The following is a 72,089-nucleotide window of genomic DNA, read 5'->3' on the forward strand; positions in this document are numbered from 1 at the left end:
GTTTTACATTTTAAATCGATAAGACCAAAGAACTTTGTTTAGCTGTACACATTTTAATCTCCCAATAAAAATAATAAATGAGTTAAATTCTAACCTACTTTGAGCTATTTTTGTTAACTGCTCAATCTATATGTATCTGATAGTGTAACACTTATCTTAAAACATTATTTTTTAAACTTATTTTAGCTATCATGAACTACTATTTATACTTTTTATTCACATACTTTTTCAACTAATAGTATTTTAAATAAAAGTAATTTTCAATCAAATATAGTGTTAAGATTACAACCTTAGTTACTACGATTAGTTGTAGTTATTTACTTAATTTATATTTTAGTTTCTATACTTTTTTTCCCTGTGAGTTCACCTAGATAAAATAAACTGTTCATAATTGATTTATCATCGTAAATTAAATTTGTTTTATTACAAATAAGATAGAAATATCAAAAGTCTTTATAGTTTCATTTTAGTTTACTTTGTAACATATAAACTTATTTAGATTTGTTTTCCTAAGAGATAGTGCTTTAACATATATTAAGTTTAACTCAAACAAACATTTATTAGTCAAAAACTTGTATTTATATGTTTATTCACTTTTTTTTCTAAGGCTCGTTATGACCAAAATAAACGTTAATTATTTTGAGCAAAAAATTTTTAGAAATACAACTTTTAACTTAAAATACTTTTTTAAGTACTTAAATAAATAATTGTAATTAATCAAATAGCTCATTTGCTTTTACATAAAAACGTTAAAATAATATTTCTATGAGTAGAAAATTGTATTATTTATAAATATAATGTTAAAGTTTGGTTTAATTTTACTAAAAACTTTATTTTATATTTTTAATAATTATATGCCTCAAACCACGTATTCAGCAAAAGATTACTTTATTACTTTTATATACTTTTTTATAGGTCTAAATTTGATAAAAGTCAATCTTATAAATGATCTTATAAATGAGAAACTACGTTGTGTTTAATATCAAAGTTGAAATAGTGTAATTAAAAACAGTAACATTTTACTTTCACCAATTTTCTTAAGTTTTTACTTCCAAAATACTTGTTTAAGCATAATGATAGTGAAAACAATAACTATGGTTCTAATTTAATTATACAAAAAAAAACTTGAAAAAAATTATTTTTAATTGACCTTGGCCCTTCTTATTTTATTGTGTTAAGGCCATATACCCCTAGGGGTAATGACCTTAACGATTGTTTGTACAGTTTTAATTAAAAAAGGTAACATTTTGCTTGTTCTAAAACACTTAGGCTTATTGGTTTTTGAAAAATTTGACCAGGTCCTAGTATCGGTGAAGTTGGAGCTCAAGATAGCAACACAAATACTGCAGCAGCTGTCACAGTTCCTCTTGTCTTCGTATTTGCTATTGCAGGTGCTGCTGCTGCATTCATGTACAAAAAGAAGGTTGACCAAAACAAAATTGGAGATGTTTTCAATGAAACAGATGCACCTCTGCCAGAAGATAACATATAATATAAAGTATTAAACAAATTTTAAGAACAAATAAATGCATATATGTAAAATATTAAAAATGTATATTTTAAACAAAAAGTTCTAGTTATGTTACAAAACTAAAAGTGTAATAACACCTTTTTAGAGGTCATCAACTTTAAATTACACAGAATATAATATACTTTAAGTTTTAAAATTATTTTTAAGCTTGTATTTTATTGAAGTTGTTTATTTGCTTAATAAAAGTTTTTGTTCGTTACTTAAGTGTTTTACTTTTTTACTATACTTAAAATAATGTTAGATAGAACTTGTTCCTTGACTTATTTGCTCAGCTGTCAAAATAAATTGAAAAAGCTGTTTTGGAACCTGTAAGTTACATAAATGTTTATTGAACAACAAAAATAAAAGCGCTCAAAATATTTGGCTCTACAACCTGGTGCACGAAAAAACCTTTCGGTTATCGAGTCGCACACCACGGATACCTTTTAACGTCTTGTCCAGGACAGTGTAACAGAATGCCTAGTGTAACTTGGCATCAATTTCGCTGTCTGTTGTAAATTAGTTTTAAAGTAGAATCTTTATATTTAATTGAAAAAACAATCTTGTCGTTATACTTTTTGAACTTAATTCATCATGCGCCTAGCATGACGATCTTGATTCTAAGTGAAAGAAGCTTAGTACTAACCATCACTAGATTAAAAAATTCTTAACTTTCGTAAGCTTATATATTCAAATATCCGTAAACTTACAAAAAATTACTGTAAACAGCTAAAAATTGTATTTACAAAATATGTAAAAAAAAAAAAAAATTCTAGTCTAAGTTTCAGAAATCATTTCCATAAGCTATATTTTCAAAGAAGTTAAGAACTAGCATGAGGGTATAGTAACTTAGTCTAACTTACCTTTCTAAGATAATTAATAAATAGAATTTTATTTGAAAGAATTCTTTAAGCTTCACAATTATAACTATACTTGGCAAAAAATTAAATTCAGTTAGGCTGTAAAATATTATGATCTAAATGAAAAAGCTTAATAATAGTTTGATTAATAAAAATATTGTGTATTAGTTTCTCATTGATATTTTGTAAAATCTAAATTATTTATAACAATGTATTTTGATCTATAACTCTTATTGTTAATACTTCACACTAAAAATATTCCAGAAACTACTTATGGTAATTTTGCCTCTGAAATTTAATACTTAAAAAAGGTTTGTATACGTAATTCAGTTGAACAAATAAAATTCTCCGTTATTAGAAAAAAATCTTTTTGTCATGAAATATAACATTCTTTACCTGTTGTAGTTTATTGAACAGGAGTGCTTAAAAATATAATCTAAGGTTTTGATGCAATAACAAACCTTTCGGTCATTAACAGCATGCTTACATAAATTATTTAGATTAAAAAAAACTTCCAATAAAGAAAAAATACGTGACTTTACGAAATACCATAATTATTTTACTAATAAATTTGTTTAACAAAAAATATTTAAAGAAATTAATAAGGCTGAGTTTTGACTTTATTTATAAGTAGTTTTTGTTATTCTTAATAAGCAAATATATACACCTACTTTAGCTTATATTCTTTTTTTCATTACAGAGCTACGTTGAAGCATTTGTTAGTTAAATAAAGAAAAAGTACTGTTTAAATTTGTTATTAATATATATTCCAGTGAACTTATTTCGCTAGGACCTTTATTAGCAAACGATTAACTTCAAATAGTTTTTGTTATATAAATTCATTACTTAAATAATTTATTTATTATTGTATATCTTGATTGAGAAAATATAAGATTGTAACAGTTGAAAACTTGTAACTATGAAAATAACTTAAAACAGAAAAAAACTAGTATTTTATTTCAATACCCTAACAAAAAAATATACTCTTTTGAGTTTCACCCAAATAACTTTTTCTTTATAATTTATAAATGTAAATCACATTTTTAAAATTGTTCAAGTGATTCATTTCGGTCACAATATAAGTTTCAATAAGAATAAACTACGCGTATTTTCCGACTAACTACGTTGCTGATAACTACAATCTGGTAAATAAATTAGAAACGTACTGTCAAAATTTATATAACCGTATTACAAACTTTACAGGTTTACAAAAACGTGTATGGTTGTTTTTGAATATTTTTTTTAATCAGCTAGACACAATACATAACTTTATACTAGTTGCCTTTCTTTGAGGCAAAAACTACTCTAGAGTTTATTAGGAAGCCTCAAAAAATTATACAATAAGTCTATGAAAAGAAAAAATCTTTAAAATTTAATTTTTTTAGGTTAGAGCAACCAAATTATTTACGTTATTGTAGTGTTTAAACTCAAACATCGTAGTAAAGAAAACACTTTCGATAAAACTAAAAAGTGTAAACAAAATATGTAATGATCAGCGTATAATATTTAAAATATAAACATTAAGTTAAATTTTAAAGTAAATACTCATAATATTGAAAACGGTAAGTTAGTAATTTTTAACTATATAACCTTAAAAAGTTTAGTAAAGAATTTTACAAGGGATAATAAAGTTTATATAAATTTCGTTTTTATTTAGAGCTTAAGGTAATAAAAAATTTAAACATAAAACAAAAGTGGGATAAGCAGAATAAAAATATATTTTTCGTACAAAATAAAGTTAAAATAAAATTCTAGTGAAGGTAGTATATGATTTAATAAGAAAAAAAAAACTTTTTTTTTACAACACTTACAATTTATGATTGATAAAACCATGCACAAATAGTTTAAAATCATATAATTTTTTACATTCAAAGGTGATGACTAAATAGTAATCGTTAAAAAGATTTTAAATATTTCACTGAATTTTTAATGCATTAAAATAAAAGTACTTTTATTTGGTAAAGTAAAAAAAGGACTAAAAAAATTAGCAGCGAGAAACATTATGCAGTAAAAGGTAGAACTGGTTTTGGGGGAATTTTCCAATTTATCCCATTGCAATACGGCTTATGCTTAGATGGCAACAATACTCTCCGAACAAAGCACCTAGAAAAAAATATCTAGAAAATGATTAAGAAATAATTAAAACAAAAATTAAGTCATCATATCAGCTTTTAAAGTATTTCAAATTTTATTAGGGTGATTACAAAAGTCTTGTGAATATTTAATCTAATGAAACAAAGTGCATTAAATTTTGCTAATTTTATTTATATATTGCAGTTATTATTTATTTAAATGATTTGAAAATATACACAAAATTAAAAAGATTTTGAAATTTTTCAAGACTTAGTGTGATCTGAAATAATTTATTCTAATGAACTGAATTAAAAAAAAATACCTACAACTAAAGTTATGCCATTTGGCGAGAGGTCACTGTATAATATAAACAGATAATGCTCTAAACATGCCATTTTTTATTTACTAAGCAATTATAATTTCATACAAAATTAAAGGAAAGTACCTATCAATAATTAAGAGGCACTAATTTAAAAATTTTACCAAAATAATTTTCAATGAAGAACTTTATCATAAGATAATGTGTAGAAAAACAATGAGCATTAGAAAGTTGAGGTAAAATTTAAAAAAATGTTAAAAGAAGAATTAAAGAGATAAGTAAATCAAAAGCTCATAAAAAATCAGTTAGAGTAGGGGTGGTCAACGTACGGTCTGCGGAGTGAAACTGACTGGCCCGCCAATGTTTACAAACTCTAAGTGAATTCGGGCCCAAGAAAGGTAAAACTGCGCCCCACGAGCATGTTAATGCAGCAGGCTAAACCAAATTTTGAAACTTACAATAGATACTCTGATTTGAAATGAAGAGCAAAAAAGAAAAGTATGAGATAAAATTAACGGATGATTTGAAACATAGTAAAAAATGTAACTAAGAATTATTTTTTCAGAAGTTATTGGTTAAGGGAGTAATTTTCAATAACTAAACGAAAATTTAAATAATCCGCCCGCCAAGGACTAAAACTTTTAACATCAGGCTCACCAACCTATAAACTTAGCCCACCAAAAATTTTAGCGGTTTAAAAAATTTAAATAATTCTGATGGCAGTTTAAAAAAATTAAGTTTTAAGTCTGATATCTTTTTTTTTTTATAGATTTTTTAAATTTAGTTCCAAAAATATTTCGTTATAAGCTACAATAAAAAGTGATTTTCAAAAATATCAACAAATACTATTCTTTACATATTTTTAAACTTAAAATCCTTATTTCCAGTTCAGCGCGATTTGAGACACTTATGGTATAGAACTTTTATGGATGAAGTTTAAGAAACTAATTCATGCAGTATTTATTAATAAACTTTAGAATGTTAATTGAGCCTTAATGTAAATATATAATTTAAAACTTATTGACAGTAGTTAAATTATTTACTAAAATTACAAAAACTTTTAATTAATTATCTAGTAAAAGTTATAACAATAAATTATAAAAATAGTAACAAATTTAAATAATAATTTTAAAAAATAGTCTACTCTTTTGCATCAAAAACTTGAAAACATTCTTATTTTGCCTAACTTACGGAAACAGTGATATGACACTGATATATTTATGTTTCATAAAATAGATTTAAATATACTGTAATAATACAGAAAAAGTCAATTTATTTTAATTCTCAATAATTTCAAAAACTAAACAAATGTTTTGTAAACCGAAAATTAATATCAATAGCACAATTTTTATACTACATGAAAAGAAAAACTATAATAAGTTTAATTTAGTTAAATGTACCTTAATACAAAAAAAGCTGATGTTAAATAATCTATAACATAATAATCTTTGCTTAAACTTTTATTCAGTAAGTTAAGACATTCTACAATAAATATGTTATTGAACTATTTTAATTTTAAAAAGGAATCTTTTATTTAAATTAATTTATTTGGTAAATTGGAAATATACAACTATATCATTTAATTAATTAAAACTATTACAAAAGCTTAAAACTACAAAAATATAAACTTTTTGTTTTTAAATCCAAGCAGAAGTTGCCAATTCAATACAGGTCCATAATTGTATACGTTGACGAATTTTAAATTTAAACGTTTAAGTCTATTTTTTTCCTTGCAGTTTACCAGCTTTTCAATACTAGTTTCTCCTCTCGATATCAAATACATGTGCCAAATTGTTAATCCTCCCAAAGCAACTGTAACTGAGCTGTAAATTATAAGGAACTTTTCTTTGAAACAAACCTTGTTATACATTTCAAAAATGATATAAAAAGTTTAGTGAAAAAATAATCAAAATAGTTATAAGTATTTAATTAGAGCATAAATTAGAAGATCTAAAATTTAAACATTTCTCAACAGAACTTTTCAACAAAGTCAGTATTTTATTAACATTGTTTTATTAAATTGCATAATGATATTTTATTAAAGTTATATGGTATAGACACAACAGTTTTTTTACTGTAGCTTATTAGGTTCATATACGCACATTGCACATATTAGGGCTGCCAAATGTTTTTTGAAAAAAAATTCCAGAAATTCTGAATATCTTCAAGGTTTTTTAAAGTATAAGTTTTTTTTTGTTTATTTTTAGAATAAAGTTAATTTAAGGTAAAAACTGTCTTAAATAGCTTAAAAAAATTAAAAAGATACTGTAAAACAACTTGTAACGTGTTTTGTAGTAAATAAAATAATAAGTAATACAAAATAGAATGTTTTATGTGATAAATTTTTCTTCTCTTATCTAAAACTTCATTCTTTTAAGTGTAAATATTGTTCAAATTCCAGATTTTTTATCTTTTTTATTTAAAATAGTTTTTTCAAAAATTTTAGGGTTTTTTGTGCCAAAACTGTTACATTACCAATTATTCCAGGAATTCAATTTTTTTTGGCAACTTTTAATTGACGGGGTCACCATTTTTTCTATCAAATATATTTTTTTATTTTACTACGAACTAGTTTAATGATAATTTTTATTCGGATAGGGTAGTTTATAGGTTTTTTGTTCGAAAAATAATAACTTTATGTATTCAAAAAGTGTGAGGTTTTAAAACGAACAAATATTTTAGAAGTTTCTAGTATAGTAGAATACTAGTACTTAAAAGTAGTTAAAAAAGGTCTCTAACTAAAGGAATTTTTAGACATAATACTTCCGCAACCCTACCGAAATTCTATACATTGCCGAAACGTTATTCCTAAGTTTTTTTATATTGATACCTGTGACTATTTTGAAAACTATATTTCAAACATTTTTACAAAAAACAAGTATATTAACGAAATCCCTTGATTATATAAAACTAATTATTAAATATTAATAGAAAAAAAAACCAACAAGCATAGTAAAAACAAGTAGATTATATGATGCGAATTAACTTCGTTATTACTCAAATATATTTTCGTTAAATCCATTTCTATTGGGCCTGTTGCTGAAAATTTTATAAAAGTGTTATTATCATCCTACTAGACACTTCAAAATATAACAAAAATATAATACTAAATATTCATAACCTTATAAATAAGCAGTTTAATATTGTTAATGAACTTCAAAGCTGGATTAAAGATAATCATTATTTGCAATATACACAACTTAAAAAATATTGTTGATAAAAAACACTCAAGCTGCTTTGCTGTGTTTAACTATTGTTTAGCGATTTTATAAGAGTAAGTATAGTTTACTGAAAAAGTAAAAATTAAACTAACTGGCTATGTTTAAAAGCTCAAAGTATCCGTTTATAGCTTTTTTAATTCGATAGATTTTATTTCGAAGTTGAAAGCAGTGGTAGAACAGAGGAAATACGGTCAAAGATACAAAAATTGTGCCGAGCGTCATATAAGTGCAGAAGCAAATAAAGTAACGATGGTTAAAATGTCCAACACAATTATTTAACCAAGCTGTTTTAAAACACAACTAAATAAAAAATTATCAAGTTTATATTGATAAGAATTTTGTTCCGTAAACCATTTAAACTGTATTGTATTTCCTTAATTTAAATACATGTTTAAAGCTAGTCAATATCATTAACTTTTAAAAATTCTGCAAACTAAAAAAACATCATATAAAAAAAATTTTTGCTTATCAAGTTAATTCAATACAAGTTTTGCATTGTAATTCAATCAAATAACAATGTTAAAAATTTATTTAACTACAGTTTTTATTGTAACTAACGACAATGGTGGTCCATTTTTAATATGCATTTCTTGCACACAGAACAGTGATGAGAACGTTGAGGTTTTGGAGAAACACATCTTTTGCAAACTGATGTACTTACCATACCTTTCATGTCCTTTAGAAAGTTTTACAACTGTCATGAACCAAAGTGAATTAAAACAAAATAGATCAAACAATTCAACAATTTTGTGCAAATCATTATAAGTTTAGAAAACCTGATTAAGTTTCAAGGAAGATGCAAAAAACAACTACTTCAGCGAAAATTAATTTTTACTCTAACAATATATTAAAGGTCTTATTTACTAGTATTACTTTTAATTATACAATATATGACAACAGTTTTAATAGAAAAATTTTGTAACATTTTAAAAAATTTTAAAGAGTAATGCTGAAAATTTAAACTGAAAAAAAAAGATGAATTTTACGATGACAAACTAATAAATTGTTGAAACAAACTTTAGGAACAGCGCCAGGATTGGTAGTTACTGCATGATAGTAATTGAAAATAATCATCAGAAGCAAGTAATGTCCATAAATGGCTGTAATATAAAGTCGAAAAGTTGATCTAACTGCGCTTAGATAAGGCAAAATTTCTGAATAAAATACGTAAACAACAGAAGAGGTCAAAGAGATAACTAGGAAGACGAAAATCTGAAAAAAAATTTTTATTATAGGTTTTATAACTATAGTAGTAGTTTTATTGCTTTAGATATAAGTAACTATATCAGATAATCTTAGCATTAAATGATAGTTCTTGACTTATCTAATTATTTTTTAGTACTAACTTAAACGCTATATAAAATTAATTACATATAATAGGTGAAATTATACAACTAGTTTAATTTTGCACTACTTAAGTTTAAGTAACAGCAGATATAGTATTTATTTCAGCTGTTAACTTTTTAGGTGCTTAGTTACAAATTTAATAATTAATTTAAAAACTAAAAATTTAAAAAGAAAATATACTCTAATTTAAATTTAAAAGGTAAACATACAGACATAAAATATATAAGTTATAACTTTATTAAGCTAGATTTATAAATAAAACTCATCTACCATTTAAATTTCATATTAGTAAATCCCTCTTTTCAATTTTTATTAACCTGATATATTTTAAATAAGCTTACAAAAAAAAAATTAATTACTATGAAAATATATTATAAAAGACTTTAGAATTGTCAAATAATAAACAAGAATAATTTTTACATTTCAGAAACCAAAACAATCCAAAATTAAAAAGTTTTATTTGGTAAAACTATGAAATAATAACAAGTACTTAATTTATTAAAACTTACAACGTTTCTCTGAGTTTTATTACTACCACAGTTCTACAGAGTCTAAAAGTATTTATGAAGATGTTAAATGTGTGCTTTATTACTTTAAATACATACTAACGTACACAAACAACATAAATAATGATAGTTTATTAAGATGTAAAATAACAAATAGTACTTTAATGTGTATCCCTGATCAAACTATTTATATATACTTTTTTATTCCAAAAAATTAAGGATGTAATACTTTAATTTTTATATTATTTATAAGTTTCTATATAACAACAATTCGAAGTGTACTAAATTTGTTCAAAACTAACTACGTTTCTCTGTACTAAAACTAGCGGCTTTTATAAAGCATATCGAAAAAAAAAGATTTTTAATAACTTGAGTACATTTAAAATGCTGTTGTTATAAACAAACGAACTTGTTTTGTTTGAACCTTATAAAAAGCTATAAAAATATAAAATGTTCAAAAGTAATGAATATTGGTAATGTTTGCTGGTAAAAGTTTTAAACAAAACAAGTTCGTTCAAATGATGAATAATAAATTTATTTTTTTAATTCTAATTATTAGTTAGTATATCTAATACCAACAAAAACTATTCAACTAATTTTAATAAGAAATAGACAAAAATCAACAGGTAAGAATAGGAATTAGGTTTGATTAATTGTTTTGCAAACCGGTAAAAATAAACATAAGCAAAAAACTGCTCTTCCAAAAATGCAATAACTAAAAAAAATAACTAAGCAATTTAAAAAAAGAAATGAATAAATTTAATCTTTTGTTGTATAATGTATAAAGAAAACGTAATAGTAAGTCTTGCCAAATTAAATAATAAACATAGTTGTTAAATGTTATTAAAGGTGTATACATTTTGAAGAGTATTGTTGAAGTTCAAAAACATATTTAAGTTGAGAAAATAAAAGTTTGTTTTATTTTACTAGAAAGCAGATCTATGTTCAAATTTTAAAAGAAACTTTTTTAATGCATTAATTTAAGGGTGGCTACTGAATTTTTGAAAGTTTCTTCCAGGATCAAATTTAAAAAAATCAATAAAATTAAGATAAGAAAGTGTTTTAACAGTTTAGAATTATCTACTATACTGCATTTTCAAATATGCTTTTGTTTTATTTGTTTTTTTTTTGAAGAACCAAGCTTGCTCTCTAAGGTCCTTGTTAAAAGATTGTTGTTAGGCTTTAGAATAACAAATAAACTTAGTGGGAATTGTAAGTATATCATTTATTACAATACTACATCAGTAGCTTTAAATGTTGTTAACAATTTCTAGTTGGACGATATTATACAATATTAAGATTAGTTTTACATCCTTTTTTATGTACTATCCTTACCAAAATTACCACTCGTTGAGACAAAAAAAGTCAGATTCAGTGACAAAAAACTAGCCTGAGTTATATTAGTCTAGCCTGAGTTTATAAGAACACAAGCAAAAAACTGAAAAAAATACTATTGATATAGCTTAAATACCTTAAAATATCAAAATAATAACAAAAGAACTTTATAAAAAACTCAATTTAAAGAAAATTACTCAAAAAACTAGTCTGATGTTTAGAAAAGTATCTAAACTAGACTAATTTGTGCAAAAAAACTCAAATTAACCTGAGTTATCCTAATAGAGGTAATCCTACTATACTCTACAGCAGGGTCTTCAACCTTTTCAAAAATTGGGCACACTATACTTTATAATATATAAATTCTGTGCATATTCGACTAAAATAATACAAATTTTACTAAAACAATGCTATGTTTTTAGCTTATAAATGTTTTTATACATACATAACAAGTCAATAAATGTTAATCTATGTTACAATTAGTGCTAATTAATATAAATTGACAAAACAAGCATAATTTTTTTTTCATCATACTAAATTTTCTATGCGCACTAGTGTGCAGTGCACAGATGCACATCATGAAGACCACTGCTCTAAAAGATATATTAATTCATAGCAATATCAATATGAAATATAGAGAGTTCCAAGTATATTTTTTCAAAAAAAAAACTAGCTTTTCTATAAAATTTTTAAGTAAGAATAGAACTCAACTTTTACTAAGTATAAGAATTTAAACTAATATTTGAGATATTGTCAACTTTATAAAAAAGTTTCCAAGACAAATACAATTTTTTAATGACAATTTTATAGGAAATTTGAAAAAAAAAATAAATCTATTTTATTTTTTGAACTAAAGTAGAGTTTCCCTTAGTCCTTCTAATAATTGCTTCTTTTCCAGAAAGTTATAAAATTATTGAACCCACTAATTGCCTATTAGAAACCCCAGAATATCTAGTGTAAGTTTCAAATCTCCCATAAATTAAATCTAAGACCTTTTTTGCTCTTCAAAACAAACCCAGAATATTTAGTGAATAATTTGTTGCCATGTTATTAGTATTGGGTGCAAAACAATTCAAACTCTTAAAAAAGTGTTTATAAGGTCATATCTCAAAATGTATTAAATATTAAAAAAACAAAGCAGTTATAATTTTTATTAATTACATACAAATAGTTTTATATTGTTTGCAAAACTTAAAGTTTTTTCTTTAGATATGGCTAAAATACTTTTTAGATACAATAATTTATAGTTTTTAATATTATTTTGTACTGTATTAATCTTATTAATAAGAATTACAACCTGTTTTTTTTATATAAATGTTATATTTAAGATAAAGCCTATTAAATATTGTTTTTAAGAATTTGAATTGCCATTTAACCACTAATATTTGACCCAAAGGGTTTGTATCGCCCCATTTTATTTACTCTTCAATACAAACCCATGAATATCCACTGCAAAGTTTAAATTTCTCATGAAAACGCCTTATACCTTTTTTCTTGCTTTTCATCTCAAACTTCATATTCAGTGTAAGTTAACCGTCTTACTAGTTATTGCCAAAAGATTTCAAATTCCTCCTCCACCCCTTTACTAGATATTGCCCCCAAATAACTGAAATTGCCTAAAATGGAGGATATCACCTTTTTTGAAAACCCTGAGCAAGAAACTTCAAACTCTTTAAAAAAATCATTAAATTTTTAGTAAGAAACATCATGTCAGTATTCAAATTAAAGTTTAAATATTCGGTCCATAACTCCTAAAAATTATAATTAAAAAAAGATACATTTTTCTTAATATAATAAAACTCCTCCATCCATACTTGTTTAACTTAATAAAAATAATATTCTAAAATATTAAGAAGAAACTTAAAAGTTAAGGATAAGATACACTTTATCAATTATATTTTTTGATTATTTAATTTGTTCCTTCCTAAGGATTTAATGAACTCGTCAATTGTATGTCAAAGTTTAATTTTGTAAAGAAGAAAAAATTTACAGATAGCTTTAATAAAACTCTTTAAAACAAGGTTAACTTTTAAAGGTAGCAAAATTTCATGATACAAAATTGTTTTAAATTGAGAGAATATAACACTAATAAAAATGAGGTGAACGGTTTATTACCAAAAGGTTGCTTAGTATACCTGGTCCTTAGACTAAACTTTTTGAGCGCTTTTCTTTTAACATTTAATTAAAAATAACAAATAAAAGCAGTTTTCAATGAACATCTAGTTTTAAAGGTGTGATACGCATTAAGTACATTTTTATATTATTAGTCATAAGCATACTTGCCACTAAGAAGTAAAACACAAGTTACTGACGTAATATAATACCTATGCCTTCAGATTGAAGAAAAGTTATTTTGAAATAATGTCCTCCTTTTTCACTATATTTTATTCAAAAATACATGTTAATTGTAAGCTATTTAAAAAAATAAGGTTGACTAATTATATGGCATTAGATAGAGTTAAGTTTCATTTGGTTGATTCACCTTTAACAAATATAAATGATCACAATGTTATTTTGTTTGGGATAAGTGTTCTCAAAAGTAAAAAACCATCTCCTAAAACACTCTATCCAGATTTTCGTAGAGCAAATTTTGAGAATATTAATAAATTTTTATCAGAAATAAATTGGAAAGTTCTTTTTAACAACTCAAAAAATCTACAAATGTTTTATGATAAATTTATCAAAACAATAAACTTTTTAATCAAACAATTTGTGCCTTTAATTAAACAAGACAGAAAAATGAAAACATATCCTTCTGATATAAAAAAGCTGTTAAGAGAAAAACTAAAACTCTACAAACAATGTAAGTTAGATAAGCAGATGATAAAAAAATACAAAACTGTATCAAAAAAATATGAAAAAGCAGTGAAAGTGTTCAACATAGAACATGAAAAACGTTTTTGCCAAAACACAAACTCAAAAAAATTCTACAGCTATGTAAAATCAAAGCTCAAGTTAACACCTTCTTTACATGTATTAATTAATAAAAATCATTTTCCAATAATATCAGAACTTGATAAAGCTTCTTTTTTTAACAATTCCTTTCAAAGGGTATTTATTAAAGATTGTGATGACAAAAATTTTAAACTTGTTAGTAAAAAGTGTTTGGAAATAAAAAACTTCTTCATAAGCAAGATGAAATAATTAAGTCTGTTAATCATTTAAAAGATAAAATAATCAGAACGCCTGAAAACTCATATTTTATTAAACGTACTATTTATTCCTTAATTCTTCCAATTTCACTAACTTTTAATTGTTCACTAGCTACATCCTCTGTACCAAACCAGTGGAAAGTCTCATATGTCATACCAGTGCACAAAAAAGGTAGTAAGTACAACCCTTTAAACTACAGACCCATTTCTTTGACAAGCAGTTTTTGTAGAATTTTCGAACATATAATTTCTCTAGAAATACTTGATTATCTTTTTTTAAATAAGCTAATTTCACATAAACAGTTTGGTTTTCTACCTAATCGATCATCTAGTTATCAACTGTTGAATTGCTTACACTCATGGTTGGTTTCATTTCTTAGCAATAAGTCAACTAAAGTTATTTACACAGACATTCAAAGAGCTTTTGACTCTGTATCCCATTTTAAACTAATAAAGACTTTAACTCAATACAAAATTCATAAAAGTTTAGTTAGCTGGTTCAAAGAGTTTCTTGAAAACAGAACCCAAAAAGTAGTTATTGGTAACACTTTTTCAGAGTCTTTACCTGTTTTCAGTAGAGTGCCTTAAGGAGGGGCTATTGGCCCACTTCTATTTATATTAATGATATAGCTTTAGAAGTAGATGTTGATAGCAACATAAATCTCTTTGCAGACGATACAAAAAATTTTAGCCATTCTAACACAATTCTACAAAAATCTTTGGATAAAATTTATCATTGGCTAAAAGAAAGAAAACTAGTTTTAAATCCTAGTAAATGTCAGGTTCTAAACATTCAAAAAAATACATCTAGTATCACTTCTGAATTTAGAATAAACAACATAAGGTTACCTTCAACTAAAGTGTTTAAAGATCTGGGAATTTTTATTGCTGAAAACCTAAAATGGAACCACCATATCAGTTACGTTTATAAAATTGAATCAACTATTTCTTTTCAAGTTTTAAATCTACAGATATAAACATTCTAAAAAAAAATTATCTCGTTTACATTCGTCCTAAGTTAGAATACAACACACCAATTTGGTCTCCATACTTGAAGAAAGATATTAACCATCTTGAATCCATTCAAAGAAAATATACAAGAATAGTCTTCAACCGTTGCAACATTTCATACACATCTTATTTTGATAGACTCTCAAAACTTGGTATTAAGTCTTTAGAGTATAGAAGGATTGAGTTTGACTTAATTACTTTTTTCAAACTAATTAATAGTGAAACTACAATTAATTTGCAGTCTATTTTTGAACCTCATAAATGTACTAATTTACTGAGAGGTAACAACAGAAAATTTACATGCAGACATAATTTCAATAATAATGTTTGGCATAATTCTTTTTTTTATCGTTCAGTTGAATTATGGAACAGGCTTCCAAACGAATTATTTTCTTGTAAAAAAGTTGAGCATTTTCGATTAAGGTTAAAAAAGTTTGATTTAAATAAATATTTTGTCAGCAAAATTCATAAGTTTTTTTTTTTTGTTATTTCTTCATTAACCACTGGTTGTATTTGTCTAATTTGGTTTAACCTATAGCTTTATTTTATTAGCGGCGCCTTTCCTTTGTGTGTAACAAAACCTGTTCCTTAATACATAGTTAATTGGCCTGTTAAAGTGCTTGGGGCCTTGGGTTTTTGAGTTTTGTTTGTAGTCAGTGTTCTCAACATTTATCAGCTACTACGAAAGTCCAACAAACGCTGAGTTATCTGAGTATTAAAGATTTGAAAGTAAATATGAAGCAGGCTCTCCTAACAAAAGTGAAACACGTTGTTTAGATAAAAGCGGTTCTAGTTATACGAATAAAAGTGAAACAAGTTGTATGGATAAAAGTTAAACCAGTTACTCAAATGAAGGCTGAACCAGTTTTTCAAATAATGTGAAGCCAGTTGTTCGAATGAAAGTGAAACCAGTTTTGGAGTGAAACCATTTGTTCGAATGAAGTTGGAGTAGGATATTGTTGTTCTCTTTTCGGAAGCACCGGAATTATAAATTTTGTGTTTTTATGTTAATTTTAAACTTTAATTAGTTAAACTCAGTTTTTTTTTCATTTTTATTGTACAACTTTGGTTTATTTTTGTCTTTTTGTTGTATGTCTTTCTGTATAAGTGGCCTAGGTTTTGATGCCTGGGTCCTTCGTATGACAATAAACTTACAATAAATAAAAAAACTAATTTGAAACTAATAATTATCTAAAATTGTTAAAACCACTAAGTAAACGGTCTTCACTGTGTGCATCTGTGCACAGTACTTTAATAGAAACTATAAATGTGTACAGAAAATTTAGTTAGGTGATAAGATATTTCTAATGACCTTGTTAAGCTAAATATAACATAAATTAACAGCTATTTATAAAGACACTCAAAACATAAATTTTTTTTTAAATAACAAGTTTTTTTGTGTATGGTGCATAGGTATTTTTTACCATTTACTGTGCAAACCTTTAAAAAAGGTATAAGAATATTGCATTATGTATTCGAAAACAGTTTACATGACAATTCAAATTCTTTAAAAAATGTTTATAGGTCCACAGCTCAAAAAGTAATATTTGTTTCTATATATATAGACATAAAGTAATATAATATTTATAAAAATAAGTATGTAGATCTAATTATTACCTACAAACACTTTTTTTGTTTTTGAAAAAAAACTTATTAAAAAAATTACTATACTCAGGGTTACCAAATGTTTTTAAGAAATTTCTTCCAGATTTTCTGAACTCCTTACAGGTTTTCAAAAGTTTAAGTTTTCGGGTCTACTTTAAGTATAAAACTAAGTTTAAGGTTAAAAACGGTCTTAAATAGTGCAACAACATTGAAAAGATATTGTAAAAACACTTCAAATGTGTTTTTTGATATAAAAAATATTATGATAACAAAAAAACTTTGTCTATATGAATTTTTTCAAGTCAAATCATATTTTAATTATTTTACATGTAAAGATTGTTTTAAATTTTAAATTCAAAATTTTTTTTTTTATTTCTCAAATTCCCGGTTTTTCAACTACGACTTAGATTGACCAATTAGTTTTGTTCCTATAGTATTTATTTTAATAACTATTTTATAATAATTAATATTTTATTTGTATTACTCTTATTTTTAAATGAACTTTTTGTTTTATAATTGTCTCCTATATGTTTATAGAGAAGCTAGTGAAAGTGTATTAAAATGTTTTTAAACAGTGAGAGCATTTATTTTATGTACTAATAATTGAAATATTTAAAAACAGGGTTTTCAGATGTGGGTAGCTGTCAAAATTGCACGAGGGGACAAAATTGAACAACGGCACAAAAACAATTTTGTAAAAGGACACTTTTGCATTAGGGGATAAAATTGCACAAAGACATTTTTGCACGAGTTGATTTTTTTATTTAATAATTTTTAACTTTTTTTATCACTGTTACCCCTAACCCTTGGTCAGTAACTTATTTATTTTAATTTTTTTTTTCTAATTAATCTATTTTGGTTTATTCTTTTTTATATTTTTTTAAAACAATTTTTACTAGTTATTATTCCATTATTGTTTTTACTATCACTGTTACCCGTAACCCTTGGTCAGAAACGTTTTTTTTTTTGTTTTTACATCAACTTATTTTTTTTACTCTCAAGCAAAAATGACCCTCCATGCAAAAATGTGCCCTTGTGCAACTTATTAACCTCATAGAAATTTTGTCTTTGTGCAATTTTGACCTGTTCTGCCAGATGTTTTTGACAAATTTTATCCAAGTTTTAAGGTCTTTTCAAAGGTTCAAAATTAAGTTAACTTATAACTAAGTAATAAATAGTATAACGACATTGAAAAGATATCTTAAAGGTTCTTTAAATGTGTTTTTTAATTAGAAAAATTTTTGATGATGACAAAAAATTTATCTATGCGATAGACTTTTTGTGTCAAATCGAAATTTTACTACTAAACATGTAAAAAATATTTTAAGTTCCAGGTTTTTTAGTTATTTTTGTTATTTCTTTTACTTATATTAATTACCAAAAGCAAGCTAATTAACTTTACTTAAAAACAGTCAACACAACCAATTAGTTTTCAATATATACATATAGCCATATGTAGTGATTTTGGAAGTTTATTTTGACTGATGAGCACTAGTAGCAATACCACTGCGAAACTGTAGTTTTAGAATAAACTTAGAACCACTGAATGTTTTATTAGTTATTTTTGTTCAAAATTCCAGCCTTTTTTTTTCAAATATCTCAACTTCCAGGTTTCTTTAGCCCAAATCGTCAAATTCCAGGTTTTTCCAGGATTACTGATTTTTTGGTAACCATGTAAAAAGCTATATACATAACCTACCTTATTCAGTAAGTAGGTAGTTAGGTAGTACCTTATTTAGGGTTGCAAAGGTTTTTAAGAAATTTCCTTCAGGTTTTCATAAATACAAATTTCTAGGTCTATTTTTAGTATAAAATTAAATTTAAGGTAAAAAACTGTCTCAAATAGTATATCAACAATGAAAAGATATTGTAAAGCTACTTTAAATGTGTTTCCTTAAAAAAATTATAACAAAAAAAAATCTGTTTTATGATAAACTTTTGTGTCAAATTGAAATTTTATTACTTTACATATAAAAATTATTAAAATTCCAGGATTTTAGAGATTTTTGTTTAAAATTTAAGGTTAAAAATAAATTCAAACTCCTGGTTTTTTGAGACTAGGTTGTCAAATTCCAGGCTTTTTGGTACCTCTGTTTACTTTATGGTTACATCATTAGCTTACAACTAAAATAAATTTATCTAAGATTAACTAAAATAGTTGATTACAAATTATTTAAGCATATATATTTATACTACTCCTGGTACGAATACTTACTGTAATATAAACAATAAGCTTTATATTAAATGTATTTAAAAACATAGGTTAAGCGTTATATTAAATTCTATGTAAAAACATGGGTTTGCAATAAGACAAACTTTTGCTAAAAAAATACTTAACTACGCTTGAACAAGTGACAGAACTTTGAAACCTGGTAGTAAACATATCTAAAAAAAATGTAACAAATAATTTCTAAATACGGATTACTCACTGGACCAAACCATAGAAGAGCGAAATGTGAAATGCTAAAAATAGGCTCAATCATTGTGTCTAACTTGCTCCCGTAACTATTATATGTAAGTGATAACCAGCAAAACTTGAAATAGTTATAATATTGCTTTAATGTGTTCACATGATTTTTTATGTTGAGTTTGCACTTCTCCATTATTTTCTTAATTATATGAGAAAATAATCTAAAAGTGAAATTGTATACTTGCAGTCCAAATGGTTTAATTTTTGCAGATATATAGTTAGTATAAACTTTTTTAATAAATACTTTATTTTACAAAGAATAATAAGTTCTTAAAATTAAAAAAAAAGATAAATGATTAAAGATTTTGTTATAAAAGAAGTTGATGAAAAGTTGACACAAACTAAAACCTTTCATTGTAGTTAAGTATGTTGAAAAAGTTAATTTACTAGTAAATAGAGAAAAGCGCTTAAAGACTTTAACTATAATAACAATGTTAGTAGGCTTAAATAATTGTTGAAAAATATATCTAATTTCTTAACAAGCTTCATAGTATTTATGCATAATACGTAAATCTGAAGTTTTAAAATATTACTTGATTTTTAGTTATTTCTAAATTGATAACAATCACTTGCTAATTGTTGTTAAAGGCTGTACTTTTGAAAAGCATTTAAAATTATAAAATAGTAAATTTAGAATAGAATTTATAGCAGGGATGCTACAATCAATGCAAAAACGCGTCTGTCACACTCACTGTAAGGATTGCCACTCTTTGAAGCCATAAAAAAATCTGATTGATTATAAACTAACTTGAGCTAGCCTGAGTTTATTGAAATAGCTCTTTTATTTTACACTATTATTTTTCACCTAGTGTGCAGTGCATTGCAATGCGGATACAACATATTTGATTAGGCACAGAAAAACTTTCAAGTCAAAAATTTGTTTAAATATATCGAATAGAACCTTATTAACTTTTAACTATTGTAAAAACCTATCAAGCTAAAACAAAGTATTATAAATAAATCAATAAGCTAAAACCAAACTATTTACTGTGCACACTTTTAAATATGCATTCAGTTAAAAATTACTCAAAGAAGTACAGTAAATTTATGCTCTTCTAGTTTACAATGGTCATGAAAATTATTTTTGGTTTTTATTAAAGGCAGCCATAAGGAAGAAAGATTTACCTAAAGATTGAAATCCAACACTGTAAAATTAACAAAAATGAAATAATAAACCACAAGTTAATAATAAATCATCTTTTTTTTTACAGAATCAACTCATTTAGAATCTAAAAAATTCGCCTGTTTTAAAAATAGCTCAAAAAACTCAAACTAGCCGGATGTTTTCAAATATATTTAATCACTAAGTTAACCTGTGTGTGTGTGTGTGTGTGGCAACCCAGGTTTAAGTCCGACTCAATTATCTAGATAAAATTGCAATTATTTAAGTGTTTAAAAAACTGTTAACATACGCTAATTAACTTTAAGCTTTGTAATTAGAAAACATTTATTTTCAACATATCCAGATAAAAACAAAATATTTTAAAATTTTAAATTGCAAAGCACAGGTTAAATTTATTTATATGAAAGAAAATATATGACATAACTATTTAAACAAGAGTTAAATAATCTATTTCAATTAAAATTAACTTTTGTTTCCATTTTTTTCTCACTAGCCAGAGTAAATGGAAAATTTGTTATTAAAAACACAAAATTAAATTACTTGAATGCACTAAAATAATTCAATAAGTAAAACTTAAAAGATGTCTATAAAAAGACACATAAGTAAGCACCTCTAAAAAATCATTTTAACACCACAATATTACATTTTTAGAAAAGTCAGTAAAAAAATAATCATTATCTTAAATACTCTTATATGTATTACTACTTCTGCATTGTCTTCAAAAATTTTCTTAACATCCATCAATGAAAAATTAGAGGTGTTTTAAAATTTATATTAATAAACTTTTTTAAATTATTGAATTTAATTATATATAGAAAAAAAAAGTTATCTGTTTAACATCTATCCAGATCTTCTGCTTTGATCCTCAGCTGTAACGAGTGCTTCAACATACTCAATCCTTCTTTCTAAGTTAGTGAGCTTTTCATTTAAATTTGCTAGTCTGGACCTGGAAGATAATTCAAAACTATTCAAAAAATCTGCAATTTTTTTCATTGATGAAGTAACAACTTCTATGTATTCTCTATGCTGCCAATCTCTTTGAATCTGCTTTTGGATGTCATCAAGCTGTTGTGACCTCATATCTCGTTGGGAGGCTAAACTTGGATTTTGTACATGAAATTTTTTCATTTTTAGGAATTTCTATTAGTTAAATCTGTGTAAACAAAATGAGGTACCATAAATGAACTGTAAGTAGTGTTTAAAAATAAACTTTACTAATATATGATAACATGTCCTAATTGTTTTTAAATATCCTAAATATAATATATATATTAATTAGATTTATTAAGCAACCAAACATTTATATAAAACATAAATTAACTTTAAATTATAAGGCTCACTTTAAAACTAATGCATACACAACTAAAAATGACCATACAAAAAAAAAATTCAGTAATCAGTTTAGCAAACTTTATATCATTTTTTGCACAGACTAGAAAGAAAGTTTATTGTTAAATAAAAATAAACTACACAATATCTTTCAATTTTTCATCAAGCTGATCTAACTTCATCCACATCACAAGGGGTGTTGTGCCTACAGTGTAACTAGTTTTTTTGTGATAAAAGAGTAATCCATCAATTTTTTCAGGATTCCATTTTCTTATTTCAGATTCAATATCTTTTTTATTGCAACTACAAAATGGTAAATTTTTCAGAGGATAAGGATTTTCCCTGCTTTTAACACTTAAACTGGGCTGTTCTTCAAACTGTCTGGCTTTCCAATAAAATCTGAACTCAGTATCATGCATGTACATATCAGTACCATTCCATGACATACAATCAAGAACATAATAGACACCTTCATTAGAATTATAAATGCAATCAAAAGCAGAAAACGCCTTTTTTACTAAATTCTTACGAGCATAAAATGTTGAAATATGCACTCCAGTTTTTGAAAAAACTCTAGTTGTGTTTCCATTAAAAATTACAAGACTTCTACGACCTTTAGGACAGACTTTCATCACCCATTCATCTTTGAAACTTTTAGGAACATCAACAAACCACTCTGACATCATAATTTTAAGAGGATAACTAACTTTAACATCCATTTTATTATCTTCTTCATCTGAATAAATATCTTTGCAGTCAGGTATAGATCTGAGTGTCATTAAAAAGTTAAACTTATTGTCTTTCAAACTTTTTAATCTTTCAAGTCTTCTTACATCCTGGTTGTCAGACTTACAACTTTTCTTTTTATAAGATTGCTTACGGAATTCAGTATTTTGTGATGGTAATTCAACTGTTTTAGCGAAACCTTCAATTAGATCCTCCATTGTATTACTTTTAAATTAAATAAACTGCAAAATAACATTATTAAGTTATAAAATTGTTTTTATAACAATTAGGCTATACTTGAGCTTTAAATGTCTTTGAAATGTAAAGAGTCTTTGAGTCAAAAAAACACTGTTCTGAATGTCTAAAAACTATCCTGAGTGACCTAAATCATCATAAGATTTTTTTAAACCTTTGAAAAATTTTACCTCCGGCACAAATACAACGTTATTTCTAAAAGTAGTAAAGAGTTGGCCATAAGGCTAAAAAAAAGAATTTCAAATCAATAAAAATCAAATCCTTGAACAAATTTTGTTATACAAAATAACAAAATATTGAAACTCATTCAACATATAGATAAAATTCTGTTCTAAGATTAGTTTTTTAAAAAACTCATTATATCCTGAGAGCGTGCAATCCTGTTTCAAGGAAATGTTAAATTTGCAGTAGGAAATTATGTAAACTATAAAATTTAAATCAAATATTTTACGCTTACCTTTCTAAACTATTTAATTTTATAGAAAATCAATAACATAATATGAACAATTATTACATTTCAAACACTAAAATAGCATATACTTGTTGTATGGAAATAAATTATCATGGTTTATTTTTAATTAAAAGTTAAGATCTTTTTACTTTCCTTTAATTACACAAGTCCACTACAAATGAATAAGAACTTTAAAATTGGTAAAGTTAGACTTTAATGAAAAATTATCATTAACAACATTTCTTAAGAAATGCTATCAATTAAAAACTTCCAAATAAGTTAAAATTTAAAAGACCAAATTTTGTTACTTGTAAAATTAACAACTTAAAATGTAATATTGTTAAATAAAAAGTTTTATTAATACAAATAAAAACACTAATTTTATACCACAAAAAAATATTAATTAAATACTTTTTTGTTATAGAATTTTTTGTTTGTTTTTACCCATTAAGAATTCATAACATTTAATTAAGTTTGTTAGTCTTAGTAAAAATTAATAAGTTCCTGGCTTGTTTAACATATTTGTAAACAAAAAGTATTGAAGATGTAATTTTTGAGTCTGTAAAAACAAAGTAGAGAAATAAATCATTTGATTTGTAATAATAAAAATGTTGAATTTATAAACTTTTTAAGAGAAGTCTTGTTTATGTTTGTTTTAGTTGACTTTATATAACTTGTATAGTATTCCATCTTTTTAATTTTGTTACATTTATTTGGTTCAAAGATTTGTTTACAACAACTGAGGATCTCCTATATGCAAGTATAGGAGTGAAACATTGTTTTGTTTGTAACAAAGTGTTATAATAAATATTGGATAAGTTGTATAGCCTAAATACTTATATTACAAGAAATACTCATAAACAATACTCAGGGTTGTCCAAGATTTTTTGATTTTTTAAAAAAATTTTCCAGGTTTTTAAAAGAACAAGTTTTTGTACAATTTTAGATCAAGTTAAATTTTAGGTAAAAACTGTATTAAATAGTATAAAAACATTAAAAAGATACTGCAACACTACTTGAAAAAGTTTTTTAGTGTTTTTTATATATAGTATATAAAATTCTAAATGATACCAAAAATTGTTTAGTATATATGATAGATTTTTGTTCTTAATCAAAAATTCATAATTTTACATGAAAAACTGTTAAAATTTCAAGTTAAATTGTGATTTATGTTAAAATTTCTGAATTTATCCAGATTTTTTATAACTTTTTTCAACTTCCAAGTTTTATTTTTGCCTCATTGTCAAATTCCAGGTTTTTTGGCAACCTTGAACACTATTTTTTATAAATAACTGAGTTGCCATTATATAAATGATTGCTCAAGCTAGTTGTAAAATTTATGTAAACATGTTCTAGTTAGAAATTGAATCAAGTATAAAATTTATTAAGATAAGGTTAAGTTAGTTTTATCTTTTACACTATTAAAGCAGTTCAATTGATCAGTTTAGACTTTTAGAGCATCTAATATTTCATTTAGTATTCTTTGAAAAATTCAGTTTATTGTTTAAAATAATTATTTTATTTGCAGCTACTACCTAAGCTTATTGAACAACTTTGTGAGATTTTTCATACAGTTTTGAGTATGAGAAGAGAATTTGAATACAGTTCCCAATTTTTTTTGTTTATACTTAAAAAAGTATTTTGTTCTATACAACATACAAACCAACTTTAATATCAAAAGAAATTACAGGTGTTAAAATCTTTTCAATCAGTTTATAATAATTATTATTATATTGTTTATTGTGCAATTTTGGACTCAGGCATCAAAACTTGAGCCACTTAAACAGGACACATAATGAGAAAAATTTAAATAAAATACATTTATATTCAACAAAAAATAAACATAAACAAAATGTCAAACAAAGTTAAACTTATAAAAAACTCATCAATAAGTTTGAACTTATGTGCTTGATATAAAAGGTGATAATTTAGTACATACAAACACATTTGTACAAAATTAATAAAAGTAAATTAATAGTATGTTAGGGGGGAGGCGTAGGGAAAAAAATAATAAATATTAAAAATAGAAAAATGAAGAAATCAGTAGTTTAGATGAGACAAATATTATAAAAAAAAAAATTCTCTGTTGTTTTTGTGGAAAGTTACTGAACCTTACTGATATTTATACTATGTAAATTAAATCTTTTTAGTTTTAGGCAGAAATGTTCCACCCTCTAACACAATACCACACCCTGTGGTAACTTGTTCTAGTCTTTGTTCTATGAAAAAATTAACCTTGCCACTGACTGTTTTTAAAATTCTGTTTGTATCTAACTTTTCTACTATTTCCTCTAACTGATATTTACAATGGGTAAAAATAGAAAAAATTACTGAAAAAAACCTTATATTTGTCATTAATGATCTTATAAAGCGTAAATAAATCAAATACACATCTTCTACAGGGTTGCCACTCTTTGAGCCAAAAAATCTTCCCTGAGTGACCAAAAATTTCCCTGAGTTTCCCTGAGTATTTTTCAAATCTAAAAAAAAAAAATTTCTCTTCTAACACAAATTATTAATACCTCATTCTCATTTTTCTTCTTTAATAATAAAAGGAAGGTTGTATGTGTATGATTCTGCATTAAATTTATGAAAAAAACTGTTTTCAAAAACTCAATCTTAAAAGATTTAAACCAATTAAAAATTAAAAACTAAATTTTTGCACAACTTTGTGTAAACTTGTTAGTTAACTTTCTACATAAAAGAATAAAGTTTAATTTGTTTGACATTTTAATTGACAAAATTTAATTATAATAATAATTTCACATGAAGAACTCACTTAAATGCATACATAATAACTTCATTATGACTTGTATGTCTTTCCTAGCAACTGTTCTGAATGCAGTAAATAAAACTTAAAAGCTTAACATTATTGTGAAAAAACCTGCAAAAAGAAAGTTTAAAGAAATAGCTAAAGAAATATCTCATATCAAAGTACAACTTAAAACAACTGATACAAAATAATCTAAAATTAAATTTTTTTTTATGTCTTTTAGATGTTCATACACAATCTATTTTAAAAAAATTAAACATAATTTTGATTTTAAAACAATTTCACATTACCTAATAAAAAAATCTTAATACTGTTTTTTTAAGTATGCAATTTCTAAATCAATAGTTTTAATTTTATTTTCAAGTTTATTTGCGTTGTCCTTAGCAGCTATTCCTCTTGCTAATAATTCTTTCATTGCTTCTAAATCAGACTGTTTGTTGGCATCTGCAGTATATTTGTCATAGTCTTCATTCAAACATTTGAGTTGCTTTGTAAGTTTACTTTTTTGTTCACTAACTTGCTCAAAGCATCACCTTTATTTGGAACATTTTTAGCAAAGCGCTGTTGCTCAAGATATGCCAAATATTGGGCCCTAGAAAATTTTACAAATTTTAACAATTCAGAACTTAGTTCAACTGTGCTTGGTTCTAGACTGTTTGCATATAGATGATCTTTGATCATTCTTCGGGACCTTATTGTCATCTCTCTCATATTAGTTGATATTACTTCCTTATTTAAGCTAAAGCCCCGCTCAACACTTGCCTGGCCATTGTGAAGCACAAAAACAGCCTCAAGGACTCTTGTTAAATCTTTATACTTGCTTGGGATATTGAGTGTGTAAAAAAAAAGGTGTCTAAACTGTGACTTTTTTCAAGAAAACTTTCAAAAAGTATTTGAGTGTTAGAAGAACTTAACAAATCAATGTATTGATTAATGCTGTCATCACCCTCTTTTGCTTTTAGTATCTTCATGCTGACAAGTTGTTGGACCAACCTTGTAAAGTTTCTGACACAACGGTCTTTATCCATTCCAATTAGACATGCCGGAGTTAAAACAGCAGCCCTTCTTAAAAAGTTCAAACAAACAGTCATTCTTGTTTTAATTTTTTTTATTATAGCAAATATAAAAAGTTTACATTCATTGTGAAATGACTTGAACAAAATGTTAGAAACTTTACCTTGATTTAGCAAATCTTGAATTAAAGTAGAAGCAGCACATCCTAACTCTACATCTTTTTTGTGAAAACTTTTATTTTGAAAATGCTCATTATTTAGTTCAAGTAGCTTTTTTCCATTTCAATGGGCTTCCATGAAACAAGTAGTAAAAACAATATTTATTAACTTGTATACTAACTTCTGTATATCATCATACATGAAAGAAATGCTTGGGCTGTTTTCCTGATACCTTATTAAATATGGAACCAAAATTGAGGCAACAAAGCTAAAAAAATTCAATTTAACAACTATTAATACATCATCCTTTATAGCAGTGCTTCTGAACCTTTTTCTAGTGGCGGAACCCTTTTCCAAAGTTCAACTTTTCCGCGGAACCCCTAATTTAAGTTTACATATAATGTTTAATAATATTGCGCAACCAGGACACCTATTACTAATGAATACCCATTAAAAGTCCTACCGCTAGATACACACTAAGCAGATCAATGAATGCTATAATTATATATGTTTTCCATATTATGTGTTCCATTTTTTTTGAAGTTTTTTGATTTATGTTTTTTTTTTCTTTCAAATTTCTTTATCAAATTTCGAAAGGTTTCGCGGAACCCCTGAGAGGCGTCGCGGAACCCTAGGGTTCTGCGGAACCCCATTTCAGAAGCACTGCTTTATAGCATTGCTTTTAGTTATAAAATCTTGATAAACTGTTTGATTTTACTTAAGTAAATATAAATTTAAAACTTGAAAAAAACTACAACGTTAGTACTAAGAATATTGAAGAACTAGCCTCAAGGCTAAAAAAATTCTAAATAACCACTTAAATAATAAAAATTACTACTTTTCAACAAAATATTGAAACTGGATTAACTAAACCACATTCTAGATCTAGAAAAAAATTTCCCTGAGATTTTCAAAAACTTCCCTGAAATTTAGAGAAAAAATCAAAAATTCCCTGAGTTTCCCTGAGATTTTCTACAGTTTGAAAATTCCTTGAGTTCCCTGAGTGTGTGGCAACCCTGCTTCTATATCACATAGATTTCAATCCTTGCTTAACCAATCTACCATTCTATGATGTATTGGATATGTTACAACAACTACATATAAAACGGGTAATTTTCTTCTTACAGACTTAACTTTGTCAAATGTCTTTTTTTAATAGGTTGACCAAATTTGGGTATTGTATTTAAACTTAGGACGAACGTTTGTTTCAATAGTTTTGTCAGAATAGTAGCTAAATTAGTTTTAAAAAATTTTGATATTTGATAGGATGAAACTTGTGCAACATTATATAAATAATTTATGTGTTCATTCCATTTTTAATTTCTCAAGACATATATCCCTAAATCCTTAAAAACTCTAACTGTTGGTATCTTAATGTTATTGATTAATAGGTCAATTGGTTTGTTTTTTTAAATCATAGAGGGTCCAACATTTTTTAATATTAAAAATAACATTGACTCTTATATGAAAGCAAGTACAAACTACAAGCCAGTTTTTATAGAAATATTATTAAACATTTGAGATATTGTAATCTTTGAAAAAGCTTCTATTTTCTCCTTTATTTATTTAGCTGTAGACCTCAAACTTTTAGGAAATATTTCTCTTATATTTTAAAAGACTATGAATGTTGCGACTTAAAAAATAATAAAAATAACTATTTTACATAAAAAATACAAAAAAAATTGATAGTTTTTTTTTAATAAAAGTTTTATCTTAAAAAAATCCTGCATTCAATCTTTTTTTAATTTAATAATTGACTATCTGTGAAAATTAAAAGATTAGTAAAATAATGAAGGAAAAATTGTGTTAAGATGTGTTAGATGGCATAAAACATTGAAAAGATACTGTTAAGCAACTTTAAATGTGTTTATTAATAAAAAACTTTGATGATGACAAAAAATGTTATCTATTTGAAAGGTTTTTTGTATCAAACCAATTCTTTTTTACTTAAGATGTAAAAATTGTTTATAATTCCAGGATTTTTTTATGATTTTTTTTCAAAATTCCAGGTTTTTCTAAGTTTTTTCAATAATTCTGAAACTTCAGGTTTTGTAGCCTAAATTGTCAAATTCTAGGTTTTTCCAGGTTATTCAAGGTTATTCTAGGTTTTCAAGTTTTTTGGCAACCCTGTAAAAAGTTAATATTTATAGTATCTTTAACATAGATAGATTATTGGGCATTAAACATTGCATTAGACATTTTGTTTAGCTGTGCCTCTTAGTTTTATCTTGATCTTAACTCCTATTAAGTTGCATCAGTCAAAATAGTTTCTTGTTGACTGACTTTACATGACATGACATTAAAAACAATGGAAATTCCTGTAAAAAAGTAGTTTCATTAATTAAAGTAATTATTAAACTAATTATTTATAAATTACTATTTAAAAACTTTAAGTATACTTTGTCAAAGACTAAAATTGATAAAGTTTAAAATTTGTTTTTAAACAAACTTGTTAAAAAAATAAAATTAAAAAATTTCAGGTTTTTTCACAATATTTTAACAAAATTCCAATTTTATTTTCAAAAGTTCCCCCAGTTCAAGGTTTTATGGCCACCCTGTAATATTTCAATACTTTTGTTAGATTGATTTTATATAACAGGGTGTCAATAACTATTTTTGACTTATTCATAGTATCTAAATTAGAACAAGGGTGAAACCAGACTAGAAATTTTATAAATGTTTGGCTAATTATAATTCTTAATAAATTATCTTACATATTTCAAAACTCAGCATTCACAATTATAAAGAAGAAACTAAAAAAGTAGTACAAAGAAAAAAATAAATAACAGTAGATTTAAATGTTGGCAGTAAACTTAGCTTAGACTAAAGTCTAACAAGTTAAATAAACAAAAAATATATTAGTATTAACTTTAAAACAACAGTTCAACTTCTTTCTAATAAAAGTCTTTTTTTTATAAATATAAAATAAAGTTTAATTTTTTATAAAGTGATTACTAAAATAAAAAATGAATAATTATTTATATCATATTGGTTAAGTGTCTTTTATATAATTATCAAAAAAAAGCCTTAAAAATAAACTATTCAATAACTAAATCAGTTTACGAAAGACATTATAAGTAGTGCTATTCTTTAATAATTTTTTTGATAAAGTTTTGAATAAGCAATATGAAACTTAATTCTAGACTTATTTATTTTTATTCGTTTTATCAAAGTTTTACCAGCAGATAAAACTAATAGTTTATTTTTAGATAAACATAAAGATACTTGAGAAAATGTGCACTAATTGAGAGACTTTAAAGGGCTATTATGACTATGGGCCAGAGCAGAGGTGGTCAAACTGCGGCCCTGAAATCCAAAATCTGCGGCCCGCGAGGTACTTTTTAGATAAAAACAAACTTTTTTAAAAACATTAAAAAAAATTCATTTTGCAATAAAAACTTACAACTAGCCTTTTAAATTAGTATTTACATTTAACTAGGGTTATTTTACTCCATATTTTGGCTTAGAATTGTATTTTTTTACAAATTACTATGATTAATATTAAAAAATTGCGGCCCTAGAAAACTTTTTTGTAAAAGTGCGGCCCGCGAGCAATTTTTCCTGGAAAAAATGGCCTGCGAGTTACAAAAGGCTGCCGAGTGCCGACCTCTTAGCTAAAGTAAGCGTTTGAGTAAGTAAAGGTTAGAAAATAAGGGTATGCTGATATTTTCCACCCGAACGCAATTCCCAACCCCGCGATTTCTACCTGATCAATTCCAACCGGAATCATTTCCTACCCGATAATTTCTACCCGATCAATTCCAACTCAAATAAATTCCCAGCCGCTTAATTCTCACCCGGTTCAATCCCCACCCAAATCTATTTCCACCCGGATCAACTCCAACACGAATCAATTCCCGGAATCAATTCTCACCCAATCAATTCTCACCCGATCACTTCCCACCTGACCAACTTCCGCCCGATTAACTCCCACCTGAATCTATTTCCAATGAATAATCAAATTTGTATTAATTTATTTTGACGAGTTAAGAATTCTAATACAAAAAGAACTCACATAAAATTTATTCTTGAAGGATTCAAAAATTTTAAACGAAATGAATTCACATTAAAGTCGTAGTTTTTATTCTTTAAAAAAAAAAGAATTAAAGAATAAATTTAGTTATGTAAAGCATAATTCATTAAGTCGAAGTTTTAAAAATAAAAATGTTATAGTTACTAGTTTTATCGTGTTTTTAGTCCAATTAAGTTTTTTGTTGATTAACACGGCAATTTGAAATAATTACGGCTCCCGGGACCCGGGCAGCAGAAAATTGGCCTGTTACTTGTAAAAGTCCTCATGGATAGTAAAATTAAATTTAGACTTTAAATACAACACATTAAATTTTTTTAGTATCGGAAATATTTATCATAATGGTAACTGATTTATATTCAATTATATCGTTTATTAAACGAAAAAAAGCGCTCGAAAATTTGGGCAAAGTACCTGGTGTAGGAAAAAACATATCTTTTATCGAGTCATACACCAGGATAAAGTTTAATCAAAAGTAATTAAACCTACTTGTGTACGATTTGGAACATTTGACATTTAAAAAAATTTCAGTTTTTATCATTTATTGAAACAATGAAATAGTTTAGTACTGTACAACGTAATTTTCTTTAATGAAATTTATGGAACTTGAAGTTGATACTGTTGCTTGTTTTATTATACTCTTGATCTAAATTACTTTTGTTCGTTGATTACTGAATTATTTTTTTAACAATTACGGCCGGCAAACCCCTTTATCTATGGAAATAGGCCAGGAACTTGTAAAAGATTTCTTTAGCTACTTATATAAAATATAGATTATGTTTTAAGCATATATAATTTTAGTATCTGAACTATATTTTATAAAAATATTTATTATGGTATAGATTTGCGTCCGATCAAATTTACTTTTGTAACAAGTATAGAAACTATTATTGTAGAGAATAATTTTCTGAAGTTGAAGTTTTGTAAACTGAAAGTATTATTATTGCTTCACATTTCTTGTTTAAAACAGTATTAAACATTGTTTTTAAATTATTTATGCCCACGATCAACTTTCTATAGAAAAAAATGGTCTTTTACAAGTAAAAAGGCTACCCTAGTTACTGAAGTTTAATTCAGATCAAGCTAAAAACACATTTGTTATTCAGAAAAGCATTTATTTGAGTCTTAGCTCTAAATCCAACCAATTTCATATGTACTATATTTAGCAAAGAATAAGCTTAATATTTTTATAAATATAAATGTCGTTTTTTCAAAACAACACGTTTCATTATTTATGTGAAAATGGAGGATGCTTAAAATAAATTTTAAATAATTAATAAACGTTACATTTAAACAAAGACTGCTGTTGTAGATGGTATAACAATAAAATTATAAAGACACTTACGTTTCTTAATTTATAATTTAAAATAAAAAAGACCTAAATAATCTAAATTTTGTTTAAATACATGTTTATTAATTGTCTTCCATACTAATTTAACAAGTCTCCTAAAACCTAATTTAACTTGTTAACTACCGCTAAACAACTTTTAAATATTATTTTTATAAATATGTGTGTTTTCAAGTTATACTAATGAATTTATCAACAATAATAACGTAGTTTGATAAGTTCACCAAAAATTTATAACTATAGAAGTTATTATTAAATTCAGAAACAAACGAATTTAAAATCGAACAAAAATTGATACTAACAAATTGAAGTTATGGACTATAATAACTTTTATATAAATTGACTCAATTTAATTGTAACTACTAAAGAACTTGTAAAAAAAAATGTTGTATACGATATGTTTTACAATTTTAACACAACTAAAATATCAAAACAAACTAAAATAATGAAGTGAAAATTTGAATATACATTAACAACTAAATTGTTTATCAATTAACTTAGTAAATACAAGAACTTAATTACAAAAGATAAACCGAAACTAAAACACATACAATATGATTAATTTAGGTTATGTGCAATACCTTTAATAAATCCCAAAGTATTTTTTTGATAGCACCCGGTTACTATTGATTTTAATCTATTGTCTAGACTAGAGGTCGGCAGCCTTATGTAACTCGCGAGTCAATTTTTCTAAGAAACTTGCTCGCGGGCCGCTCTATTTAGAAAAAAAAAACTTTGAGGGCCGCATTTATTCATTAGAAATATATCATTTAAGATCAAAAATGGGTAATTTAAGCAACATTAGAGCACTAATAACAAGTATTTATTGAATTAAGACCCTAACTGTAAGGTTTTATTACAAAACATTTAGTTTTTACTGTTTTTAGAATGTATATTTTTGGCTGAAAAAGAGCTCGCAGGACGCAGGTTTTGGGCCGCATTTGGCCCTCGGGTAGCAGTTTGCCGACCCCTGGTCTAGGCTTTAAATATTTGTAGTTTTAATTATTTTGAGTATCAAACAAGTTAGTTCTTTCTGTTTGCATACTTTGAGTTTTTTGGTCTTTCATTATGGTAGCAATACATTTGAACTCCAGGTTTGGCACACTGCATAACAAATTTAAATTTTCTGTGCAAACCCTCTACCAATTTTCAGTCCCAAAGTAGTTGTTTAGCTTTCTTTCATAAACATTACAAAATGATGGTTGAGCGTCAACACCATTACTACCAACATAAGTTTGAATAAAGTATCTAATAATAGGTATATCTTCATTGGGACAATCATTTTGTCGAAGCAAAATATTTGAAGCCTTAGCTACCTCTCTTACTAGCAAAAACGCAAGAGCTGAAACAAGTTTTATAAACAACGCAAAAAAGCCATTTTCATAGTTGGTTTTGCAGCCCTTTTAACATATATAGCGAAATAAGTTCTTGCGTAGTCGAATACTGGTTTTAAAAAAATTCGTCATTGTTTTTATATGAAAATAAAAAACTGTCTAAATAAATTATAGAACAGCATTAACAATTTGAAAACTATACAATATTATAAAGACCTAACTTAAAAATGATGTTAACATAAACATATTTAAAACAGTTTACGTTAGTTACATTACTTACTAACAACTTGAATTTAAATAAATTAAGTACAAAACTAATTATTCAAGGTTGTTAGAGGTGAAAGAAACAGCTTCTTGTTGTCCCAGGAAAAAAGATTCAATGGCATTTATTGCAGCCTTTTCATAATCTTATATTTACAGTTCTGGTGAAAGCGGTTTAACTCTATTAGTGTAGTATTGCCTTGTTTATGTTTCTTGCGTCTTATTTTAAAGTAATGCATACACCAATGGAGATACAGCAGGTTTTTCATCTGTAGTTGTTTCCATTATCTCGCCGTGGGTAGTGTACGGCTGGATGAAATTTTTAGGGGCGGTGCTGAAGGTACCATTAGACATGATTTTTTACACCTTAATATTAAATCAAGGTTTTTTCAAGTGGTATAAATAATGATTCTAGGGCCTTCCTCTTCACTAGCAGAATCATACTGCAAAAAGTTAATGCCATCATCTAGCTTGGATAAATTCTCCGGCAAGATAAAATCACGCAAGTTAAGGGTTTCAGGAATCACATTTCCAGCTGTTCTTATTGTCCGTCTACTTAACTGTTTTAAAGCGTTTCTGCTTGGAAGTTGCATACCACAGTTTTCCCCAGCAACCTCAAGCGATCGATTGACAGAGCTTTCTGTACTTACCATACAAGTCCTGCGAAATTTTTTTTAACTCTTTAAGTGCTTCACGTACCTATTGATCAAATTTGTATAATTTAGCATTATGTAAAGAATTATTTTGTATAAATATTCTTAATCAACGGTTAATAAATTGAACTACCTTTTTTTTTGTTGGGTTTAGTAAATGCGAGTGGGAACCTACTTTCTTTACTATCACACTTTCTTTGATGTGTATCTAAAAATAACAACAGTTGTAAGAATTTACTTAAACAACTTTAAAAAATTCAAAACAGTAAACTGTATACAAACTTATGATTATATAAAAAATATCATTCCAATATTTTGTTATTAATTTTGAAAAGTTCTTTAATCGTATTAATTAAACTGCTAAAACAAGATTAATTTTATATTTAAGAACAGCAGGAAATCAAAATAATAAATATTTATTTACCTAGACTATTTACAGAATTGCCACTCTTTGAGACAAAAAAATTGTCCTGAGTGACAAAAACTATCCTTAGTGACGTTAAACTGTCCTGAGTCGTCCCTAGTTTTTTAATTTATAAAAAAGACTATGTAAGTGTTTAAATAAACTTTTCTGTGTCATTCAGGTTTTGCAGACACTTTTTGTTGCTCGCTAGCACTTTTTGAAATATTTTAAAGCGGGTTGTACCATTTTACTTTTTACTTTTGTGTTTTCTACCAAGAAAACCAGTTTAAATGCAAAACATTGCTTAAAAATAAGTAAGATGTAGTAGAATTATATAACCCTAAACTACCTTTTTGAATAAACCCAACTTAATAAAAACATGATATTTATTTCCATAAATCTTTACACATTTAAAATTAGTAGTTAATTATTTGTACTATGTAAATTTTAAAGGTACAATGAAATAGTAAAAGATAGGTTAAAGAACTTTGTTAATTGATTATTTATATATGCACATAAATAAATACTTACATATGAATACATATATTTAGTAAATATTTAGGCCTTTTATATTCTTTAAACAAGTATATTTTGTTTTTATGTTAAAGTCTTTTTTTGGGTGCTTTGACAATCATTTGTAAACTTTAGTGGCTTTTAAGATGTTTTCATTGGCCTTAAATAATTTAGTTAGGCTTATATTTGAAATATAATGTAGGTAATTAGTGACAAAAATATTCTAGATACGCACTACCGCTTGGGTACGCACTTTTGCGCTGTGTTTAAAGTGCGTACCTAGGTGGCATGTTCTTTTAGTTAGAACTTTGTAAGTTATTTATTCAAAATAAATGTTAACTATTTAATTAAACTAAATACAGTAACCTCTTGCATCTTAAAGCACTCTCGATTAATACGCATTTAAGAGTTCTAAAAAATTCAAAAAATTAAATTTTAATTTTTTTTAGTATTGCACAAACTAGGTTTGTTGTATACTTTTAGTTTAAAATAAGTTTTCCAAATGCTAACTCAACTCTCTATATCTTTAGACTTTGTAAACTTATTCTTTGACTAATTTATAAACATTTAGTTATACCTCAGCATATCAGAAATTTTGTTTGCGATAAGAGATTGAATTAAAATTCTGAATGAAATATGACTGTGTTAAACAACGAAAGTATAGTGAAATAATGAGAGTTTAAAACAGAAATAAATAATACAGCACTCTTGCCCTTTATATGAATAAACATCTAAAAAGAATTTTCTAATGAAACTTCCTAGCAAATGTTGCAGTTATACTTAATAAATATAGAGCTTACACTTAACACAAATCTCAATTATTTTTTAGTAAACAAATCACTTATTTTCATTTGACGTTTTTTTTAGTTTAAGTTCTTCTTCTGTAACACTTGCTTTGCACAGCAAGCGTTGAAATTTTTCGCAAGTTGCCTTCAATTCTTCGTAATGCTTACCAGTTACAGCTTTGGAAGAACACAACTGCGCGTTAAAACTGATGATCTTCATTAACTTTTTAAATCCTTTTTTTCAAAATATATGTACAGTTTTATCTTTTGGTTTTATATTCATAAATAAAGTAAACAAATTGTTGAAAGTGGGAAAGTCCCCAGTCTGCTTTTAATTAGAAGCAATATCAAAAAACAGCTATTATAGTAAGTTTATTTGATACCTCTCGTATCTTTACGCACATTTTCTATAGACACTATGTGCGTAAAGATACGAGGGGTTACTGTACTAATATCGAAAATTCATCTAACAAAAAAAAATTGCAATTCATAGTTTAATATATTGATAAGGTAGTAATTGATTAAAATGGTTATAATAAAACATTTGTTCTTAAAGTCATGGTTAAATGGCTATTTTCTTTATCTATATTTTTAAAGTTTGATACCAAAGTTGAAGTGGTAGTAAACTTTTTTATTTATATAAAAACATCCGACTTGTTTTAAACAAACTTTTAACAAATAATATATTGTGTTATTTCTAACAACTAAAATTTCTATAACAAATTATCTAAGTTATTTATTAATGAGAGTGTTGAGTTCATTAATTTTAGTTATGTTTGTTTTATTCCCAGAAGACTTTTTTTATAACTATATAACATTGAAATAAGCACCATAATTGACTTTTCATTCAATTTATATTATATTTTTAAACGTTTATTAGAATGTTTTTTTATTTATTTTTATGGTTTAAAAAGTAGTAGTGATCAAAATTATACCCGCTGGTTGAGTTGTTTACCCCTATCCTATTCAATTTAAAAATTAATTGAATTAAAAATTTATAAATAAAAATATAACAAACCGTTATTTTTCACAATTTTGATATTTTACATAGAAAAGTTACTACAAATTAAAAAACTTGTTTATTTGAATTAAAAATCGTAAATTTTATATATAATTGAATGAAAACAGTGCTTCTGTAACTTTATTATGGCTAGTGATAGTGGTAAATAAAAAAACATTTAAACACATATATATACTTATTTCCGTAAAACTTTTTGGGTGTAAACGTACAGTATTTACTTAATCTATTTGATCATAATTTTGCACTATTTGAAGACAAATTGAATTAACCTTTAATTAATATTTTTTTAAATATTAGTATTCTAAAAAAAAACAATTTAAAACACATAAACTAATTATTAGTTTGCACGATAGTAATGAAATTTGTCGTTTACTATCATTGTGCACTACAAGTTAAGCAAGATCCAACTGCTTAAGTTTGACCATAGCATCAGTGGTTGACACATCAGTGTACGTTCTGGTAAACTCATCACGGGGCTGACTTTCAACGAATTCAGCAGGTGGTACAGTGAGTCGTCTCCTAATGTCCAAACACTTGTTGTCAATTTTCATACTCCTTCGCTTAAGCTCTATGTCATGCTCAACACGATGTAGGTTTTGATACAAATTGTATCTAGCATGGCTGTGGTAAGTAAAAGTTTGTTTCATTAAAAACACAAGCTTTATCAAACCCTAAACAGTTAAAAACAACATATGTAAAGGTTATAACTTGAAAAGTTTCTTGTAAGATGAGCTTTTGCATACGATGTTGCTCTACATTTTTACTTCAAACTATTTGAACGAAATAAATAACATATACTTTATAGTTGAGTTAGTACTAAACTTCTTAACATTAATAATTAATAAAAAAAATTAAAACATCTGTATAGTATATATGTATATGTAAACAAACAAAATCAAAGTCTAAAGTATTTATAAACAAAAAGTCATGCATGTACCTTACTGAAATCTATCAATTAATGTTTCTAACGTAAGCTTATAACTTTAAGTTTGTGTTCACGGAAAATGTGCTGTTTTGGAATATAATTTTTAATATGTATGTTTTTTTTACCTAATGAAGTACCTTAATGCATATTAAAAAAGTAATAAAAAATAAATACTGGTAAAAAGTCTGAAATTGATCAATGTTTGTATTTAAAAATTATTTACTTAGGAAATTGTTAGTAAAAATTTTAAATACCAATAAGAACTGTTTTTGAAAAACACAGTTTAAAAACAATACTAGCATACATCACTAAAAATTTTCTGAACAGTTTAATTTTAAAATCAAGTGTTTAGAAATAGTTGACGCAAAAACAATTCGACGTCATATACAAGTATGTCTGCTCTATAGACCAGATCATCTACTGCATAGGTGAGAAATTGCATAAAATATTATGAAGAGTTGCTGATCATAAAGGTAAAGACGAACTTAGTGCTATTTTGGATCACTTGCATCAATGTATACAGTGTCAAAACTCAAACATCAAATATAACTTCAAAGTTCTTAAGAGGTGTGCTCAGGATGAGCTTTATAGCTTAATTAAAAAAAAAAAACCAAGTAGCCGCAAATGAAAATATAGTTTTATTGAGTGTATATTAACCTTCTTTCATTTTAAACTTTAATTTAAACAGCTTGTTTTTTTTACCTTGTATAATTACGTCATAATGAACTTATTTTTAACAAGTCTTCCAAACAATTTAAATTTTGTTTTACTGTTGCAGAGAATTGAGTACAATTTGAAAAACTTTAAGTATTAAATAAATTTATTGAAATAAAAAATGTAGTTTTAAGTTGGAAATGTTTTATGAATACAGTAAAATCCCTACCGACAATAGAACAATAAAAAAAAATTATTCAAAAAAAATTGTAATGTAATGAATCTTTTATAATCAACACAGAAAATGTACGCACAACTAACATTACTTTCATTATATTTAAAGAACTAATGCGCTTTAAATAAGATTTTAAAAAACTTGTTAACCAGCAACTTAAACAAACAAAACTAACTGTTGTTGAGCAAGTTTATCTTTCAATGATTCAATCGTGGATTGTAATTGATGAACCTCAGCAGTAAGCCCTTTTTGGGTCTGAATTAAATGGTGAAGCAAACATTAGATTTAAAAGAATAAAGTTGTAACACTAGTTTGAAAAAATCATTAAACTTAAGTTATAAACATTTTTGATAAAAAGTTAGACCACAGGAAACCTGTTCTGCTAAGCTGTAGTAATGTCAAAGGAGAGCAGAAGATAAAAAACATACCAAATATTATTTGTATACCTAAAAATCTGAACTAAAATGCTGTTTAGTCAAACTACCCATTTATAATGTATACATGCTTAAACATTTATATGATAAATACTTAAGTATATTATTTTAGAAAGTATTAGTACATTATGTACTGATACCCTCTATGGCACCAGAAAAGCTTTTAAAATTATTGGAAAAACTAAGAGCTAATCATAGTATTGCGTTTAGCTGAATAACACCTACTGCTTATTGTTTTGGTTAAACTTTTAAAGTATATTAATGTGTTTGATCTACAATTTTTTGATTACTTTATTGTTTATAATAAATTGATGACATGTATCACCATAAACAGATTTTTTGTAACATTGGTAATTAAAGTCTACAAATGATAATAAGCATGATTGCCACTATTTGAAGGAAAAAAGCGAGCCTGAGTGTTCAATAAATAGTCTGAGTTACATCAAACTAGTCTAAGTTTATGAAAAGTTTAAATCCAAAAATTGTTAATCAAGCTTAAATAACAAAAACATCATAATAATAACAAAACGACATTAAATCTAGTTTAGATAAAACACAAATTTTAATAAAAAAAAGTTGATTATGTAGCCATAAAAACTAGTCTGAATTAAAAAAAAAAAAGCCTGAGTTAGCCTCAGTTTATTTATAAACCTTAAAAATAAAAACTAGCCTGAGTTTTTATAAAATTTTAAACTAGCATGAGTTAGATTAAAGTTTGGCAACCCTGTATAAACAATTAAATAGATTAGTTAATGAAACTTTCCTCGATATGGGTCAGGAACACAAATTAATGCGATTAAAACATGTATTTTCAATCATTGCGTAACATACAATGAGAATAAAAAACTTTTTTGAAAGATAACAAAGGTTTAAAATTTTTGTGGTGTCTGCAAATCATTAATTTAGTATAAAACTGAACTGTTATTTTGTTATTTGTATCTCTGTTATTATTTATTGCTTGTTATTTTGTTTTAGAAATATAAAATAAATCTTAAGAAATAAAGTTTATAGTATTGCAGAATTAATTTGTGTTAGTTTTTTGTTATTCAAAAGAGAAACTTACTTAAATCTTAAAGTTTACTATATATCTTTTAAATTAAAACTTTAAGCTAAATTTGTGAAATAAGATCGTCTCTAAAGTATTCAAAAACAGAATTTAATTATTTTTAGTCAATGTTGCTCATACATAAAAATTCACAATATGTATTACCATGGTATTTGGTTCGGTGACCATTGGTCAGGACCGAGCTATCAATTTTAAAACCTCCAACTAACAATTTAAAAACATTATGGAAGGTTGTTTAAAACTTAAAAAGAATGTGTCCAGGCCTTAGCTATCAATTAGTTGGTCATGAAAATTTAGGTAGTATAGATTAATGGATAGATTAATTTGTCCTGGACATGGCATTAAACTGTATCCTGGTGTATGACTCGATAACTAAAAGGTTATTTCGTAAACCAGGTCCTTTTTACCAACCTTTTGAGCGCTTTTTTTCGTTCAATAAACAATATATACCAACATGGTATACAAAATATATACTAACCGAGTCTCGACAAAGTTCCACATTTCTTCTGTATGTGCGGTACTCCAGCCTTGTTTGCGCTAGTTTACTTGGTCCTTCCTTGTCCAAAATTGCTTGTTCAATGTTACGTATATCTCGTTCCATCTCTGCTATTTCATCCATCATCTATTTTATGAAGATTTTTATACAAATTGTGAGAAAAATTAAAAAAAATTAAGCTTGATAGAAATATATGGTTTAAAGATATAATTTATTATCATTACTGGTAGAACAAATAATTTATACAAAGAAAAAATAAAAAGTATGTTAAAATATTAATCAATAAATTGGATTTTTTATAACAAAAGTATTTATTATATTAGTGGTTGGCAACGTACGACTGACCGACGAAATCATTGACCCGCATTGTGCTTTTTAGCTTAAAAACAACTTGTAGAAAACAGATAAAACTTAGGGTTTTATAACACAAATACTGAAATGTGCTCATATTTTGATTTTAAATATACAATTGTGCTAAGTGATTGACTATTTCATTTACATATTTTTTAAACACTCTTTTATATCTATTTTTGGGTATTTTTTTTAATCCACACAACCCGTATGGATTTTTTTTAACTAAACGAGGCTGCTCAAGATAAAAAAGTACTTTTCTGATAAATATGGGTCACCAACAGAAACATCCCTAATTTAGATCAACGTGGCTGTTACAAAAAAAAAAAAGATACAGAATTATTAGTTTTTTATAACAATAACAATTTCAAATCTATTCATTTTTTTAAACTAGTGACGTTTTTCGGTGCTCAAACTAGCACATTTATATGCAATTAAAAAAAAAGTTCTTTACGGAATAAAAGATAAAGTTTACATAATAAATAGTTGTATTCTACTAATAATTATAAACATATACTACGTATGTATATGAAGACATAGAAAAAAAATAAGTAGCCTACTCATGTATATTATTATTCTAAAAAATACAAAATGATAAAATTTTAATCTATTATAAAAAAAGATTATGTCAGGGGTAGGAAAACTGTGACCAGGAGCATGTTTTTATACTAACACTATATAGTTAGGCTCTGTTATTAAGATAAAAAATACAACTGCAGCCCGCGATTAGTTTTATTTTCGAAGCTAGCTCGCGAACACTAAATGCTTGCCGACCCGTGGTTTATGTTATAGAATATTAATTAGTTATCCATTATAGTAAAAACAATATAAATTACGAGTATTGCAAACTTTGTTGTAGTCAAAGAAAAAGTTAAATAAAAGCAACTTAATTTATAAAGAAAGTGTAAGTAACAATTAAAACTTAAGTTTTTGTATAGTAATAGTTTTTATATTAATAACTACGTCATACTATTATTCTGTCTAACTGATGTTTTATTGTAAATTACTCTTAAAGTAAAAGTAATTTATAGAAAAAAATACATTTGTTTTTTCTAAGTACCTTATGATATAACTAAATGTTGATTACAAGTATTCAAAAATTATTCACTATCAATAGTGTTTGATAATAAAAGGTACAAAAGAAAAAGTTTGCTGGAATATAGCAAACTTTGAAAAGTACTTAGTTGACTAAAATCCAAAGACGTTTATGTATAATAAATTAATAACTTAGTTTTATAGAATTTACATAAAATATATTACTGCCATCTACTTATTAAAACTCCGTAGAACTGTTTTAGTAATTTAACAAAGAGAAACGTCCTCAGTTTAAATCAAATAAGGGCACATTTCAAACTATTGTTACAAGTTTTTTTATAACCTAGAATGACATAAACAGTTACTAATAATAATAATACTTTAAGTAGGTACAATAACACTATGACGTATCTATTAGTTTTAAAACTAATAATATATGTACTAGCTTTTTTTATTAGTTAGCTTTTCCATGTTTTTTATAAAGTTGGTTGATTTTGTTTTAATTAGAGTTTAATATGATAATCTTGCTATAATCTATTCGTGATTAATACTGTTTTAACTATCATGAATAATTAATTAAGTTTTTTTTTAAATGACATTTTATAATGCTATATTAATATGATCAACGAAAACATCGGTGAAAGTCAACAGAGCCTATGCCTGGAATTTCGTATGCCGTGAGAAAAAAAAGTAACTTTTGTTTAAAACTAACGACGTTTTACTTTGATATAACAAGCAAAGTTCAACGGAGTTCTGAAAAATATAAGTTAATCAATGAATATAAGATAAACACGTGTTTTCAATAATTATAAATAAAAATGTATGTTATTTTTATCTATGAGTAAACTAATTAATAATTAGTTGGTCAGAGAAAAAAATTATCAATTACAACATTATTAATAAATAACTTACTTATGTGGACTGTTTTATAAAGTATTAATATAGTTTAACAAAAAGTTCGATCATACCAATTCAATCATCAGACCACAAGCCTTCGGTAGACTGAATTCGGTTTCGTCCTTATTAGGACTCATTAGTCTGTCATGGTATGATCAAATCTTTTGTTAAACTATATTAATACTTTATAAAACAGTCTACATAAGTAAGTTATTTATTAATAATGTTGTAATTGATAATTTTTTTCTCTGACCAACTAACTATTAATTAGTTTACTCATAGATAAAAATAATATATATTTTTATTTATAATTAAAGAAAACACATGTTTACCTTATATCCATTGATTAACTTATATTTTTCAGAACTCCGTTAAACTTTGCTTGTTATATCGTAGTAAAAAGTCGTTAGTTTTAAACAAAAGTTACTTTTGAAACTTATATTGTTAAATTTCAACGACTTTGTTCGATACAATTCTTTATTAACAAACCTTATTATTAATTAACATTTTTAAACATTTTTATTATACATATACACATCAGAAATAAAGTAATAGAGCATTATATCCTAAACTTATAGACAAGTATGGCACGTAAAAAATAAATTATAGTACATTTTCGTGGTTAAAATGTAAACATGCTCCATTCTTAAAATAAAACACTAAGATATTGCTACATTTAATTAAAAAAAACTGTATAAATGATTTTTTTCAAATCTTAACTCGTTTTGTTTGTTTAAAAAATAATTATTCTAAAAAAGTTTTTCAAAAATTACCGAAATAAATACTGAAAAAAAAAAAACAAAGGTATGTTTAGAACAAAATAGCTTAAGCACAAAAGTGAAAATCTAACCCTTTCTCTTTGCCAAACCAACTCTTTTTCTTGCATTTCGAATTCGTGGATACGCTTGCGATAAGCGTACTCAGTAGCGATGCGCTGTGCCTTCAACTCGTTTTTCGCTGTTGCCATAGTTGCGTCAATTGCTTCACGTAAGGTGATGCTAGCTCGAATTTCAGCGCAGGCACGGTCTTTGTTATACTGCGAGAACTGACTCCAGGCTTGTTCTGTAGTACTCCTGGTGATTTCAAGTTAATGAGCAAAACAGCATACAGCTAAAACCAGCAAATAATAAGAATATTTTAGCCATACTTGCGTATGAGCTTAAAATATTTTTAATTCATAACAAACATTAGTTTTGAACGAAACATTTTGTGTTTATAATTTAGTGAAATTTGTAAAGAATTTATTTAAATAGAGTACTAACACAACTTTTCGTTCAACAGCTTAATCTACTTATACTAGCAAGCTAAACTTAGGACGTTTTATTAATTAATAAATATTAAAATATATTTTTTTTAAGTAAACACGGTCTTTAAAATAAATTTAGACTTAGAAACCATCACTTATATAAAAAATATTTTAGTTTAAAAATATTTTGCATTTAACTTACATTTTAGATAAAAACTATAATTTACTTTATTACATAATTCTAATTTATCAAATATATTAAAAAACTTGTTTACAAAAAATCAGACAGGCTAAACAATAAAATACATAAAAACAACTAAAAAATTTTTAAACGTGTATAAAAAGCAAGTTTAAATAGAATTAGTTAAGTACAGAGTTAAGTCAGTGAGGTAAAGCAACACTCTTCGTAAAAGGTTTAAAAAATACTTTTTATATTATGATAAACTTTAAGTATTAAATAAAAGCTTCATAACTTGTTCGTTAAAACTTAATAAAACAAATTACTCCGGAGGCACTCGAATTGAGTTTGGTTTATACGATATTTCAGCAGTTTGGTTGTTCATCTCTAAGTTTTTAGTATCTATTGCTATTGCACCCACTTTATCACGTACATCATTTTCAAGTTGAACCTTGGCTTCTCTCAGCAAACTAAAACATTTGTAATATCATCTTAAGAGCCAAAAAATTCATAACTTGTACAAGTATTTCTTATTTAAATACTCATGCGTTCTGTACCTGATAGGTTTTAATTAATTGAAAATTAGTATGTTTTATTTTGTTAGTTAGATATTTTTACAAATATTATCAGCAGTTAAGTTTAAATGTAGAAAGCTAAAAGCTATCAATAAAGAAGTAATTATTCAGTGGAAACTATCATATATCATAGTTCATATCAATATAGGAGGAAATGAAATGGCTGAAACTATGTCGCCAAAAGGGAGTGTTGGGAAAACGCGCAACTATAGTTGCCACATTTTAATCAGCTAAAAGCTTCACGTGTTTAAAATAAAAATACAGTAAGGTGCTTATTTTTACAGCTTTTATTTACTTTTGATTTTCAAGCTGGAAAAAAAATTATGTTTTTGAAATATTATAAAAACACTCTGTACAAAACTTTGGATGATTTAAAGAAAGTTTCACCTTGTCACTAACCAATTTTATAAAAACCACCCTAATGCAAAATGTATGGGATCCGAAAATTGCCACCTTGGAGTTTCAAGCTCAAATTTCTTTACATGTGACTAATTGTCACACAAACACATTGAGAACAATATAAAACGATTTTAAGAAAGTTTTATGGTGGAATTACTTTGTTTTATGTAATTATTATTTATTTTTGTAACTTTTATTGAACTTCCAGTTATTTTCTTTCTAAAAACAAGAAATTCCACTATAAAACTTTCTTTAAATCGTTTTAAATTGTTCTCAGTGTGTTTTTGTGACAATTAGCTACATGTCAAAAAAATTGAGCTTAAAACTCCAAGGTGGCAATTTTCGGATCCCATACATTTTGCATTGAGTTTTTAGAAAATCGGTTGGTGCCAAGGTGAAACTTTCTTTAAATCATCTAAAATTTTTAATCTGTTCCTTGATGCTTGAAAACTATTGAAACCAGAAGACATTGTATACTAAAACAACTAGTTTTTAAACACTTGATAACATATGTATAAAATAAATTAAAAAAATCAAAAATAGATTAAACAAGGACTTTTTTGCAACAAGCATAAGTTATTATGAATAAAATATCATTTACTAAAACAGATCAATAAATTTAAACTTTGAACTGACTAAATTTTCGTTTTTTGTATAAATTTGTAGGAATTACAATATTTTTCTGAAAAATATGTTTTTAAGATACTTAAATTTAAAAAATGTAATAAACAGCATTCAGTTTTTCTTAAAAAATAATAAACTTTTAAATAACCAGTTAACCAAGTTTAACAAATTTACTATAGACAACACATGATTTCATATAGACTCAAATAAGTATTGTTTAAGGGCATAGAGGGGGGTCTAACGTTTTTTGGTCTGTAGTAGAAAAATTAAAATTAGAACTTAAATAAAAGCTCTAGCTATATACTATAAGATACTTTTGACAGAATAAAAAAAGGTTATCAACTTTTGAAATATTGTCATTTCTGTAAAAGGTTTTAAGTACAAACGTATAGGGCAGAAGTTCTTCATTGCCGGTTTTATGGGAATTTTGAAAAGAGTTTAAATTAGCCTGTATTATGTTTTTAAAATATTAAAAAAAGGTTTTGCCAAAAATATCTCCAGAACTAACTGAATGGTTTAAATTATGACTTTTTAAATAGTTGTTAACGAAAACTTTCATTGAAGGAGGTCATAGTAATTTTGAGAATTTTATTTCCTAATTGAAAGAAAATAAAGCAAAGTTTGATTATTATTATCTTATTTGTCATTTACCAAAAAAGTTGCTAAAATTTTCGAGCTTTCCTATTTTTATAAGATGTTTGCTCTTTTTATAAGGAAAATATTAAACTTTCAAACTTCAATCCATATGCTTAAAATTACTTAAAATTTAAAAAACGGTTTAAGTAATCTTTGTAATCGTAACTTGCTTAAAAATATCAAGAAAAAGACCAATTTGTATAATAATTTTATACCATTAATTTTTTCAAAGTAGATCAAGCAAATATTTTCATGATCAAGTTAAAAAAAAGTTTTTCTATCAAAAACTTAAGCTGTCTCAAAAGTTATAATAAAAAAAAAAAAAGTAAAAAAAAAAAGTAAAAGTACTTTTTACTTATTGAAGAAAAATGTATTTTCTTATTTAAAACTGTATAGCAGAGTTGTCATAATGACCTTAAGCATGGAGCCAAGTAGTATTTGTATGAATAAGAATTCCTAAATTATGGCAACCCTGCTATATGTTAATCAAAAATACACAGTTCTAGACAGTTGGTAAGGCAAAAAAGAAAAGAAGAAAAGAAATTAAAAATAGTGCAAAAAGTTTAAAACATATTTCTAAAATTAAGGCTAAAAATATTGTTGTAGTTATTTTCTTAGTATATTAAAATTTTAAAAACTTATGGTTTTTTTCATTAATTGCATTGTAAAATAAATGTTTTAAATAAAAAACTTAAAGTGTGTACAAACAACTAACAAAAGAATCTAAATATAAACTCACAAACCTGACTTGTTCATTAGACTCATCAACTCTAATTTGAAGTTGTGCTTTTAGTTTTTCTATAATTTCGTTTTCCTATAGAACATTATTAAGTCAAATTTTATTTTTTTAAAACATTTCACGTTAACATTGTACAAAAATTATTGTACATTGAGTTTTATTTTTAACACATGCAACATTTACTTTCAACATTTAATTTAAATGCATACTAAATTTAAAAAAATATTTTAAAATGATTTGGGAAGATTAAGTTGGTAAGAAATGGTTATAATATATGGTTTGTATCAGAAAAAGTAACTTATAAAAAAAAATTATTCATTTGGCATACACTGATCAAAAAAGTTAAATTCAACATTTGTTGTAATGAAACAGTAAACACAACAAAATTTTGTATATTTAAGGCCATAGGGGGGGGGTAGAAGCCATTTTTTGACCAAAAATAACATATAGATTTATATTATAGTAAATTTCATAATCTTTCAGATGCTTTTTTTAGATTTTAAAAATATTAAGTAACTTTTTTTTTATGACCGGTTATATAAAGGGTTGCCTTTATAAAGGGTATATAAAGGGTAACTTTAAAGCCGTTTTTCTCAAATTTTTAAAAACGGGCTTTAAAATCTATCTTCTCCTTCATTTTTCAAGCAATCTTCTTCAAATTTTCAGGAAATGTTCCTTACATTATGAGAAAAAAACGTTATTTGTGAATTTTAATAATTTTGAAAAATAAAAATTTTATGACAAAAATTAAAAAAAAAAAGTGATTTTTTATCAAAAAAAAATTTTATTTTTCAAAAAAAAGGTATTTTTACTTAGAATTTTTTAAAGTCACAAATAACGTTTTTTTGTTATTGTATAAAGAATAGACTGTAAAAGTTTGAAGAAGATTGCTTAAAAAATGAAGGAGGAAATAGATTTTGAATGCATTAGTCTTTTTTCGCCGTTTTAGTTTTTCCTTCCCCATAAGGTTCCTGTTATACGGCCCGACTTTGGCCGGTCATATCTCAAAAACTAATTCGAATTTTTAAAAACGGCAAAAAGCAACTTGAAGCTTAGTAAAAACTCTATAAAATAAGATCAACTTGTAAAAAACATGGCCTACCCCCCCTATGGCCTTAATCATCTCATTTTACATATATAACAAAAGTTAGCTTTAAGATATTATACTTAGTGATAAAGTAAAGAAATAACTGTTAAAGTGACCTTAAGAAGTTCAGCTTCAACTTGATCTCTGACTAAATCGATTTCTTGTCGATCCTCACGTTGATTAAGACATTCTATGGTCACATCAGTGTTAACTAACCATTTTTCCTGCAAACACTTTTCTACACCATCTTTTTTGTCTTCTAATGCCTGTTGTAAAACAAAAAATAAAAGATAACAAAAAAAAATAGTTAAATTGAATCTGTTGATGGTACTTTAAAAAGAAAATAACAGATTAAAAGTTTATAAGGAAAACGGCAGTGAGCTATCAAAAAATATTGGGATAAAAAAAATACCAGAAGTCACCACTAGCTGCCATTACCACAACAGCAACAACCATATTTTAGTATGGTTTTAGTTTATATTAGATTAGTTTATCTATAAAAATATTATAACATTACATAAAATAATCTTAAATATATTTTGATTTATTTCTAACCCTCAAAGAGTTAGCAACGTTTAGCATTTTTTTAGCATATTGTTTGGTTTCAAATTTATGGTATTTTCCACCTACTTGTTTACTAAAATTTTTTGGATTTAAATTAATTTAAAATAATTGACAAGACCTATAGCTCAAAATATTGTTTTGTATTTAGAATCTACCAACAAAATCTTTATAATTTGTCTCTTTATATCTATATAAGTTGAGAAGTTTTATTGTTCCTTCTAGAAATTAAAACACATTATGATAATTAATAATTATAACAACAAGAACAAAAACAGTAAAACCAAAGCTTAAGTTTTTATTTAAATTTTTAACTTTTTTTTAAATAAAGTTTTTGGAAAACAAATAGTTATTTTATGTAGTAAAAACTATTATCAACTGAAAACTCCAAACTATCTAAACACTTAAACTTTTAAAATATGGTACCTAAATTTTGTTAGAAAATAGATCGTATTCTACAGAAAAATCATTCATAAAACATAAATACTTAATCAGTCGTTAATTATTACATTTATTTCTTCATTTGTGTCTTTTATTATTCTATTCAAATCTTCCTTCCATACAGTTATACCATCAATTCTGTCATCTAGTCTAGAATTGTTATCATGCTGCTCCCATTTTGTTTTATTTGCAGTAACTAAAAAAAAAAATTATATATAATTTAATTTTTGCCATAAATAAATTGAGAAAACTTTAAAAATTTACAGCAACCCTTGAAAAATGGTACCTGCTTGATTTTTAACAAAATTATACTGGTTATGTAAACAATCAAGTATTTTTTTTTAATTTGAGAGTTATGGAAGGTTTATAAATTGTTGTATTCTAATAAATAGTTTCTGAAATATTAAACGACTATGTATTATGGGAACGAGTCTAAATTGCACAAAGACAAAATTGCACAAGGTTACTAAATTAACTGACCAAGGGTAAGGGTTAGGGGTAACAGAGATATTAAAAATAAAAACAAATAAATAATGAATAAAAATTATTAAAAAAGAAAAGCTACTAACCAAGGGTAAGGGTTAGAGGTAGAAAAAGAAAAATAAAAGCTAAAAAAAAAAAAAATTACAGACCAAGGGTAAGGGTTAGGGGTAACAGTGATAGTAAAAACTACAAATTTAACAGGTGCAAAATTGTTTACGTGCAAAAGTTTCTTTGTGCAAAATTATCTTCATGCAGTTCTGTGCAGTTTTGTACACTTGTGCAATTTAGACAGCTACCCATGTATTATATATTATTAATTGATAATGTGTTATAAGAACTAAAGATTAAAGTATTTTTTAAATGATAGTACTAAATGTTTTGTTTATAGTCAACATAAAAGAATCAAATAGTTGGTGTAATTTTTGTTAACACACTTAGCTATGAAGTAGCTGTGAAATATGAATGTACATAAAAAAAATTTGAAAAACTTAGGCTGACTCTGGCTAGTTTGAGGCCTTTTAAAAAACTCAAGCTAGTTATTATTAGAACTTAAATAAGATTTACTTAGTTAACTTGCATTAGATTATTTTTTATAACAACTAAATAAGATTCAGAAGCTTAAACTTTGTTTAACAATTGAAAAATTTTAGTAGAGTTATTACAGTGAACTAGCTAATTCATATTATTAATAAAACAGTTTTTTAAAAACAATTTAATAACTATAATATTAGTTTACAGTGATTTGTCAAAAACTAAATGAATATGGGTTCACATTGGTGGCAGGGATCACATGGTTGGGTAGTTGATGTAGTTTTTTGTTGTAGCACCAGTGAACACTTGCTTTGTGATTTGAGCTATATAATTAATTTATACACTATGGTTTTATAGTTGGGATTTTAACCTTGTGAGCTTTCTACAAATGTACACTTTTTATGAGTGTAAAGTGCACCTAAAAGTCTCCAAAAACGTTAATCAAAGTAACTGTCTAAATGGTAATAGAAATTGTATAAACTCTTTCCACAAATTTATAATTTATTTTAAAAAAGATTTATGCATCTCCTAAATAGTTAAGCAACACTAGAGAATTTTTATTTTTTTAAATGGCATGTTACCAAAGTATTTTTAATTTTTTTACAGTTACTTAAAATGTAAATATTGAAAGGGTAGGTTAAATTATAGATGATTTAACACTCTTACTTTTGCCCAGAAAATTTTATTGCTGCAAAGATAGAGTTAGTAACTGGTGTTTTTTTTTAATCTATATAATATAATATTAATTATAGATAATTCTATAATTTAATCTGAAAAAATATGTAACAAAAAACTGTTGTGTTTTGTGCTAAAATAAACTTTTTAAATTTTACTGGTTGCTAAAAGATTAATATTTAAAAAAATTCCAAACTAAGCTTGCAAAAGTTCATTATTTAACAAACAACTATATATTTGATGACAAAAAAAAACTGAGTAATGAGACAATTCTTTGAAGATATTTTTTTAACTACAAATAAAATTTTACTTTTTAAAATTAATGTAAAACATTACAACCAATAAAGTTAAGAAACTTACTTAAATCCAAAGATCTTGCTTCTTGTCTAATATGGTGAGATGCAACTCTTGAACGCTCAGCATTACTATTGATAAAATTATTCGAATCATGCCAGTCAGACACATTGAATCTTTGTCCAGGTTTGAAACCAACAGATGCCATGGTTTTAAAACTGCTAAAAGTAAAACGTATGCAAAATCTTAAAAACTTAACCATAAAAACTTATTTTGACTTTTGCCTCAAAGTTTCTAATGACAACTAAAAAAACACCATAAACAAAACTTGTCAGTCTTTGTAATTGTTTGTTGAAAAAAACTAGATCAGAGGCCACCAGACTAAGGGTTGCAACTTGCAAAGCATAAATCTATGCCCTTCGATGTACTTTTAAACTGAAACCATATTTTGTTTAAACAGTAAAAAAAATTATAAAACTATACAGTTGGACAGTTATTAAACACTTTTTAATCACAAGTGCTTGTTATTTTTGTTTTATAACATTTACGGTTTAAGTTAGCATACTTTTACTAATTGATACAACTATGTTTAATTATTGCGGTGTGTATAAGACTCTACTTTTGTACAGTTTAACGTGACCTCTGCGAGTAATTCGTTTATAACATTTAGTTTGTAAGTTGCTAATTCTGCCGGGCTGACCCTCAACTTAACAGTTTTTAAGAATAGTTGACAAAAAAATTTTAAACTATATAAAAAGAAACGAAAATACACATACTATGAAACAAAGCTAAGTTTATTTATTTGTTAAGTAGCTTGCATTGGATAGAAAAGTTAAAAATAGTTTTAAAAATTTCTTGTTTTAAAAATAATGTTATTACCATTATCGACGAAAATTGCTAAAAGTACAAAAACAGTGATCTAATTTAGAATCAGAAGTCCATGCACATTGTTGTTTATTTTAAAGTTAAATATCATGCTTTTGTAGTTTTGTGGCGATATTCTCATAAAAGTCTAGTAGTTATCCATATTTAAAATTCTGAACCTAAATTTGTAAAAAACAATGTTTAATTTAAAAATTAGTTTTATGCTTTTAAATTGCATTTATTCTAATTGTTTATAACACATTAGTAATTTTTTGTAACTTATTTTGATACATATTACAGTAACCTCTCGCTTATTTACGCACATTGTGTCCATAGAAAAAGTGCGTAAAGATACGAGAGATTGTAAAAATACGAGAGGTACCAAACATACTTACTATAATGACTGTTTTTTAATATTGCATCTACTTAAAAGCAGACTGGGAACTTCCCCACTTTTTACAATTTGTTTACTTTATTTATAGATATGAAAAAAAATTTAATAATTATAAATTATAAATTATAAATATGATAAAGATAAAAATATACTTATCTAAACATAAGGATTTAAATTTATATAAAATAATAATAATTGTAGAAAAATTTTACTAATTTCAATAACAAGTTGATTTTGTCTTTATTTGTATGTGACTTGTTTGATACTTAACACTTATATTTTATTTTACTCTCCAAATTTAATTTATAATTAAGCATTTGTTTGAAATTAAGAAATAGTGTGGTGTCTATACTAAAATTTGTTTCTATAGCCTTTTACAAAAATATGCATTTGGTGCTGTAATGGATTTCTTCTTTTTAAGAAGAATAAATAAAACATAAGAAAAATGTTTGATAAAAATATTGTTAACAAAATTTCTGATATACTGAGGTATAACTAAATGTTTATCAATTAGTCAAAGAACATAAGTTTACAAAGTCTGAAGATATAGAGAGGTGAGTTTGCATTTAAAGACATATTTTAAATAAAAAATATACAATAAACCTAGTTGGTGCAATATTAAAAAAATTAGAATTTTTATTTTTTGAAATTCTAAAATGCGTAACTAAACGAGAGTGCGTAACGTCACGAGTGCGTAAATATGCGGGAAGTGACTGTACATACCAGGCACGTAGCTTGGTACGTTTCTGCAAATCTACAGAAACGTAAACATTTGTGCCAAAAAACTTGCTTTGTTTTCGATTTTACAGCTATTAAGACCTTGTTTCATTAACTTCAAGTAATCGTTTATACTTAGTTTTGCACTCCTAAGAAATAGTTTTATTTTTACGGGTTCTCTAGCGCTTTTAGTGTCGTAAATATTAATCAAATTGAATACATCTAAATTGTATACAAATAGCTTAGTGTAAAAATCTATTATCACATAGCAAACTATTGTAAAAAATTCATTTCGAGGCTGTAGATTTATTTGGTTCAAATGATGTGAGAGAATAAAAAAAAGTAAGTGTGTTGAAATTTACATTTTTTTGTCTTACAAAAGAGCAAATACAGATAGAAGATATATAAAAAGATAAATTTTAGAATAGATGAACCTCAAAGTAAAGTAACATGAAGAATTAACTTTTGTTTTAAATCAAATTGACTGTCTGAGTTGAATGTTCTAAGACTAAATCCCTGTGGTTGACAAATATACAAAAATGAAAAACTTTTGAAACAGTGATAATATCATAATTTCCTGAAGTTTTATCAAGAAGATTGAAATCTATTAAATCAGAAAAATTAAAAAACTTTATAATATAAACATTTTTTAAGAAATATATAAACAAATATTTTTTTTTAATTTAAACTTATTTTAAAGATATTTTAAATGCTTAGTAAGTTTAAGTTTTTAATTTTCAATATTAATATAAACAAACTATGGTTTTTTTATTGTATTTTAGAACTTTATTATTAATTAAAACTGGTTGTAAAGATTTTATAAATACTTACCTTAGTTAAAGTTTTTATTGCAATTTTTAGCAAAGTCAAAAGATTTAAATTGTACATTTTAGCCACACACTCAAAGTATTCTAGATAACTCTAGGATATTTAGAGTTTTATTTTTGAACTCAGGCTGACTCAGTATAGTTTTTTTTTTATCTATGAAAAACTAAAAACATTTTAGGTTTGTTAATAATGTCATAACAGATGTTTTTCTAGATTTGAATGAGATTTTGCTAGCTAGTTTTAATAAGTTTTTATTTTATTACCAATTTTGTAAAAAAAACATTGATAAATTTGAAAAGTTAGTCTTATTTCAAAAAATAAGAAGAAAAATTCAAAAATAAAATCTTGGAATTGGTGTTGGTCATAGGGTAGAGCTGTTGTTAATCCCTATTTTACTTGTATTTTTTTATTATTTGTTTACAATGAGTTTGTTTTATATGCACATTGTTTTATTATATGAAGATTTTTTCAGAGTTTTTAGTTTATTCTTAACTTTCAAAGGTTTTTCATTATCTCTGTTTTTTTTCATCTTTATATTAACAATTTTTAAGTAGTTTACAAATTAAAAAAATTAAGTTAGTACATTTGTATTTTCTAGTTAGCTTTACATTTTGAAAATTGTTTTTGAGTTTTAATTGTAATACTACTGTAAACTTGGTACACTATGTGTGGATTTTAACAAATTTAGTTGTTTCACAGATTTTTAAAACTAAGTATAAAAGTTAAGTTTTCTGAGGTTAAAATTATGCAAATATCATTTGAAAGTAAAACCATCCACTTGATACCATTGACACTCAAAGCTATTAACAAAGTCAATCAGTCTGGAGTTCAGTTTGTTACAATGAGTTCCAGATAAGTATTTAAAGAAAAAGCTCTTTGAATGATATTTTCAGACAACTATGAAAATATAAAGTTTGTTTCAACTTGTTTTTAAATATTACTGTAAATTTTATTTTTCTACAAGCATTGTTGTTTATAATATGAAGATTTTTGTATTTTATATTTTCTTTAAATATATCAAGTATATGGATTGTATCTGTTGTTTTAAAATAAGTTTATAAATTTTAGAGTGGTTTACTAATTTGAAAAAATATATCAGTTTAATTCTTTAATCTGTGTTTGATAAATGATAAAAAATTTTAAAATAAGTTTTATATAACTTTTTCAATCTAAGATTAAAAAGAATAAGTTAGTACTATTTATTTTAACAAAGGTATAGTTGTATTATAAATTAATAACAAGTTAAAAAAAAACTAATATATTTTATGTTTGAGTTTATTTGTATGTTTCACATTGTATCTGAAAAATATTGATGTTTAACATTCAAGGTTTGTTGTTATTTAACTAAGTTGTTTTATTTAACAAGTTTGTTTTGTAAAAAAAAAGGTTTGATTATGTTTTACAGCTTTTATTTAACAATTTTTTCTTAATAAGAAAATGTTTTATTCTTATTTACATCTTAAATCTTTATGCTACCAAAGCTAGTAATTACATTTACAAAGAAGTGTACTCTTCCTTTCTTTATGAATTATTTTTGGCAAAATAAATTAATTGTACATCTGAATTTTATCTAATGTTGTGAACATTTTTATTTTATATCATTTTTGTTTTTTACTCAACTCCTAAAATTTATGATTTTTATTTCAATAAAAGCAACAATTTTTGCAAATATTTTCTGAAGTCGGGAAACTGTTTTCAAATTTATATATATTAGGCCTATCAGTAATACTATTAAAATTAATTTCTTAATTAATATTTTTATTTTAAATGTAAGGTTTTATAGGCTCATAAAAGTTTCAACACATAAAGAATTTTAGGGGTCAAGAGCAGTACAACTTGCCTTGTATTCAGTTATTCATTATACTTCAACATTCTATTTACTTTTAAACTTTTAACAAAACTGCACTCTTTCATATAAAATTAAAGGTAGTTAAAACTACTCTATTCCCTTTATGACATCATCACACATTATTATTGATTTTTTTTGCAGATTCGTAATTTTTAGAGCTAGCTACGTCCCTGCCAGGGACTCCCTGGTACATACAATTAAATTCATGGCTGGCATGTTTAACGGTCAGTTTAGGCTGAAAAAAAGCTGTTACAAATATTGATTTGTGATTTTTTGACTGTTTTTTTAAATATAGATTGTTTATTATTTATATAAATATAGACGTTTTTACTATTTAATAGAACACCAAAAAGTAGCGAAATCTGTGTTAAGGTAAGTGGTTTTGTGATTAAGTAGGGTGAAATATTAAATGCATCAATTTAAACGAAAAAAAAAACTTAAACTATTGCTTACTTTATGTAGATGTCACCTTTTTTATTTAATAACAAATAAGACGAATAATATTGATTAGTTTTTTAGGAAAAAAGTAAAACTAACTTTTTTGTTTTATATAAATAAATAATTTGATATTTATATAGTCAGAGAAATTGTTTAAGCTGTTTTTGTGTAAATTTAAAACAAATTGTACGCTAAGTTAAACTTATTGAAAATGTGTTTACTTTTACAAGAAATAGACACGTAAAAAATTAATTGGACTTAAAGGTCATAATTTTCGCGATGTTTTGTTTAATCTAAATAAATCATGTGATATCAACAAAGCAAGATAATTCATTTTAATTTTTTTAATCTAAATTGATAAAGAACTGTAGCCTACATTAAATTTGTTGAAAACATGTTAACTGTAATAAAGAATAAAAACGTAAAATATTATTTAGGCTTTTAGGTAATATAGTATCGATGTTTTTTTAATCTAAATAAAAAATGTGATATCTTTGAAGCAAGACAAACCGTTTAAGATGGTTTTTGTAAAATGAAATAATCTTTAAAGTACATAAACTTGTTGGAAGCGCGTTTACTGTTACAAAGAATAAACATGTAAACAGTTAAATTCATTTAAAGGCTTTTTTTTTGCAATGTTTTGTTAGATCTGAGAATTTCCAAAGATTATTTTGCTTAAATCAAACTTGTAAGAGTTTTCATATTTAAAAAAATACTAACCATTCAAAATATTTTTTGCTTTTTTAATAACTTGCATTCTAAAAATTCAGTAATTAGTTTAGAAAAAAAAAGTCTCTTTGTGTTGTAAAAATATAAAACAATTTTTTAAACGTAATTAGTGTTCGAATTGCTTATTAGTATTTTATTAGTCTTTTACATGGCTGTCATTTTAACAGCAAAAATGTCTGAGTTATATCAAACCAATCTAAGTTAAATAAAAGTTGATTAAGCTAAAAAAAAATCTAGCTTAAATACCTCATCATTATTAAAAAGTACAAAATACGTGAACAGCTTGGAAAAAATTACAATAAACAAACTACACTACAATCATAAAAACTATTCTGAGAACTCTAAGATTTATTCAAAGTACTTAAAATACAAATTTCATACAAACCTAAGTTTTTAATAAGAATTTAAATAGATTTAAATTAGTCTGAGTTTTTAAATTTTTAAACTAGCCTGTTTGTTTGGCAACCCTGTTTAAAATCAAGTTTACAAAATAAAAAAATAACGAAGTTTAGTTAACAATGAATTAAAATGTACAGCAAAAAAAAATATTGTTACAAGTCACTTTCGACGGACAGTCAAGTTTCTTTTGTATTTATAACAAAAATACAAAAATTTATAAACTCATTAATAAAGTAGAGAAGCTTATTTTTTATTCAGCAGTATAGCAATTCTGTATCTGCATTAAAAATATTGTATTTAAAAAGAGTAAATGTGAAGTATAAGACGAGATATAAGAAATAATAAACGTTAGTTAAGAGCTATTGCAAGAAACAAAAAATAAATCGCTTTAGTCAGTTTTAATAAAGCACATGATTATCTTAAGTAACTACAAACTGATTAGCAAAATTTTCAAGACATTTATAAAGTAGCAAAAGTAGTTACTTAAATGGAGATACTGTTAAGAATAGAAAACTTTATTAAAGAACTTGTGTTGGCGGTAATAAAAGATTGTATAATTTCTTAATGCGACAATAAGTCGTGTTTAGGAAATGTTTGAATGTTATAAAGCCGCATAAATTGAACTATGACTTTAATCGATTTCTTAAGATTAGATTCCAATGTAAAGCACAGCAGTAGGTAGAGACACTTTAAAAGCAATAGTGTAATGCACAATTATAGTGGGAGTAGATCTTAAGTCTTTGTCACAAACAATGTTGCTACTGCAGCTATTGCTAAATACATTTTAGTAATATGATTTTGTTTTAAAACTAGATCTTGGACTTAACTTGTTTATAAATTAACTTAATTTAGTAATACACCAAGAAACATTATGTGCGAAGACGACTAGTTTAATATTTATGAAATTAACAATTAAAGTTATAAACACAGTTTTGTCAAATAAACTTTACCACCGACAGTATTAAAAAATAGTTGAAAAAGCGGAAAGTCAATATGTTGTCCTACTTTACTTTTGACCTGTTCGTTGAACAAGTTTTTGCTTGATGTTATAATGAGTCTATAAATTAAGGAATGAAACTTGATCCTTTGTTGGAAGTATAAGTACAAATATTACTGTGTATTAAGACAAAAACTATAGCAGCTGCAAGACTTAAATTATAAAATGTGTTATAGTTAAAACCAAAACTATGAATATAACAAAACAAATATAATAAGTTATGTTTGCCACTCTTCAAAACAAAAAAGCCAGCATGAGTTACTAAAACTAGCCTAAAATTGAAGAACAAAAAAAGAAGTTCAAGCTAAATACTGAAAAAATGTCTAAATTGGCTTGAGATTTTGAAACCTAAATTTTATGGAAACTATATTTTAGTTAATTACTGTGTATTACTTTTGTACACAATGGAAAACATTTGTGTTTAGTTTATTTACTAAATAAGTATAATATAAATAACTTACTGAATCCAAGCACTCGTCAAACTCTTTTTTCAGCTAATAATTTGCTATTGTAATATGAAAGTTTTTATGAAAATGGAAGAAAATCACTAGTCTTTTTAACATTTGTGAGCCTAAGCAGTAAAATCTTTTAATAGTCTTAAAATGTTATACAGGGACTTAAAACGATATTAACCAAATTAAACCAAATTACCGAAAAAATATTTAACCTAAAATATATATTTTTACTCAGTGGGTCATATTTACATCCTCGCGGGCCTCATAATTTTCTCTCGCGGGCCGCATTCCATTCAATAAAAAAAATATGCTCGCGGGCCACAGATTTACCCTTTACGGGCCGCGATTTGCCGACCCCTGGTTTTGAGGCACCACGACTATCAAATTATGAAAATTGAAGTTCATAGTTAATATCAAATACTTATTTTAATACATACTCGATAACTAAAGTTATTCACCATAATAATTTATTAACTAGACCTACAAGAGCAGTTTTTATTAATTTTTTTAAAACTATTTTTGAGATATCATTTAAAAAAATATTAAACGTTACTTAAAAATCGTAACGTTTATTTTTAAATATCTTTTCAGTTATTTTGAAAAACATTGAATTTCTAACTGTCAGAATTTTAAATTGTCTTGCAACGTTTTTTTGCTTTTATTACTTTGCATACGTATATGTTTACTGTTTTTATAATTTGCATTTTTTTGCAGAGTTTAATTGAAATTTTATATATTTTTACCTGTTTTTATCTATATTTTAATTCAAGAGTGTAAGATACAGATGCTGTAGCTATATTAAATAGTTTAGACTTTTGTTAGTGCTACCACAACAAAAAAATTGAACGCTATTCTATTTTAAGATAGTCTTTAAAGTTTAATGTATAATACTATATATAGTTTATATGAACAACAAAAAAGCGTTTAAAATCAGTTTGGTGCAGGAATTTAGTGTATGAAAATTTTTTTTATTATTGAGTCTCACACTACGTGGATACTTTTTACAGTCTTCTCAAGTACCTGAGTATATTTTTTAATTGATTCTTAAACATTAAAAAGTAGTATTCTGGTTTAAAACCAGTACCATTTGAAATTCTTTGAAATCGATTAGTTTTTCTTCAGACTAGGGGATTTCAATTAATTAACACTAAAAACACACAGCAATTTTTATTTCCAAGCCTGAACTGTTCAACAAATAGGGTTCTGCAATGAGCAGGGTTGCCACTTGGTCAGGAAAAGTCAGGAAAAATTTAAAAAATTGACAAAAGTCAGGAAAAAATGGGGGGTTTTGAAAAAAAGTCAATAAATTTGATAAAATTTAAAAAAAGTCAGATTTTGTCAGTTTAAATTTACAAAATTCCTTGTTTTCCAAAGCCTTCAAATAGTAAAAATTAATTCAAAGTCCTTTAAAGTCAGAAAAAAATTCCAAAATTTTCCTAGAAATTTACAAAAATATTTAATTTTATTTTCAATGGCTTCATCTGGTATAAATTAGTAAAATATCCATTACAAAACTGCAAAAATTTTCTATTAAGAAAGAAAGAAAGAAAAAAGTGAACGCTCACAACTATGGTCAATGGATTGGTGTATAGAAAGACCTTTCGGTCATCGAGCCTCACACCATATATGTATAAATAACTTTGATAAGTTTTATTTAAAACTTTGATAAAATCTAATTTTAAGTTAAATATGATTTTTTTTTTAATTTAAACTAATTAAAGAAATTAATTCTTAAAGGAAAAAAAAATGGTATGCACTCTTTTTTAAACCCATTACTGCCAATATTAACCATGAAAATCATAGTCTACCATGGGCACCACACCGTCTCCTCCCAAAGATTTCAATTTTTATGATCATGTACGTTCACATTTTTCTTGTTGCCCTCTCTACAAGAGCAACCCTGAAAAATGCAATAAAAAGGTCAATAATAGAACAAAAGGGAGAAGTTGTGAAAATGCTATAACTAACATATTTTCTTTTTCTAAAACTAAATGTGTTTAAAAAAGGAGACAAAAATAAGAAAAAAGACTTAACAACTACTTAAGTAAATAAAAAATTAATTAATAAATCTCACTTAGAAACAAAAATAAACAAGGTAAGTTTCAACTATACCTGTTTAAAAAACTGTGTTATTCTAAAACAAACTCAACAATTATTTTTAAAAATTAAAAAAAAAAAAAATAATAACTAAATAAAAAATAATAATTCTTAATTATAAACTCACATAAAAAAAAAAAAAATTAAGTTAGTAAATAAAAACTGCTTGTTCAAAAACTACACCCAAGACCAAATCAACTCTGCTCACACCCAGCCAACACAGCTGCCATTGATTTTTCTCAAAAAAATAAAAAATAAATAGAGAGTAAAACCTAATAACTAAGAAATCATTTTATGAGATATTATTTAAAACTGAAAATTAAGATTGACTTTTGTCTGATTGATTTCTGAGCAATACATTTTTCAGTCCAGATTGAAATGCTATAAGATAGTTTTGTTCTTTTAAGCTTTTTGGAATTTCCTCCCATATCTTACATCCAAGATATGACAAGGACTTAGAACCGTAAAGACTATTTACTCGAGGAAAAAAGTAATTTGTCTCTGAAAATCTTGTTGAATGGTTGTGAATCTTGTTTATACTTGTAAAATAAGGATTGAAATTAACAGGCAACATACTTTTTTTGAATTTGTACATAAAGACTCCTAACTCATACCGAAACATGTTTTCAACATCTAAAATTTTTTTTGATATTTTTATACTACTAATATTTTCCTTCCAACTTTTAAAATGTATGCACCTTACAGCTCTATTTACAAGTTTATTGATCTCAGAAATTTTGGTTCTGCTTGCTCTACCCCAACAAAGTAATCCATATCTAACATGGCTCATAAGAAGTGAGTTAAAAATGTAATACAAAGAATTTTGATTTAAATAGTACCATGTTTTGTATAAAATACCTATTGTCTTTAATAATTTTGTTTTTAATGTTTCAATATGGTTAGACCAATTAAGATTACTGTCAATTGTAACACCCAAATATTTATAATTATTTACCTTTGATATAGTTGAATTACCAATTTTTATATCTAAGTTTATGTTTTTCCAAATATCAATCTTGCCGGAGTGAAAGAGCATGTATCTTGTTTTATTTACATTTAGTCTAAGCCTGTTGTCCATTAACCATCTTGATACGTTTTTTAATTGGGAGTTTAGGTATTCATTATCTTTTTTATAGGTGTTTTTCTTAAATGTTGTATATAATAAAGTATCATCAGCGAAGTTTATGATTTTTAGTGTTGTATTATTCTGTAAGTTATTGATGTACACCAGAAAGAACAAGGGTCCTAAAACCGAGCCTTGTGGCACTCCTGCTTTGATACTTTCACAAGTTGATGTGTGCCCTGCAAAATCTACAAATTGTTTTCTTTCAGTGAGATACGATTCTAAAAATTTAAGCATTTTCCCCCTAACTCCATAATATTCCAACTTGTTTAATAAAATTTCTCTGTCTACACAGTCAAATGCCTTACTTAGATCTAACAACACTCCACAAAAAGCATTACCTTTATCAAAAGAAGTTAGTGTAAACTCCACAAACTCTGATAAGGCTAGAGTAGTTAAATGTCCTTCTCTGAAACCAAACTGGGAGCTATTAAGTATACTATATTTACTAAAAAAACTACAAGACGACTATATATAGCCTTTTCAATGATCTTATTGATATTTGATAGGAGTGAAATAGGTCTGTAATTACCTGGAACTGTTTTTGATCCTGATTTAAATATTGGTAATACTTTGGCCAATTTTAAACATCTAGGATATACACCTTCTTCAAATGCCAAATTTATTAGTTTACTAATTATTGGAGCTATATGAGACTTCATCAGTTTTAGCATTTTAACAGAGATATAGTCAGCACCATTTGCTTTATTTGAATCTAAACTTTTAATTATATCATATATTTCTTTTTCATGAATCTCAAACCAGACAAAACTCTTATAGTAACTTCTTGGGCCATTTATAGAAAATTTTTGGTTGTTTATGGAATTTAGACAAGTTTGTTTTCCAATATTTGAAAAATATAGGTTTAAATTATTTACAATCTCAGCTGGGTTAGATAAGGATTTGTCATTAATTTCAAGTTTTTGGGGAAATTCATAGCTTTTCTTTTGTCTGTTAGTAATTTCATTAATAACCTTCCGAGTATCTGCTGAACTTTTATTACAGTTTTGTAATCTTTTTTCAAAGTATTTTTTTTTTGAAATAGTTTTAATTTTAGTTAATTTGTTTCTATATGTTTTGTACTCTTTTACTTTCTGTGTATTACTAAAATGATTTTTGCACAGCATTTTATACAGTCTATTTTTATACCTAATAGATTTCAATATACCTTTAGTTATCCAGGGTTTCAACATTAGTTTTTGTTTGGATTTTGACAGCTTTTTTGTAGGAATATTTTTTTCAATTATTTCCTTAAGTTTTTCTAACAAACGTTCAAACTTAAAGTCTATAGAATCCTTGGAGTTAATTATCTTATATATTTGGAATTTATTAAGAATATTAGAACTATCAGTTGAGAGTTGTTATTGTTAATTTTAGAATAATCTTGGTAAAGTAGAGTTTTAACATTTTTTTGAGATTTTGAAAAGTTACAATTTTTAAGTCTTACATATAATGGAAAATGGTCAGAAATATCAGATAAAAAAACTTGGGTATCTAGAACTCTTTGAGGATTAGTATAATAAAAGTGGTCGATTAGTGTTCCTCCTTGTTGGGTTACTCTAGTTGGGACATTAATCAAGTTTGTAAGGCCAAAACTAACAATTTCATTAAAATAGTTTCTGATTGATGTTTCTTTATCTTTCTTAAGTGAATTTATATTAATGTCACCAAATATGCAAATTTCCTTATTTTGAAGTATATTGTTCATTAGTAAAAAATCTGAGAACTCTTTAGTAAAGTCACTTATTGAATTTCCTGGATGGCGATAGATTAATCCAACTAAAACATTTTCATTATTTTTTACTATTAATATCTCTAACCAGACAGATTCATAATTTTCACTAGTGAAAATAAGATCTGTTCTTAGTGTATATGTTACAGAGTCACTAATATATATACCAACTCCTCCTGCTTTTGATAAAGAATTTGTGCAATGAAATGTGTATTTGTTTAATAGTATAGAGTCCAGATCAACATTCTTATTTAACTTTGTCTCACAGACCCCTATTATGGATGGTGAAATTTTATAAGATAATATTAATTCTTCTAGTAGAGATATGTTTTTCGATAAGCTTCTTATGTTTAAATAGAAAAAACTAAAGTCATTATCAACTTTTTTGGTATCTAATTTGTCTGCAGAGGTGTACTGGGTATAAGCAGAATGTGGTTCAGTACAGGTATCTGTAATAATATTTTTAAAAGCAAGATTATAATTTAACAGCATTAATTCTGTATTGTTTATTTTGTTAAAGGGAAACATGGCATTATAACAAAGTTTACAAAAAAAAGTATCATTCTCATTTAGTACATGGTTTTCAAATTGGTTTGATGTTAAGGCTGAACATTTAAAGTGAGTCCATACGTTACATAAGTTACACTGAATACAGTTTTGAGATATTTTGCATGCATTATTGCATACTTGACATGGATATTTTAACTTTTTATTATCATTTTTATTGCAAACACAAAGATCATTAAACTCTTTTTTATTTACTAAACTAAAAGGTATTACCTGCATTAAACAACTATAACAAAAATAGGGTTCATTAGATTGGCTTAACAAAAAAAACTGAGATTTTGATAGGTTGCTACATCTGAAATGCAACCATTGGTCACATATATTACAACAAATACAATCACTATTAACATATTTTTTACAAACTAAACATATATATATACATTGTTATTATTATTTGACATTATAATTACTGTTCTTTATAAATAAAAACAGATAGTTCTACATTATTAAACTAATTTTTCTAAATCTACAATGCTTCTAATTGGGACTGCGTCAGAGCTTTCAGTTTTCCTTAAAAAAACTATTCCATTTGCTGTCCAAACATATTTCCAGTTGTATTGTTTCCTGAAACATTTGGCATGATAGAACATTTTTTTGTTTTGGGGAGTAAGATTTTCATTAATAAAAACTTTTTTAGCACCATTGATGACCTTTTCAAGTTTAGCTTCAGCAAGATATTTTTTATTTTTGAATATGTAGTTTCTTTGACTTATGTTTTTAAATCTTACTAAGATAGGACCATATATTGTAGCATTATTACTGTCTTTTTTAATCAGTCTTCTTGCATATTTAATATCGCCTTCCCTTAGCTGAGAGTCAACTTTAGTCATTACTTTAACAGCTAAATCAATTACTTTCTCATTTTTTGTGAAGGGTACTCCACTAATTTCTACATTCTTCCCTTTGAGATTCCTTTCCAAGAAATCTACCTGTGAACTCAAAATATTATTATCCTCTATCATACCATTTAACTGCTTTTTTACCACTTTATTTTCATCAACCAACTTGCTAACTTTGTCAGTTAGTTCTTTATTTTGGTTCACAACAGTTTCGAATTTTGCATTCATAAATTGAATTGTATTATCTAAATCTGCAAATTCCTTTTTTATTTCAACTGCAAATTCTTTTTTTATTTCAGCTACCAATTCCTCCTTCAGCATTTTCTTCATCTCAACCATCAAAGCATCATTCATTGTTTGAAGTTCTTCTTTAAAAACTTGAGCGTGTCTTGTTTCCATTTTATTCATTTTATTCATATTATTTAAATAAAACTCACCTTATTCAAATAGAATATATTGAATTATATAGAATAGAATATATATATAGAATATAGAATATATATATAACATATTGAACAAGTACCCTACTTAAACAAGCAGATTTTGTAAGCTTTTCAGTATTGATGATCTGTAGCAAGGACACTTCCATAGTAAAACTGATATATACACAAAAGTTTATCTAGCATAATTATAAATCAAAGTGTTTTTTATTTAAGTAAATATTTGAGTTCTTTATATCTAAGCAGTTAGTTTAGTATTTTATGTAACAAGTTAATGTGTATACTTTACCTCTTTATAATTTTTTAAAAGTTGTTTAAATTTATAAAATAAGTTATAAGAGAGGTATATGCCAAGATTCAGTTTACTTATTATTTGTATTTTTTGTAGAGTAACTTAAGTTTTTTAAGTAAATAAGAGTATATTTATTTGTTACAAATTTTATGCTAAATGATAAGAGAAAATATTTTATAAATGAAAGTAAAAATAAATGAGTGCCAAAAGAAAAGAAATGAAGCCCACAAGTATTGGCTTGATTTAGAGAAAAGATTCTTTTTAACAAGTGTAGTGGCAGCAGATGAGAGCGATTTAAATGAAATGAGGCAAATGATTTCAATTGCCAAGAAAATGAAGCGGAATGCAGTTCAGATGAAGGAAACCAAATCTTCATTAGATAAAGAGTTTGAAGTGCTAATAAAAAAACGGAGAAAATAAATTTTAGTACATACATTTAAAAAAACAGTATTTGATTAAGTTCTTTATTGTTTTAATTTTTTAACTGTAAAATTTCGTTATTGTTTTAAGGTTTGAGTTGTGAAAGTTCCTTATTGATTAAAGGTTTTAATTGTAAAAGTTCCTTATATGTCGTTTGTTTGTTTGTCTAGATACTTTTATGCTAGGAAATGCTAAAAAATTGTGTCTTTTTTAGACAAGCTGTGTTTTTAAGGTAATAATACGAATATTTTACTGATAGAGCTGTTTATTACAAACATCAATCATACACAGATGGTTTAAGTGATGTACTGGAAGTTTGAATGATGGAATTCAGCAAAAAACTGTTGTTTTTAACCTGTATTAAAATTAGATTGAAAGCTTTATATAGTTTCAATTGTTAGATTATGTATTTTAGAATAAGTTTAATTTGAGAGTTTGATTTAGAAAAGTCAGGAAAATTTTGATAAAAAGTCAGGAAAAAGTCAGGAAATTTTTCTCAGCTTGATCAGTGGCAACCATGAATGAGGGTAGCTTGGAACACCAAGTTGTTAGCACAAATTAGCAAATCATTTATATATTTGATGGGTTAGCAAAAATCAAGTTTAGTTATTTTTTACCCTTTCAAACTTTACCCTTGCAGTAAATGTTTTCAAATAAAACTATAGATTTTTTTGGTTTTATTATTAAACAACTCTCAGTTTAGATAAGAATTAAAATAAAAGTTTACTTGTAAAATAAAAATATTTTATAGTTTTATCAAATAACATAGCATTTTTTTTTTCAAAAACCATTGGTCAACCTATGTCTTATAAGTAAATGTTTTCAGTATAAAAAATAAGAGTATAGAATAGTTTTGTCTAATCTTTGAAAACATTATTTCTCATAATTTGAGTAAACATCTATTGCAGAATCTTAGAACATCAGAACATCTAATTTTTACTTAAATGCTACTGCTTCATTCAGTTTTACAGTGTTTATAGAAATTGCTTTTTATTTGATTTCAAAGATATTTTAGGCTGCTAAAACATTTGCTCATTTTTCACAAAACGGAGTGTATCATATCTTTAAAGTTAATTAAATTGTTTGTATTCTATGCTTTATTGTTAGATTTTTTATTATAGTTTAATGTATAAAAGTTCTTACTTTCACTTATGCCCTTAATACTAATACATAACGGCAAACTTTAAATTTTCAAATAATTGATTAACTTAATTTCAAAATATTTATGTGTTTTTTTTCAGAGCATGACTTATTGTGTAAAGCTTAATCACTACACCCTTTTATTAGTTTGTATTTTGTCTGCCATAAGTATTATTAAATGTGATAAATGTATCAAGCGTAATTATGGACACAGCTCATTTGTTTGTGTATGCAACTCGTCTTATTGTGATGAAATTACTATTAAAAGCTTACCTACTTCAAACCAAGTTCATATTTACACATCTACAACTGAAAGTGAAAGATTTAGATTTAGATATATTAACAAAAGTCCCTTAACAAATAAAAGTAGCCTGACAATTAATGTAGATAGAAGTATAAAATTTCAAAAAATTAAAGGTTTTGGAGGTGCTCTAACTGATAGTGCAGCAATAAATATATTAAGCTTGAGTTTAGAAGCAAAAAATAAATTATTAAAATCTTACTTTTCTAGTTCAGGAGCTGAATACAACTTAGTTCGTATTCCTATAGCCTCATGTGATTACTCTACTCATAACTATACTTATTTAGATACTGAAGGTGATTTTAATCTCACCACATTTTCACTAGTGTTAGAGGACACCAAGTATAAAATACCTTTATTAAAAGATATTTTTAAATTAAAAGCAAGAAATATTTCACTCTATGCTAGCCCTTGGACAGCCCCTGCTTGGATGAAAACAAATAATAATGAAATCGGTAAAGGAGGTCTCAAAGGTAAGGCTGGAGATAAATATCATAAAACTTGGGCGAAATACTTCATCAAGTTTTTTGACAGTTACAAGAAATATGGTATAAACTTTTGGGGATTTACAGTTCAAAATGAACCATCAAATGGGTTAGTAGTAAAAAGTACTTGGCAGTCTCTGGGTATGACAGCAGCTCAACAGAGAGACTTCATAAAGTTTGATTTAGGACCTGAATTGTCTAAATCTTCATATAAAGATTTAAAACTTATGATACTTGATGATCAACGGCTTTTTATGCCTTCTTTTCTTGAAACAGTTTTAGCTGATAAAGAGGTTTCAAATTATGTATCAGGAATAGGTATTCATTGGTATTGGAACTGGTTAATGCCAGCATCTATTACAATGGAACCAACACACAAAGAATTTCCAAACAAGTTTATGCTTGCTACTGAAGCTTGTAACAAAAATCAGCCTATAAATAGTTTAGGATCATGGGAAAATGGTGCAAAATATAGTGATGATATATTGGATGTATTAAACAACTGGGGTGTTGGATGGGTAGATTGGAATATTGTTCTTAACTTACAAGGTGGTCCTAACTGGGCGAATAATTTTGACAATAGCCCAATTATTACAAACTCTACTGCAGATGAATTTTATAAACAGCCAATGTATTACCATATGGCCCATTTTAGTAAATTTATTAAAGAAGATGACCACCGTGTTAAGAGCACAGCTACTAATGATGAATCTCCAAGTTCTGACTACTTAAAATTTGTTGTTATAAAATCAGATTCAAATTTAATGAAACTAGTTGTTTTAAACAAATGGGGTACAGAAAAACATATCAATGTTGTAGATGGTAAAACAACATTTAGTTTTGTTGTACCTCCTAGTAGCATCCAAACAATTCTTTGGGTGTGAACAATATTACTATTATATGGTTATTGATTTTTAAATTTCTATGCAATCATTTTAAGTGTCATAAAATATTGTAAAATTGTTATGTTGTATTTTTATGATAAATTAAATTAAACAATTTTAAAATATTTTAAATGAGTAATACTAATTTAATATTTATCCTCAAATGTATATATAAGTGTGCAATATTTTTAATCAAGAAAAGTTTCAAGCTTCTTTTTACATTAATAAAGTTTTAAAAAACTGTTATGTAACGACTTTATAAAAATATTTAAATTTAGTTTTAATTCAAACGTTTTTAGACTAATAATTTGTTTGCAGTAAACATTTTTAATTACTTTAAAATATCTATTTTGAATATTAAAAAATAATTTTGTATGTATATTAAAATATAGTTGCTAGTTATTAATTTAAATAATTTTACTAAAACAATAAAAATAAAACATTCTTTCATTAGTAACAAACTCAAACTTTTTAATTCTCAAAAGTAGCCTTTTTTTTTTAATCTATATTTTATTTTATTTTGATATTTCTAAAACAATTTAGGTTATCAAAAAGCCAAAAACTTTTTAACTCAATTATTACTTGCAATTAGAGTTTAATATATTATGCTAAAAGATTCAAAATTTGAAGATAACACTTGACTTTAAAGTAAAATTAATTTTTTAAATTGCAGTTCTTTTACATTATATTATTGTATTTATTAATTTTATAATTAATGTTTTAATTTAAGAAAATGGAAGATAAAACAGAGATTATTTGTATATTTGGAAAACCTTACCCAATAATTAGATCAAAGTTTAAAGAAAAAAGTGTTGAAGAAGTTTTAGAAACTCTAAATTTGATTAATACAAACAATTTTGAACCGGACCCTATCAATAAAAACAAAGCTTATGAAAGCAAAGTAAAGACTAAAATACTTTCAAAGCCTGCTGATAATTGTGAGTTTTCTAGAAATGCAAAGGAAACTAGTGAAAGCCCCGAAAATAAATTAAAAGGACCTAATACAGATTCTGATTTATTTAAAATAAATGATATAAAAGTAAACACTGTTAATCTTTCTAAATCTACTACTGCTGAAGCAAGTACTAAAAATGATAATGTAAACGTCAAAGGTCAAAGTTCTGCTTCAAAAATTAAGGTTAAAAACTGTCCTAAATCAGAAACTGATAAAGAGCCTTGCACTTACAATGAGAAATTAAACAGAACATCTAGTGTTTCTAAATCAGATAAACAATTGATATATACAAAAAAGTTTGAAGATGAGGCTACAATTAAAAAATTAGGCCAAAACTCATTAACAAATGTAGTAGAATCACCTGGGTCCACAAATGAAAATTTTCAGTTGTCTTATGATATACATTCTTTGTGTTCAAATACAGAAATTGAAAATAACTTGATCAATCAAATTTCAAGAAAAATCAATAAAAATTTAAGTATATCCGAACCATTAGATATACTTGCTTATTCAAAAATTGAATGGAGAGGTAAAACTTCGAAAGCAAATCTTATGTGTCAAGGTTACAAAGAAATTATTTCAGTTCTTAAATGCAAGTCAGTAAGACGAGTTAGAGGTGACAATTATTGTGCTTTTAGAGCTGTTGCCTTTCATATATTTAGTCAAATACAAACTTTAAACATTTTTAGATCAAAACTTAAAAATCCTACAGAATATATTTCTTCTACCCTAAACAGAGTTATTTATGAATTGGATCATAAAGAACTTTTAGAAAATTGGAATTTTGCTAACAATATTCCTTTCCAGAAAGAAAATATTTTGTCTTTACTTGAGCAATGTTTAAAGATGTTTTCAAATCAATTAATAGAATTTAAAAACATACCAACTCAAGAAGAAAGATTAACAGCAGTGTATAATTTTTTTAATGCGGATGACAATTTGGAAATATATGTATTTGAAGCAATGAAGTTGTTGATGCTTGAAACTTCCATTCGT

At 25.7% G+C, this 72,089-nt stretch overlaps 5 protein-coding genes across 5 annotated transcripts in view; 2 read left to right on the forward strand and 3 right to left on the reverse strand.

The window, feature by feature from the left end:
* Window positions 1–4,031: 4,031 nt before the first annotated feature.
* LOC145832913 (palmitoyltransferase ZDHHC16-like) lies at window positions 4,032–21,349 on the reverse strand. The gene is made up of 7 exons (XM_082940115.1): window positions 19,369–21,349; window positions 9,001–9,195; window positions 8,542–8,659; window positions 8,076–8,267; window positions 7,708–7,801; window positions 6,391–6,585; window positions 4,032–4,473 (listed from the first exon to the last, which is right to left on the reverse strand). The coding sequence occupies exons 1-7, from the start codon at window positions 19,540–19,542 to the stop codon at window positions 4,371–4,373; spliced, it is 1,071 nt and encodes a 356-aa protein (XP_082796241.1). The 5' UTR covers window positions 19,543–21,349; the 3' UTR covers window positions 4,032–4,370.
* Window positions 21,350–21,826: 477 nt separating this feature from the next.
* On the reverse strand, window positions 21,827–22,820 carry LOC145832915 (snurportin-1-like). The gene has a single exon (XM_082940116.1). It carries the CDS (start codon window positions 22,803–22,805, stop codon window positions 21,999–22,001), a length of 807 nt encoding a protein of 268 aa, XP_082796242.1. The 5' UTR covers window positions 22,806–22,820; the 3' UTR covers window positions 21,827–21,998.
* Window positions 22,821–37,690: 14,870 nt separating this feature from the next.
* Window positions 37,691–52,387, reverse strand: LOC145834198 (tektin-2-like). The gene is made up of 9 exons (XM_082941574.1): window positions 52,215–52,387; window positions 50,234–50,361; window positions 49,280–49,429; window positions 48,081–48,151; window positions 45,430–45,573; window positions 44,530–44,752; window positions 41,379–41,522; window positions 39,576–39,655; window positions 37,691–38,207 (listed from the first exon to the last, which is right to left on the reverse strand). Exons 1-9 carry the CDS (start codon window positions 52,354–52,356, stop codon window positions 37,979–37,981), a joined length of 1,311 nt encoding a protein of 436 aa, XP_082797700.1. The 5' UTR covers window positions 52,357–52,387; the 3' UTR covers window positions 37,691–37,978.
* A 16,056-nt stretch (window positions 52,388–68,443) lies between these two features.
* LOC145834388 (lysosomal acid glucosylceramidase-like) lies at window positions 68,444–70,380 on the forward strand. The gene has a single exon (XM_082941804.1). It carries the CDS (start codon window positions 68,573–68,575, stop codon window positions 70,136–70,138), a length of 1,566 nt encoding a protein of 521 aa, XP_082797930.1. The 5' UTR covers window positions 68,444–68,572; the 3' UTR covers window positions 70,139–70,380.
* A 439-nt stretch (window positions 70,381–70,819) lies between these two features.
* LOC145834166 (ubiquitin thioesterase otulin-like) overlaps window positions 70,820–72,089 on the forward strand; it is a 3,004-nt gene continuing 1,734 nt past the window's right edge. Inside the window, exon 1 of the mRNA XM_082941531.1 lies at window positions 70,820–72,089. This exon is cut by the window's right edge and continues 138 nt beyond it. Coding sequence (XP_082797657.1) covers window positions 70,872–72,089 — 1,218 coding nt within the window. The 5' untranslated portion in view covers window positions 70,820–70,871.

This window comes from Thalia democratica, chromosome 4 (genome assembly GCF_965202585.1).
Source record: "Thalia democratica chromosome 4, ktThaDemo2.hap1.1, whole genome shotgun sequence".
Classification (NCBI taxonomy): domain Eukaryota; kingdom Metazoa; phylum Chordata; class Thaliacea; order Salpida; family Salpidae; genus Thalia; species Thalia democratica.

Excerpts from the sequence above, each read along its gene's own strand:
- LOC145834388 (XM_082941804.1), top strand. The coding sequence starts at position 68,573 with ATGACTTATTGTGTAAAGCTTAATCACTACACCCTTTTATTAGTTTGT.
- LOC145832913 (XM_082940115.1), bottom strand. The coding sequence starts at position 19,542 with ATGGAGAAGTGCAAACTCAACATAAAAAATCATGTGAACACATTAAAG. Across the intron at positions 8,268-8,541 it reads AAAAATGGACCACCATTGTC|CTTGGTTAAATAATTGTGTT; the intron begins GTTAGTTACAAT and ends GTTTTAAAACAG. Across the intron at positions 6,586-7,707 it reads TACTTGTTTTTACTATGCTT|CTCAGTTACAGTTGCTTTGG; the intron begins GTTGGTTTTTTT and ends TATAATTTACAG.
- LOC145834198 (XM_082941574.1), bottom strand. The coding sequence starts at position 52,356 with ATGGCATCTGTTGGTTTCAAACCTGGACAAAGATTCAATGTGTCTGAC. Across the intron at positions 50,362-52,214 it reads AGCAAGATCTTTGGATTTAA|TTACTGCAAATAAAACAAAA; the intron begins GTAAGTTTCTTA and ends TTTTTTTTTTAG. Across the intron at positions 45,574-48,080 it reads GAGTCTAATGAACAAGTCAG|TTTGCTGAGAGAAGCCAAGG; the intron begins GTTTGTGAGTTT and ends CAAATGTTTTAG.
- LOC145832915 (XM_082940116.1), bottom strand. The coding sequence starts at position 22,805 with ATGGAGGATCTAATTGAAGGTTTCGCTAAAACAGTTGAATTACCATCA.